Below are 68,896 nucleotides of genomic sequence, written 5' to 3' on the forward strand. Positions count from 1 at the left end.
TCTAAAAATTAAATAGGCTAAAAGAACAAGAATGCCTAGGATTTCTTCCAGGAATTTCTGTAGTTACCTACTAGGCATCAAAGGAGACTTCTTTTGAACCTTCAAATATACAAGGAGGTCACATGCACTAGTGACTGCAGATTTGATAAGCTATTATTCATTATTTTCTTTTATTGATTGTTTTACAGTCCCCAAGGCATGTGTATTGCTTTCTGTGCCACAAAAAAAAAAAAAAAAAAAAAAAAGGTTCTGTAAAATCTTGGGGTTTTTTACAGGAGTAACAGCAGCTGTCTGCCGTTGTTAATGACAAAGGTAGCCTATTTTTTTTCTTATTAATTCTGATTAGGGGGTCTCACATGAATATTAAGTCCAATTTTTATGATTAATGATGTCCTGCAACCAGAAAAAAATGACACGTTGAGCTCAGATATTTTCTTATTTAAAAATGACCTCTAAAAAACTAAAATCACAACAGATTAATTATTTGTCTTAACCACTATGTGATTTTTTTTGAAGGAGAACATTAGATTCAATGCTTGGGTTATACTGACATTCAGGACAAAGAGACATGCCAAAGCAATGAGAAAATTGTGGGAAAGTAAGGTATTGCCTACAAACATAAATAGCCACTAATTAAACAGCTGTAGTTAGAAAAATAATATACTTGTTTTATAACTCTAGGTGGCAGCAGTGGAACAAAATAGAGAAAAATGTATGATTATGATTATACATGCTCACTGTTAATACAAGATCCATTAATTAAATACTGCTGATGGTGTTTCTTGACACAATATTACTTTTATACTCTAGATGGCAGCAGCATCACAAAATACAGAAAAATAAGATTCATTGTATTCATGCTATGTCCAAATATGCAGCCCCTTCAAGTTTTTGGAGGTTAAAGTTGGAGAGGTCAAAAAGCAGATTTCCCATAGGCACTTTCCCACCACAAAAGAAGAAAAGAACCTAACAATGATTGTTAAATACCATGTACAATTAGAGGTAAATCACTTCTGAAATAAGTCTACATTTTACCAGTCTTCAAACGTGCTGGGTTTTACTAATAGAGAACTGATGTGCAGAAAACATAAAAGACTACACCTCTCCAGCTGGGTGTAGTATACTGCTCCTTAAAATTCTGTGCCTGTGCATACCTGTCATGGATCTTGCTTTTGGGTGCTAGGAGAATTACAGCTTTTGCAAGAGAGGGCAATAGCAGTAACCATATAATGGATCCAGTCTTTAAAATGTAAGTTTTTGCATATATCAGTTGACAAGGACTTCATATGTGTAAGTCTGGGTCAAAGAACTTTGAGATGAAAAGGCTGCATTTGCTTTAGCTTATACAAAGTTTTGCTAAAACCCATATTGAATATTGTTTGAATAAAAAGCATCATAGGTGCCACCTCAGCAGAAGGCTGATCTGGAGGTAGAAGCTGGAGGGACTAAAGGTGGAACCACATAACCTCATCTCCCCTTCTTTTCTGATGGAGGCAAGGTCCCAACTGCATGAAAGGCTCAAGCAGTCCAGTAATACCTTCATATTCAAATCATTACCTGCCAGGTGATGTTACATAAAATTCTACCGAGAATTATTTAAGAATAGCAAGTTTGTTGTTCAGATTGTTGCAGGTGCCCAGCCTGTGTAATTTTACTGCTGTTATGGCCAAAAGAGCAAGTATCCACCAGAGACTGCATGATAGGCAGTGTAATCCATGGCAGAGTGTAAACACCAAATATTAAGTGAAATCCAGTGTATGACAAGATCTCTTCAGTATGGGGGGGAAAAAAGCAATGAGTTTACTGCTGAGATAGAGAATGGACTTAAGGAAAATGGTGCACTTACTTTCTCTAGATGGCTGGTGTATTATCCACGGTCCCAGAGGCTTCTTGAGGGTTAAGAAGAGTATCGCCTGGTCGTTTTAATTGTGTTAGCAGCACATTTTGTCAGAAACAGATTGCTGACCAGTGCCATGGTAGGGTCACACTATGGAGGTGATTTCTTTGACATATTTTGGTAGTGTGCCTTGTTCAAAAGTATAAATCCATATGCTGAGTGAGCTGACTCACTGTGATCTGTTAGTATGATCTATGAGCAGGACTCTGTGAGAGACCCAAACACTAATTGGGGCCCCATATAGGTTTTTCTTTGATCACTTAATATTCACTCACTATGGAAAGATTCTTGGTCTATGCTGCTTATTGGGGAAAAAAAAAAAAAAAAGTATTTTTAATTAAATTATTATTTTGTTTTAAAAATTATTAAATGTCTCTAGAAAAAAAATGAAAGCAGGAAACTATAATTGAGCTGGTATCACCAGTAGTAAACTAAAGTGAAAGTTAAGGCAGTCAGGCAGTCCACTTACTGAGTGAATACTAACTGAAGTATTCTGTTATATAAATAGATGTTTGTTAGCTATTGATATATCAGATTGGAATTAAATCATCAGATCATCAGTTCCAAAGACTGACTGTAAAGAATTCATTATAAGCTCTTTGATTATAAACCCTAAAGAATTTCACCCGCTGAATCTGTAACTCAGAAGTGGTTAATATTTTGATAAGGAAATGAAAAAGAAAAAAACCCAAACCTTTAGCATCTGAACAAAACCTTCTGAGAAAGATATGAAGGTCTCCTTTCAGTTCCTCTATGGTGGTTAATACCTTCTTTTTCTCAAAAGTAAGCTTATCCAACTAGTGTTTCAGACTACTTGGTCTATTAGAAAGTTTTTCTTACTGCTAGAAAGTTTTCTGGGACTTTTCCCAGATAAACTCTAGTTGCTGATAATGAACAGGCCCAACTGAATTTTCAAATTCTAAAATGAAATTAAGAGTATTTTGAATGTCTCTTACCAAGGAAAGTATTGAAGATTGCAAAAAATCTGCAACTCTTCAGGTCTCTGTTCTTAAAGTCTCTTGGAAGAAGAGGTGAAGTAATGCCTGAATGAAGTGGTGGTGCCAGTACTGTGCTGGTCACTACAGGCTTTCTTCACAACCCAAAAAGAAGACCAAGCACTGGGCTGCACAGGCTGCTCAGAAGCTCTGCAATGAGATGTGCTGAGATTTCTATTTTCTGGTGAACACCAGGTGCCACTTGCCCTGTGAAGTGTGCTACAAGTTTTATGTCTTTGGCAGTCCTATACACCTTCATGGTCGCAAGCCAGTGATGTGTATGAGATCAGTTTTCTGAGGATTAGGCATAGCCTAGACACTTGTCCTGTAGGTACAAGTACCTGCTGGGAGGGTTGTTCCAGGGAGACAGTGATTCCATGGAAATAGTATTTTCTTCTGTTAAAATGAGATTCCTGTTGAACTTAATACTGTGGCATTAATTTTGCAAAATATGTATGTTCACATTCTCTCTTTTAGTCCCTCCATGCTGTAGCCAGATTCACAGACAAAGCTCTTCTACTGGTGGGATGAAAAAGCACAGTGAAAGTAAGGGCGTTGTATCCTTCACCTGCGTAACATCTCTCTGTTCCTTCTCTGCTTTGAATTGATTCTTTTAAGGCCTGGACACATCTTGATACTAGAGATGCCGTTAGCTGGTGCCAGCTAATGTTGTTGATGGGATGAGGGCAAGGACTGCTGCTGCTTTCTCCATAGTAATACTAATATATATAGTAATAGTAGTAGTGTTATTTTCTGCCCACCATTTGTCAGCTGGATAGAAATATATACTGCAAGAGACTAATTGGCAGGATTCATTGTTTTGTTTATTTCCTCTTTATTGCAATGACTTTGAACATTTCTTTAGAGGGGAGTTCCTGTGCCTGAGACTATAATATAGTTACCTACTGTCTGACCTACTGCTAGTTGTATGGAGAATGGATTGAAGACATGTTCTAGAAAGAATATCTTGGGAGTAATGCTGGAAGAGGAATGATACAAGAAGGCTATAGAACGTATGTTTTCTTTGGAGAGGAAAAAATGCATTAAGACACCAACATTTTCTGCATGTACATGAGTGGCTGGCTCACTGATAGAATGCCACTTCATTGAAGTGCTCCTCTCAGCCTGTCAGGTACCATCGTTAACCAGAGAGACGTAAATTGCTCCTTGCTTTGTGAACTACTATAATGATCAAGCATAGAGATGTCTTAATTTACTGAAATGAGACAATGACTGAAGATGCTGAAAAGCACTGGCTGAGACTCACAGAATCCTTGCAGCAGAACCTGGCTTCTTCAAGGTGTTTTCCAGCATTTCTTTATTTTTTTCTTTCTTACGCTTTGTAGATCATTCCTGTGATTTCTAACACACAGGGCTCCACCCCATTCATAGTTGCACACTGTAGGCTACACTGGGGAACCATAAATCCTGAAGAGAGTAATTCACCAGTACCTCAATCTGCCTCTGGTGGACATTCTCTAATGTTAGGGCCTTGGAAATAATATTAAGAGCAGGGAAATTCTCCAACAAGTATTTGGTTAAAAAAGTGATCTTTGCTCAGTAGCATGTGAAGGTTATGTAGGAAGGAGGACTTTTCTGCCGGTAATCTGAGCTGTTCCTTAGTATAGATGATTATGACAGGATCTTTCATTAGAAGTCACTGAAATAAAATTTACTGAAATAAAATTATAAATCATTGTATCATGAAGAGAAAGTACTGATACAGGGCCTAGATAGGAACAGGGGATGTAAGGGTTAATGTGGGAATAGCAAGAAGGGGATGAGGAGGGAAATAGTCGAGATAAGAGTTTGCCTAGCTTGTACGAGGTGTTTGTGTTGCTGACCACTATCTCCTGTTTAAGTAAAAAGCCTCCTCCACCCCTGAGTAAGTGAAGATGTTTGTGTTGATGGACCACTATCTCCTGTTTAAGTAAAAAGCCTCCTCCACCCCTGAGTAAGCGAAGATTACCCCACAACGGCACAAACCTGCTCTGCGGGTCCAGGGGGGTGACAGAGACTGCGCAGGAATTCGGGGTGAAAAGTTCAGCACTGAGGAAGAGGAGATACTTCCTCCCACGACCACCACCCAGTCCTTCACGACCCCTGCCCAGGACCAAAGGAACTCACTGCGCAGACTCAACTGGGAGGAGACCATGGAAATGCTAATTTTAATACGAAGCGGGGATAGGTGATGCATATGTATAGGCGTATTGCGAAATATTATGAATATGTAATCATTTGCTCTATAAATCTAAGGCAATGGTGCCACATGGTAGCACATATTTGGAGGAGTGATCCCCTGTGTGCCCAGCGCTGAATAAACATACCTACTTTACAATCTATCAGATTGTGGAGTCTGTTTTCCGCACGTCAGTACCATTTGAGTGAAAACACTGTGCTGAAACAAATGATCTGTCATACTGATCAGCAAAAAGTTTCTGATAGGGCTGTTTTGCTTATCTACAGTCTTCTTCACCTGCTTTTTGCTGCATGTGGTAATGCAAAGCAGAGATGTGTGGCCTTGGTAGCTGTGAGTTGGAACTGAGCTTTACAAAGCCCTGTCACCTATACGCCCTCCTGGTGTCTACAGCTGCGGTCGGTGTCCCCTCTCCCAGCCAGCAGCCGTCATCCTCCTGCACACAGCGGTGAATCCACCCTCACTGCCTCATCAGGCAGCAGCTCTCCTGCCCGGTCCAAGTTGCCCAAGCAGCCTTCAACCTCTACACGCTGGCACAGGCAACAGCACCTTGCTCATCTCCTAAACAGTGTAAAATCACCTCCAATGCGTAAGCAGCAATATTCTTCCCCTCTTCGCTGATCAGTCAGCTTTCATTTCCCCTGAAAATCCCTGCTACTAGGTCTAATCTGTATCTGTAGAAGGCTGCTGCAGAAAGGAGAGGTAGGCAAGAGGTCTGGGAAGGGAAGAGGAAAGGCTGGAGCTAGGATGGGAATGCCTTATGGACCAATGCCAGCATGAGAGCTGTCTGCTAGACCACAGTGGACTGTGGTGCTTTCACATACAGAGAATTAAATTAGCCTTCTCCAGCTACAGGTCAGATATATCCTGACTGAGATGATGATCTTCAGTCCATCTTCTGCTGAACTTCACAGCTTGGGTTCAGCATTAATGAACATTATGGTTTCCACTTAGTGGATCTGAAATGCTTTTTTAAAAAATCTCACCTCTATGCACATAGGCAGCACCGAGTCACTCCAAATCCTAGAAAACTCAGTAGATCTTACACTGATGTAAACATCCAAAATTTCATTGCTTCTTTAGAAACCAACTTTGAGTGTGTTTTGAACTGAAGAGCTCAAACCTAGAAAAAAAATCTCAGCATTTCATAGTGAAAGCAACTGTTATCTTTGGAGCATGAACAAGCTGCATCAATAATGTTCTCAACTGAGCACACAGATTCTTAGTTTGGTTTTGCTGATAACCAAAAATTAACAATTCGGCATAAGTCTTAATATAGATATCTGTCTGGCACCTGCAAGACTTTCCCTCAGTACTTTATCTCTCTTAATGCTGTAAACATCAGTATTACCAGTGACTAATTCAACAGCATATACCTTGAACTCTGGAATAGCGACTTGGCACCTGAGCTTAGGACAGCTTCAGAAGGACTGTACTCCCTTACAGCTTACCAAGTCTTCTCTTAAAAGGTTACATGTCAAAAATGTCACCAGACTGTATTACCAGACTATTCAGAAAGTGGAGAGTATCAAAGTAAAATTGGGTATTTGGTTTACAATATGATTTCTGTTCTGATAAGGGGATAGGCAGAGATTTTTTTTCATGAACAAGTTAATCCTTTCTTTATGTTTAGTCTTATCTACTGCCTTCTAACTCCATTTTACTCCAGCTAATTTTTCCATACCCAACCAGGTGAAAGAGTAAGACAGCAATTTTTCCACCTTTTTGTCCTGTTAACAGAATTATTTACTAAGTTTCATGCAATTATATGTGTACAGATGTATTGAAGCTAGATAGATGATACAAGCTAAAATTTGAAAGGCTGACTGGAAGTGAAGGCCTAAAATATCACATACGCACAACATGATGCAACCCTGGAAACACAAGCTCTAACCACAGTTTTGATTCCAAGGTTATGTTGTCAGGTTTTGGGCAGCAGGTTTTCCAAACCCAGTGATACAAAAAATATATCCTCTGCTTTTAAACTGATTGAATTTTGTGCAGAATCATTGACAGACAGTGGCAATACATCTGCTCTGCAGACAGGAATAAGCAGAAAATCAAGTATGATATGTAATCTCATTATCAAAGACTAGCCAAAGCTTTGATGTCAACAGGAGTCTTTCTGTGCACTTTGATATAAAATTAATTTCTGTAATCTTAATTATTTTACCTCTCTCTTAGTATTTTTACTGCACCATGAAATAGTGCTTTCCTAAGACAGAGTAAACAGTTTGTGGATTTTCTTTTCTTTTTTTTAATGTTTTGGTTTTAGTGGGAGTATTTGTTGTTAGTTGACTTGTTGAGAAAAAAGTTAAATGGCTCTGTCCAGATGGACAGTAGAGGATGTATGTGTCTTGTAAAAGAGATGTTGGTGGCATATTGGCCATATGATGGAGGCATAAGAATGCAGAGTGATAATTCATTCAAAATCCCTGGTTGTAATATTTTGATGTATTATGACAATATAATCTTGTGTGTTAATAGCAGATTATAATATGTATATTTATAGGGCAGTATTTAGCTAGATAAGATTTGCTTATGTAAAGTCTACTACCTGTGTTTGAAAATGATAACGGCTATTAGTTAATAATGCTCCAAAAAAGACATGTAGCTTCAGACTTTGGTGGGATTGTGGGCTTGAAGAACTCTCTCCATGTTTATTTGTTTCCTCACTCTCTCTTGAGGATTCCCAGAAAAATATATTTCATCCAATAACTCTAGTGTTCTTCTAGTTTGGTGATATTAATTCCATTTAGTTGTATGCCCTTTTCACAGACTCAGTTTAATGTGCCGTTTTCCTCTGCCACACAGAACAGGGATGAGTGAGGAAGAACCAAAACTCTTCTGTAAACAGACAGAAAGGCTTTATATGAAGCTCAAACAGAAAAGCAAGAGTGACAGGATTTCCATACAACTGAAATACTATCTTTTTTAAATGTGTAACTCATGTTTGCTCTTTATGGGTAGATTGTTAGACTGTATGTTCAGCTCTCTCAAGAGGCATTTACAACTTCAAATACAGTAATAAATTAATTTGCAAGATAGAGACAATAGTGAAAGATTCGATTTCAAACCAGCGACACGAAACTTTTGTGGAATTCTCAAACATTAAAAAGCATAAATGACAGCCTTATATACTTGCATAAATGAACCCAGCAGTGAAGTAAAACACAAGACTGACAGCATTAGGAAGAGTAGCTCATTTTTTTAATCTACAAAGCGATGCGATTTACAACAGCGTTATTGCTAGCTTTCTTCCACATCACTTGGCCACCCCACTCCCCTAAGAGGCCAATCTCAACAAAGTGAGGGCTGATTAGAAATCTGGTGTACTCAGTCCTCGCTTTTTCTTAGCTAACTAAGGTTACTCTTGGCAACAAGGACGTAACAAGTTGACACCCATCATCTAAGAAAGGAAACCATTAGTTTACTCAGAGGCCAATACAAAGCCACCAGATGGGAACAGTTTTTTGTCACTATCTATCAAGGCTAGAGCACAGCTATCCAGCCTTCTGTGACATCAATTTTATGCTGAGAGCACAGCAGTCTCAAAAAACACTGAAGAGCCATTTACTTGTAAAGTATAAGAAACATCTGTCAGGGGCTAAAAGTGTTAAAGAAATGCTTAACCATACATTGAGTTGGCAGATTCTTAGGCTCAGATTACAGGAAAAACATTAGCAGTGAAAGTCCACAAGATTTATCCTAATTTATCAGATTACTTCCTCAGAAACTCTCCTTTTGAACTGCTCTTCAACAGAAGAACAAATGTGTAGACTTCAATGCTTAATAAAGCTAAAAGCTTCTCCCTGGGGTAATTGAAATTTTTCTATCAAAGAGTAGATAGACCTGGTTGCAGCTGCAACAAAGAAGAAACATATAAAGCCAAGTGGAAAGCAGTTAGACAGCATTGGTGGTGTAGGACCATTGAACATGGTCTTGCTAATTGGAATCTATAGCACAGGACATTCAACTACATGCTGGGCAAATGACCCTGAAAGTTTCAAGTCTATCTAGTATAAAAAAAAAGTTCAGATGTAAAAATAATCATACGAATGATGGATTCTGTATCCCTGAATGGGCATAACCAACCAGAGATCTGGGTAACTGGCAAATTTCTTTTTTAAATAAGGGCCTTTGAGTCCCATATATGCATCTACTTTCACAAGCATTTCAAAACCTGTCTTCTAATAATTTCACACAGAGCTTTCAGAGAAGCAATGTTCAAAAGAATGAAAGTAATGAAACACAGCAAAGTTTTACATTTTTATTTCTATACTTTGGGAAAATTCCTATTGAAGACAGGAGGCAGTTCAAATTGGAATTGCTTTACTGCCAACAAAAATGTGTGACTCTTGATCTAATGAAAAATTAGAGAGATTGAAAAGCAGTAGACTTAGGAAGTATTTCAGTTACAGCAGGATGCAGCCCTTACTGCATTTGTAGTTCAAACTGTGATCTCTAAGGAGACCTAAATTGCTCCAGAGTGTGGAATTTAGGGTATTTAAGACTTTATTTTCTCAGAGGAACAAGTAGGGTAGCTAAGACATCAGGCTTTATTGTCATGCATTTAGAAAACATTTTGTTTTAATTTAAAATAAAATTATATTTAATGATGAAAATGTTCCATTCTTAAATATTTGTCATGCGAATTAAAAGTTGTTCAAAATGGTTCCATAAAGTGGAATTATTTCAAAGTTTTCAGTCCTGCAAACTGATTTGGATAAGCATACTTTTATTTTTTACAGTAAAAGTTATTGGTTTTGTGATTGTTATCAGTATGCAAGGATTCACTGGCTCAAAAACTAAACTGTCATTCTCACACACTGTAGCTTTGTGAGCAGTAAATTATTTCTGGGAAGTGGAACAGCTCCAACAGAAAAAGCTGGAATTACAGTTATACTTCACAATGTGCTAACATACAAGGATGTCAGAACAAGCTACCCTGGGCACTGGAAACACTGCCCATGCTTGTTTGGTATTCCACAGAGGCCAGGTACCCTACTGAAACGCAGGGTACCTTAGATCGGGTGCAGCACCCTGTTACATGGCTATGTTGCTTCCCATGCAAGTGCTACTTCATTCAGAGCTTAGTGCAGTATCTTGACATGATGCAACACTGACTGTGTGGTACACACATGCTCACACAGCTCAGATGGTAGAAGAACTGCAATCAAAGTCCTGTTCCAGGTAGGCAAGAAATAGATTTGAACATGGATTTTCCAAATACCAGTAAACAGTATGTTAGATATAAATTGGTCTTGTGGGTTTACATTGTTGACGCCTTCTACCATCTCTTCTTCCATTCTTTCTTAGTAAGAAAAAGTATGTGAGTGTCAGAGGTGACTATCATGTATTTTCATGTACTCCCTAGAACTGCTCTTGCTCTCTTGCATTTCCTCATTTATCACCCATTTTATCTCTTCCTCTCTTACCTCATTAATTCATCAAACCTTTATTTCTTCATCAAAGCCTAAATTTTGAACCTTTTTCTGTTGTTTGAACCTTTCTTTCTTCTGCTTTTTCATGCTGTTCTTGACTCTTTTTAACACTTGTTTCCTCCTTGTTCCTATTTCTTTTCTTGCATATTGCATCTGTTTGAATTAATCCTCCTCAGCCCCTCCTTTTGATGGCTCTAATGTATTTGGTTTCTGACAATTAGCCACTTCTTCCCCACTATCTAAAGTAGCAGCATTTTAAACATTGAGTATAGGAGCTCCTTTCCAAAGTACCAATTCAGCCCAGCAGAGAAAGTCCAGGGCTAGAAGTGTAACCCCACTGAGGCAGGAGAGAACAAGTGGACATGTACAGTTGTGGAAAGATCAGGTTAAAGCACCCTCAGTTTTTAGGGCTCAGATGATGAGTCTCATGATGACAGATCACTGGTGAAATCAGGTTTTGCATGTCTAATATGCCAGACAGCCTACAGCATCAAACAACTGAAAAAAAGGAAGTGAATGTATGCCAAAGACATGATGTCCTGAGCACCTGTGCAATAGGTTTTATTATTGATTAGGACAAAAGGATGGTCAGTTTTGCTGTATTTATCGATCAGAACTGTCTATTTTATTACCAAAGTAGCTTCATGAGTTCCCTTTTTCATCTCAACAGATAGGCAGTCTGGGAAAACACTATGCTATTAATGGAACAGTATTTTTAGAAAGATGGAAAAAAGAAAAAGGCAAGAGTCCAGATTTTTTCCCACTCTCTTCAATGGCATTTGTGTTGCAGCTGGAACACATGTACCAGAGGAAGGTCATCTCAGTTGAGAGAGCAATCGCAAAATCCACAGAAAACGTATTTTATCTTCTTGATAACTCATTTCACTGAAATACTATCTGTTCCATACTGTGTCATTGTATCTAACAGTAGAGCAGGGTTTGAAGTAATGTATATTTATGTGGTATCAATTGCTAGCTCTGTCTTGCAAACATCAAAATGTGCATGTTTAATCTCTTATTCTGAGTAGTAGTATCTAATTTCTTAAAGTCCATGCCTATGACTAAAGTAATAGAACAGGTTCCCCTGATTTTTGGAGTTGAATACAATCCATTTTGGGAGAACAATTGATGTTGCAATCCTGATATTGATCTATCAACAATCTTAGTACTTCGTCTGTGAAATACTTATATTTGCCCTTAGGGCACTGAGACTCTGCATTTATCTGCAGTTTCTTTATATATATATAATAACAATATATACAACAAATACATAAATAATTTATATATATATACAAATATGTATCTTTTGCTCTATAGGTGGGATTTTTCAGAGGAACCTGAAAATACGTGTATACAAAATGTTTTAAATTATTTTTCTGCCACCAAATTAGCAGAAAACTTTCTTCTCAACTCCTTCCTTTCTTGAAGAGCACAGATCAATCCAACTATTTAAAGTAATTATTATATCCCTTCCATTCAGATACTAAATAAAATACCTGCCTAAGTACTTTGCTGTATTGGGGCCTTCAAAAAGTAAAGCGTGGCATGACAGAAACCTGCTTTTGGAACTCTCAGCAGCATAGTACCTTGAGCTGACAACTGATCTCTTCTTGAAATTAATTCTTTTGTGCTTTAGATTATATCAGGAAATCCTATAGGAACAGAAACAAGATTTTCAGTTTGTTTGACTAGATCTTCACACAGATACATTGCTAAATTCTTCCTCCTTGCTCTTCCATACTACATTACTTCATTTGGATTGATGTGCATCCTTCAGCCACTCCAGGTACACTTTTAACTGTTACTGTTTTGGTTTTTGATGTCCTGTGGCACTAAATTCCTATACCTCAGATCATGTATTTATGATAGCAACATGCTCACTGTCCACTGTCTCTCACAAATCTTGCTCAGAACTCCACTGCCTTTTTTTTAGAGTAGGCCCCGACTTTAAGAAATTAAATACTAATACCCAGAACAAGGGATTAAACATGGACGTTTTGATGTTTGCAAGAAGTAACCAGTAATTCAAATCACATAAATTTACATTACCTGAAACCCTGCTCTGGTCCAGTCCAACCCTAGAAATGCAGATACGCATTTTTACAGTGTTTACACAACACTGACACTAAAATTTGGCCTAGGTGTCAAGTCAAAACAAAGGTGGTCTAGATTTGTCTGAAGATCAAACAAGGACCAAAATTGGATAAACAATAGAGAAAAAATAATACTTTCCTTTCCTGGTTTTCACTGAAAGTATTCAGAAGACAGAAAATATTCATTTGGGTTTGTGTGGATAACAACAGTGGTAGAAAGGATTTAACTCTTAACACCTGAAAATGGTAACTTCTAGACTTGGATATCTAAAGCTAATACTATGACAGACCTTTCCATACCATGACTTCACCTCACCATAGAGGTCCCTCACTGGTGCTCAGTGCATTTCACTTCCCATCCTGGAACGAAGTACAGGGATATTTTTGATCAGCTGCAGACATACTAGCATTTAAAAGAGGCAGATGTAAAGTGATAATGAAAATTACCAAACCAAGGCAATCCTATGAAAAGTTCTGTGGTGAATGGGTGAGTTTCAGACCATTGCATAAACTCCATTAAGCAACAATGTTCTCATTTAAGTTCATTAAAATTTCAGTAAAATGATTTTGCAGTTTCTTTGCATTGTGCCAGAATGAACATTGCACTTACAGCAGGCATTTTCTAGTGCTTCTCTTTGCTTTTAGAATGACATCAAACATAATTTTATTTTGCTTGCTTTCCTGTGCTGCTACTGACAAAAATAAGGAGACCAGCGAAGCGATAGGACAAAAGGAAAAGGCCTCAAGTTGCGCCAGGGGGGGCTTAGATTGTATATTAGGAAAAATTTCTTCCCCGGGGTTGTCAAGCACTGGAACAGGCTGCCCAGGGAAGTGGTTGAGTCACCATCCCTGGAGGTATTCAAGACATGTAGATGTGGCTCTTAGGGACATGGTGGACATGGCTGAGTGGTGCACTTGGCAGTGCTGTTAATAGTTGGACTCGATGATCTTAAAGGTGTTTTCCAACCTAACGGTTCTATCATTCTGCAAATGGGAAGCCAGAAGTTCATCCCGTGTGAAAAAACAAGGTTCTTATATTGTCTACCAGTGTGAAATTACTTTCACATAGTAGTCTGTTGCCTGAATGTATATTTTTCTCTTGCTGAGCATGCACGTTATCTTGTGGACTTTGAACAAATGAAACCTGAATCACATTACTCATTACTTCAGCATAAATACAGACTGTAGTCAAAACCAATTTTCTTTTAATATTGATTCTTGACATCTTCCTTATATAACTTAGCTCAATGACTTTTTTAGACTACAGTAACAGGAAGTAGGATACAATAATAAACACCTACTGCATTCTGTGGATTATTAACATTTTTTATCCTTCTAAACACAGGAGGTTTTTAACCCTATAACTGTGAAACATTTTAAGTTCATTGCGTTTAGACACAGATAACTGTGAGTGCTATCAGCTAGAATACATAAAAAATAAACTAGCTCCAAAGATTTTCTCTTCAAGGTAGGTGTAAATAACTAAATTGTTAATTAACAAAAGTTAATTAACAATAATAACATGGTTTCTCTGACTTCCATACCAGACAGAGGGTTTTAAACTGCACAGCACAAAAATGTTTTTACATACACTCACTTAGCAACACCTTTTGTGGATCCTATTTTCAGAAGCGGTGTCTGCTTACAGTACTTGCAGATGTATCTGGGTATGGCACACTCAGTTCAGCTAACCTCCAGACAAATATTCATTAATTTGTAAAGGTCAGGAATGCATTTGTAAAAGGCTGCCAAAAATTGGTAGAGATTCTTCTTGACTCAGTATTCAAATTTTTCAAAAATTATAGTGAAGGACAAAATAAAACAAACCCTGGACTTTTATTTAGGACTTTTCATTTTTAAAACAAACCGCTGGCCCTTTATATGGTGGCAGCCCAACAGGATGATCTGTATCAGAACTATACGCCTTAATGCCAGTGTTGTGCCACAAAATATTAGATCCCCTACTCTTCTTGCACAAGTCTACAGGAGCTGATTTTACATGTCTCGCAAACTTCCTTCTGCTACCCAGGTACAATATGTGGAACAAAGAAAACACATGTAAATGAGTAAACCCTCCCATGCTTGGAAGCATGTAATTTTTCAAAATAATTTCTCCAAGACTTTTTCTGGACTGTGATGTAGTTTTGTCATTTGGTAGGACATGAGGCCAATATGATCTTATCTCATAATATCCTTCAAATATTCATCTGTGTTGCTTGTCTCCACTGAGAATTAGGGACACACAGTAATTTACATAGGGTCCAAGTGCTGCCAGTTGTCTAAGCTGCTACGGTTGGAAGTCTCTGGATGGACGTCTCTCATAGGTATCAACTTTCTGCCAAAGATTCAGAATGAGCAACTGAACCAAAGAGGCTTTTACCCACTTAAAGATGAAGCTAGATTAATTTTTTATCATTATTTTATTTTTTTATGGCACAAGTTGCTAAGTGTCAGCATCTCCCTTCACTGAATGGAATGTAAGACGCAGGTTATTACACTCTGTGTTTGTAAGTTAAGGCACAAGTCTCAGTTTAGTTGACCTTGGTTTTTGCCTCATTATTTTTTACAAAATGGGCTAAGACTGTATACTTCAGGGATTTTATTTTACTGAAGGGTAGGTAATATGTTCAGTAAAACACAGCAATACCCCTTGTTTTAGCATCAGGAGAGGCACTAAAGTTAATTGGCAGCAAAGTAACTGATTAGTTTAAAACTACAAATTTTTTTCAAAAATAAACTATCAGCCTACTAGTAGTTTAAGAGGGCTATCAATTTGTGTATGTTTTAATATCTAGATATAATCTTACTTAAAAAGGTCACTGTTCTGATAAGTTGATTTCATAGCTGTCTCGCTCCTACCCAAGTCCCTGAAAATGGCTAAAATTTGTCTGCTTTTGGGTAAGATGAACATTTAACAGAGACTGATATCAGAAGGTCCCAGAATGACAATTCCATTCTGACCTTCAGTTACACAGATGATAAGATTTCCATTAACTCATTTTTGTATGAACCAGAGCATATCCAATCTTGATTTTAAAATTGCTAGTGATAGGAATCTAAAGAGGCTTTTATATTTTTTTTTTCCTACCTGGGTACTTGCAGATTGTGGCCAAAAATCTTTCTTTCAAAATATTAAAATTCTGCTATGATAATGTTTCACTGTGAGTTACATTCTTCAGTCCTTGGATTTGTGGCTTTTTCCTGAACCCTCTCTAGTTTGTCCACATACTTCCCGAATTTTAGACCATGGCATTTGGAAGGACTGGGGTAGGGGTTCGTTGTTTATTTGTTGGGACCAATACTTTCAAAGTCTTCTATCTGAAAATATTTATATTGCTCATGATATATCACCATCATAAATACTTTTCCCATCCTAAAATTAGGCAGGCTTTATTAGCTTTCATTGTTTCATTTTCAAAGGCTGTTCCAGAAACTTCCTCAACCTCCCATCTTAAACTCTGATTTCCAGACCAGATTAAATTTATTAGTGGTCAGCCTATACCTATTTGGAGTGGTTTTGCTAGTCATATTCTCTGTCTTTTGTAGCCTTAGTCTCTCATTGATCCTTATCCCCTCTGTGTGCCTTGATGTATTTGAAGACAACAATCCTAATTATTCAGTGTTTAATCCTTCACCCTTTATTTTGTTCACTTTAATAAGCAAACCCTCTTTCTCCTCTTTCCAATCAAGAGCCCCAAGGATACCGAATCCTGCTATTTCTTGCTTACTGTCCTTTTGGCATGATGAAGCTTGCTCTCCCTCCCGCATTAATGAACAGTTGCAACAGAGGACAAAGGGTGGTTCAACTAGGTTTACTCATAGCATCTCCATGACCAAAACTGCTCTATGAAATGTAGGTAGCAGTTTCACTGTGGGCGTTGCAAAATGAAAACAAAAAATCACCTTACATAGTCTTGTGAAAAAAGCTGTAAGTACCTACTATCAGAGGAAGTCTCTTGAGTTCCTGAGGCTGAGTAAAGATCCTCCCTTTTCTTATTTCAGTAAATACTTGAAGTAATTGAATTTAGCAGTTACTTCCAAGTTACATTAAGCAAAAACTAAACTTAGAACAGATTCATCCTCACCAGTCTGGCTGATGTGCTGCCAACTACTATGGCCCACAACCTAGTAATTACCCATTTCTACCCCTATTTTCACCTCCATATAGCAATCCATCTCAATATTGATCTGTAAATAACCCTGTCACTTTAACTACTATCATGTGTACACTTCTAGAAAAACAAATTTTATCAGGCAAATTCAGATGCAGATTGCATTGGCTCAAGCCAGTTCTCGTTATCATCATCGACCAGAACTGGTTCCCCATTTTGCAAATGTGGAGACCCAGGCACCTCACCCAGTTCTGATGTAATTTTTTTTTTTTTTATGTGTCCTGTTTTTACTCCTGAGGAGTCATGCATAGCTGGGTTTTGCTTTTTTTTTTAAAAAAAAAACCCTGAACACCTTTTCTTAGCAGTTGACATTGGGAGTCTGTGTCTTGGAAGCTGAATAACTGAACCGTGGGTTATTCAATCTTGAGGCAATGAAAATTTTTGGCATAGAATTTTTGTAGCACAACTGTTTGCTTCATATTATCACATTTCATACTTTATGCTGGAAAGTCCTGAGTGCCCTCTGCCAATAGGAAAGGGAGCACCTACCATTTTGCAAGAAGGGCTTTTTTACCTGTGCGTGGCCTAGGCACCACTGACAGAATAAACTGTGGGTCATTTCTAAAGATTTAAACAATATTTCTAATAAACCCTCCAACATTCCTGTGGAATAAGTATTTTGCAAGAATGAGAATATTCTTGCACAAAGCATGGGAAAGAAGTAGTTCACATAATTGCTTTTTTTCTAAACGCTACCTCATAGCCAAACAAAGATATGAGTTACTGAGTGGAAAAAAACCATGTTCTCTGGAACAAGCAGCGCCTATTGGTTTTTTTTTTGCCAATTAGTTTGTGTCTCATTTCCCTTTGTGCTTCACCACAATGAATCAAAGCTCTACTGTCCACAGAGCCTGTAACTTCGGCTCCACCTATGACCTTCACTTCTTCCCCAACAGAACCCTTTCAGCTCAACCCCATACCCTCACATTACTCACTGGACAACACAGGCACAGAGTATAAATGGTCAGAAAGTTGCATGCCAAGTCTGGCACGTGTGAGGGTTAGCCAGCAGCACCCCAGCAAAGCTGATGATGTAGAACTATATCTTTCCTTCAGAAGTGGAACGTTTGAGTCTCCACACCCAGTAGCCAGCTTTGTCAAAAATTTTGGGCCTGTATTACCTGAAATTCTCACCCCTCTGACAGACGTGGTTAAAACTAGCAAAAAAGCTACAGTGGGATTAACATGGAGAGACCAAAAATTAAAAACATTAGATGGGTGAGCTCCTGTTCATTTGGGGCTGACATCTACCGGGGAAGATCAGCAGAAAGGACACTTGAAAATAGTGTTATTGATATTTAAAGCTATTGCAAAAAAATGTATGCATTTGGCAAAGACACAGGCCTTTCATCAAGCTCTGCATGACTAAGCTTATGTGAGCATTGAGCTCATCGCAAAATTCGGGTCTGACTGTTGTGAGGGTCATCGAATAGCAAAGTCATCTTATAATTTTTATTTATTTTTTTTTTATCTCTGCACCAGAAGGATGGTCGGAGCTTGCAGCTGGGCGATTCCCCGCGGTACGTCAGCGCGGCGGGCAGCCCCGGGGCCGGGCCGGGGGGGCGGCCGCTCGCTGAGGGACCAAGTGCAGGAGGTGGGGCCGCTCCCGGCGCCGGCCGGGACAAAGGCGGCGCGGCAGCCAGAGCCGGGAAGCCGGGAGCGCGGGCGGCTGACGGGCACTGCCTGGCCTGCAGCGAGCGACGAGCCCGGCTGCCTGAGGCGGCAGGGCAGCGGGAGGTTGTCCCCTAAGGCCCGGCCTTTTGAATTCATCTTTAAAAAACAAAACAAAACAAAACCAAAAAAAAAACAACCAAACAAAAGAAAACAAACAAACAAAACAAAACAAAACACCACCGCATTTTCCCTGCAGCGCTGACTGCGGCCTGCAGCGCCACCGCCGTTACGTCCTCCATTACCGCCCCTGAGGGCGGGCGGGCGCCGCAGAGCCCCCTCTGCTACCGCGCCGGCCGCTCCCACTCCCGAGGGGGAGGGGGGGGGGAGGCAGCTGCCGGCAGCGCTTCCCGCAGGGAACGCCCCGCTCGGCCGGCTGTGCGCTCCCCCCTCCCACCCGCGGCGTGGGCATACCCCACGGGCGCGCGGCGGGGGGAGGAGGGGCGGGGCGGTGCCGGCGCTGCCCCCTCCCCGCGGGGGGGCGGGCGGAGGGCGGAGGGGGAGCCCGCCAGCGCTCCCCCCCGTGGTGACAGTTTCTAGAAGCACGTCCCGGCGTCCTTTGCGCTCAACATGGAGGAGCTGACGGTGGAAGTGCGCGGCTCTAACGGGGCCTTCTACAAGGTACCGGGGCGGGGAGGGGGAGGCGGCGGGGCCGGCGCGGCAGGGGCAGCGCGGGGAGCGGCCGCCCGGCCGTTTCCGAGCCCGGCCGGAGGTGGGTGGGCGCTGGCGGCCGCCCCTGCGCCGGGCCGCGGAGGAGGGGAAGGTGAGGGGGGGAAGGGCGTTGGGGGAAGGTGTCTGGGTGTGGTGGGGGCGGGCGGGGGAGGAAGGGGGGCGCGAGGGGCTGGCGTGAGGCGGGGGGGCGGCGGGGATGGGATGGAGGGGGGCGGCGGTGGCTTGGGAAGGTGGTGCCGAGGCGGGCGGATGAGGGCTCCTCTCGAGGGAGGTTGGTGTGTGGGAAAGGGGGGAGCGTTGGGAGGGCCGGGGGGAGCAGATGCACAGCACGGGGATCTGCTTAGGCGTCCTCTTGGAAAGGGTGAGTGGGCGGGGGGGGGGGGGGGGCTATTTTTGGAAGAAGTAGGGGCTTTGGGTGGGATGGGGTGAATTGAGCCGAAAATAATCATTTTAAAATATTTTAAACAATTCTTTAAAGATTTCGAGTTTATTTATGCCATCAGAAATCCTTTTTCACCATCACCCTTCCTGGAATGTCAGGATGTTACAGGATCAATGCAGAACGCTCTCAGCTGTTACCCGTCAGTCATTTTCTCCTAAGCCTGGCTTCAGATGTTTAAGAATCCCAGCTCTTTTTATGGCAAGAGCCTTCTGTCTTCCTTTCCAGGAGGGCTGATTCTAGCCAGTATTGTGAGCATGCAGTGTAGCTGTGTTCTGGGACTATTTAATCTCAGGACTCTCTTGAGCTATTGTGCATAGCGGCATACACAGTGTGGTATTGCACATGCAATATTACACTGGGGGGTTGGGGTTGTCTTTTTTTTTTTTTTTTTTTCTGAATTTCCTCTATGCAGCTGTGGATTTGGCTGGGAAGTCATGTGATGATTGTACAGTATGTAAAGGCAGTTGGTGTTTAAAGGCTTGTAACCAGCTGACTTCAGGAGTTAGTTTTTTCACTTGGCTGTCTTATTAAAAGAGACAAATAGGAGATACTCTTACGAGGAAGGAATGTAATGGGATAAGCTATATCCCCTTGTTAGGTAAGCTTCTTAAATTTTTACCAAAATAATTAGATAATAAATTTTGTATATCAGATACATTTTTATTTGGACTTGAAATACCACATAGAAACCCACATCAGAATCATCTGCATTTAGAACAGCATACTCCTAAATAGACTTGTTTCCCCCTTCCCCTGCCCATTAGGAAGCCCAGAATTTGGAGACACTCTTCTTAGCTTTCCATTTTTTACCTTGTGATCTTGGGCACCTTTATAAACCATAGATTAGTTGTTTCCTCTGCTTAAGAGGAATGTGAAACTAATGAGAGTACTAGGAGGTGTACTGAATTCTTGGACTGAAGGGATCTGTGTGCATAGAATTTATTACAATAAGCCTGATTTAAAATATGCAATGATGATGTCTCCTCCTAAATCAGTGAGAATTGTCAGGCTTGGATTAGCACCATCAAATGTTTTAGCCCTGTGAACAATGACTAACAGAAGCAGAAGTTTTACTTAAAAAATGGCATTAATGGCTTTCAGATCAATGAAGTGGGAATCATATCCAGTGATGGCATCCTCACAGTGGATGAAGTCAGGTTAGAGTGATTGGACCTATAGCAACCAAAGCCCTAACTCAGAATAATCCACCGCTAATGTGGAGGGGAAAAAACCCCACAGAACCCCCCCCCAAAACAAATCAAACTGAAACACAGTTTCAAAAGATTATTCTTGTGAGCTAAATGCAATGTGTGTGTCAGTGACTCCATTTTGTGGAGTCTTAACTGTTGAGGTAGGTAGACGTTATGCATGCATTTTGGAACTAAATAGCACTGCTAGTAACTTTCTGTTTAAAGTTTCTGAAGCAAGGGAGGGGGTGTGTCAGTCTCATTTAGAAAATATCCTATTTTGGACACTGATAGCATTGATAATAGCATTTGTAAGATAATGAGAATAGGCTCGTCTTGTCTAAGCCCCATGTCACTGTATAGAAGGTGGAAAAAATTTTCTGAAGAGAAAAGCAGAATTTGTATGGTGGGATGAAATTTAAGGTTTACCTTCAGAACAGCCTAAATTCAGATTCATTAGCACAGCATACCTCCCAGTAAATGAGATGAGAAGGATCCTGCTATGCCAGCAGAGATAAAAACCAAAATAATTATGTAAACAACTACATGACAGAATTTTTTTGATGAGTTGTTAATATGATCTGCAACTTAGCTGTAGTAGAACAAATGTAGTGATTAAATCTGTTGGAGCATTATAGGTGGGTTTTCAGTAGTTGTTAGAGATATGACCGTGGTTAATTTATATTCTTTATAGGTTCTTTTGTTCCTCTAATTATTATTCTTCATTTTAGTAAAATTCAATTTTAACACGGAATTCTTCATATGCGTATTTATACATACACACTGTGGTTGCTATAAATTAGTAAGGAGAATTATGTTCTTTATTAAAATACGTGAAAAGTCAGAATGTTGTTCATGATCCATATGTCAGTGATTAGGGTAACTGTGGTTATGGTAGACATTCCAAGATAACTTTTTAATGCTCTGTTCTGTAAAAAAAAAAAAAATAATCTTTTATGTATAAATCTCCAAACTAATTTATGCTTTTTTTTTTTTTCTTTAAATAAGTAACATAATCTGGAGAACAGGACATCATTTACCTTGTATGTACCCCAGGTTCTCAACCAGTGTACAGCAGAGCCAGTGTTTAGCTACTCCCTGCAGCTCAGAAGACTTTGCATATATCATAATATTGAGTACCCATTGTCTTTAGAGAACAGATGGCACTGGCAGGGCTCAGGGTGGTCGTGGTCTTCTGAGAAAAGGTGAGGTTTGTGTTGTGGAACAGGGAGGATAATGGACAGGATTGATGAACCCTACTAGTTAAGGGTTTGCATATATTAGGGGTGTGGTGAGGACTTGCTGAGAGCAGAACAGTTGATATTTTCTAGGTGAGTGTTAGATTGCAGGTTAATGTTTATCTTTGTGACTTTAGAGTAGACTTTGCTTTTTTTTTATGTGAAATGATCAGAAGTATCAGGGTTTCTTTGGCCTTTGGGTGGGTTGGAGAGAGTGCAAGTTGAATGCTCCCAGCCTCATCTTGGCCTGACTGCAGTGGTTTTGGGAGGATGATTCTCTGTGTCATTAAGTAATTCACAGAACCACAGGTGGTCAAGGCTGGCAGAGATTGTGGGAGGTCGTCTGGTCCATACCCCTGCTCAGGCAGGGCCACCTAGAGCCAGTTGCCCTGCACCATGTCCAGATGACTTTTGAATATATCTGAGGATGGAGACTCCATAATCTCTCTGGGCAACCTGTGCCTGTGCGCAGTTACACTCACAGTGTAAAAAAAAAAAAAAAAAAGTGTTTCTTGACATTCGTACAGAAATTCCCATGTTTCAGTTCGTGCCTGTTGCCTCTGGTCCTGCCAGCTGTGAAGGGTGCCTGTGCAGCTCTGGGCAAGAACAAGACAAAAGCTTCTGTTTTATCCAGTATCTCCATCAGCCTGGGTATGCTCACTTGGATGCAAATTAGAGCCCTGGCTCTGCAAGTTATTCATGACTTCAGATGTTAGCTTATGTGAAATAGGTTGGACCTTGCAAAAAAAATGAGACCAAGGTACATGGATGGAGCACCAGATGACTTCCTCTGAACCTTTCAGTGGTGTCTGAGTAACTGAAAGCTATGTTGCATTCTTCATTGTAGGGACTTACATGTGCTGAAAAACTGTCTCTGGTGTGTTGCATGCCCTTGTACTCTTTCTGTTCTAGAGTAGTAGCTGCATAGAATATGCAAGGACATAAAATAGTTTGTGAATTAGAATGAAACTCAACCTTTAATTTACAGGTTCTAAAGTGCTTCATTCTTGGTCTGTTCCTCTTTCAAGAGGTGCAGTTGTTCAGCTAACATGATTAACTGAAGTGCTGGTAGCAGGTGTTGGCATAGGCCTCAAGGTAGAGACTGGCCAAAATAATATGAAGGAAAAAAATTATAAAAGTACTCAGCATTTCTCCACATGTGTCAAAGCATGATGAGCAATTCTGTGTGAGAAAAAATTAATGCATCAGTAAAAAAATATAATGGCTTTTTAATGTTTCTTATAACTTTTTGTTAGTGGCTTTAGGAACAGCTCTGATTTCTTCTGAATGGTTTTTGCTTGGTGGCTGTTAAAAAAGGAAACTGTCATTAAGAGTGTAGCTTACACAGCTGTTCATACCTGACTACTACACCAGGAAACATGGTAACAGGAATGACTTTTTTTTTACTTGGAAGATCTCAACTGTTCTATAATGGCCAGCATTTATTTATTATATCTAGCCCTAATGGGTGGCAAACTTCAGACATTTTGAAGTTGTTACTACCTCTTGAAAGTTGTGTAGACTGTTGCAGGAAGTATCTGTAGTCATTATTGCTGTTTTCCAGCTGTTTGCTTGACCCTTTCACGCTAATAAAAGGGAGGTGCCACAGGCAATGATTATTGATTGCTGATGTACATAAATCAGAGGAGGGTATCTTTCAGAAGTTTTGCCCTCTGGGAATATGCATATAAAGAAAGCAGTTTAGGTAATGTGAGTCATTTAGACTTTCATGAACAAGCCTAAACCAGGGGAGTTCTTCGGTAACTCATAAGGACCCTTGAATTTACATATGATAATTATAATTGTGAATGGAAATAAGCAGTGATATCATAGACTAAACTGTGGTTGCTAGAATTGATACAATAGTTCAGGATCTCTTCCTTACCTGATGTCTGTGTGTAATGGGTTTTGCAGCAAGCTAGATTTGCTTTCTTGTATCCATCCTTGTATAAGCAGGTGCACCTAATCACTTCTAATTAAAATAATACTTTATGAAGTTCAGGCTCTTTTTTTTGTCCAGTGATTTGATTATTTACAAGTTTCCTCTGTTGGCTTTGATTGTTTCCTGATTTTATTATTTTTTTCCCCCTGTGTAGGGTCAGCATGGGATACATCCCTTAGTAGTAATTATTTCATGTATTTGTTACATGAAACAGCTGTTTATGAATGTTAGTTAAAAATACTGATGGTTCTTGCTTCTGAAAGGAGTGAAAGCATTGGTAATTCGATATAGGCTTCTTGACCTTTATGTCACTGATTCAGAAAGAGCCCATGGTACCAGATGCCAAAGCATTTACTGTTTGAAATTTGCTCAGCAGTGGGTAAGGTGATCTTGGTATACTTTTTAGTGTGCAGGTCTGTGTGACTCAAAAGCCAACACAGTGGCTATCACTGGAAAGAATGTTTGCAGCTAAACTAACAGCACCACATTTTTAGATTAGACCATCCCACTTGGGGGTCAGATAAACTTGAGAAAACCTGTTGCACAGATCTTGTTCAGACTGGAACCAAATTAAAAAAACAAACAAACAAAAAAAAAAACCTACAAAGTGTGTGTATATATACAGACAGACAGTTCACTGTAAGGGCACTTCAGTAAGTCTTGATCCGTTTATGTTATCAGCAGATCCTAATCTTAAGTCCATGAGCAAAACCAGGTAAAAGGGAAAGAGTGTGTATGTGTGTCTTATGAAATGAAGTCTCGATGGTAGTGATTTTGGTAGCAAATGATTTGTTCATAGTTTCCTGTCCTTTTGTTCATACTTAACACAGTGTGGTCCTGTGTAAGATTTACTGGATTTCTGATCCCAAACCTAGGCAAGAGTCCTAGCGATACTACCCCTTGGTTTACAGGTGCTGGTGTTGGGAGCCTGGCTTCTGCCAAGTGAGTGGCAGAGACAGGTCTGAACCCAAGTGCCTGGGCAGCCAGCACGACATTAATAGCCTGTAGTACAGTACAGTCTCCTGGTGGCCTCATGAGCTGGGCTGCAGCAAGCAGGGCATACATGGGCTTCCAGAGATCCAGCTCACAGCATAAACTGAATGACTGACACTAATATCTGGACAGTCCAGATCAGAGGTCTGGCAGGATGAAGTCACATCAATGTTTCTTGCCTTCCTGCCCTCCACAGTTTTGTATGTGGCGTAAAACACACACAAACGTTGCGTGTAAGCATACCTGCTGATAATACGATTCATCACTGTGTGGTTTTGATGCCAGCGTGTTTATTGATGATGTGTTTGGTCTCTTGTTAGCTCTGTCTCATCACCTGTTTGGAATGATGATACATGGAATGATGTATAAGGAACACAGAACATTTCAAACTTAGATATTGGCATTATCTCTCTTAGACAACACTGCTGAATTAAATTTCAGTAATGGAGTACCTTGTTCATTTGAGCAAAAGTTAAGATGATCAATCTTCACTTATTTTAGTAGAAAATGTTTTTGGTACCATATCAGACGTGACTAGTGCAAGCTTAGAGTACCAATCTATTTATATAGGTTACCTCACTGATAAAGAACTCCTAGTTGAAAACCAGGATAATTACTTTTCTGTTTTATGTTCGTCATGCCCTTTCTGAAGAAATCCTTGGGAATTTATAGGATTTAATATAACTTTTAATGTAAAAAAAATGCTTTGTATTACAAAATACCTTAATGTCACAGGTTTTTCGTGAAACCTTTTTTTTTAAAGAATCTCTAGGATCTTGGAATACTACTTTAAAAATTACATTAAATCTCATTCTGATGTGCATGAAATCTATTTCTCTGTTTTTATCTTAGAGTTGGAAGTGACAGCTGATAATGCTTATGGTAAAGGTCAGGGTTGTAGGTAGGAAAATAGTATGCAGGAATTTTTACTTTCAACAAATGTTTCTATGATACTTTTGGCATGATTCTTGGCAATAATAGAATAATTTTTATAAAACTACTTAAAATGTATATGGAACTGATGATTTCTAGTTGTATTACAAATGAACCATACAGTCTACAATACCTCAGACTGCTCTGCTTCAGTACTGTAAATGTGATTTCTTCCCCACAGCTGCAGAGAAATTGATAATAGTAGGAAGAATTATACTGGGGATTTTTCACTTTTATGTTACTTCTTCACTATTAGTCTTGTGTTTGTACAACTAGACTCTGATTCGACTTTTTTCAGGCCTCAAAATAATACAATTATTTAAATAATTATGTAATTTTATTTAATGCTTTACATATGTCCATTTATGACCTGAAGTACATACCTGATAAATGTCATATTTGATTGTGAGTGTTTCTTATATATAAATATTGTGGAGTGAAAAAGTTGGAGAATGCCAACTTCAAATGCTATTCAGGTAATTCCACACAGGTTACTACATACATGTCTGCTAGCCATGAGTCCGCATGTGTTCTTGTACAGGAAGAGCAGTGCACATGCTTTGAACTGAAAGACTTCCTTGTGTGAAGGAGTTCCTGAAACCACATGGTGATGTCAAATGTACAGACTCTGTCGGAATTCATATGTTGGATTTTATTAAAAAGTGTTCGATGTTTCTGTTTATGCAGCTGATGTTTGTGCAGTGTCAGCTGTTAGTCTGCTGCTGGTCATATCTCTGCATTATTGTTCCACTTCATCTTTGCCATTCTTCAGCAGGACATTCACTTGAAAATCAGTTGTGAAAATTAAACCTGCTTGTACCATTACACAGAAAACCAGACTTTACCTAGTAATGGACTAATTGTCTGAAATTCTGGAAAGTCAATACAGTTAGAATTCCTTTTTTCTACTTTGTCTTATTAATGAAACCTGCAGCTAGTCAGTAGATTCAGGATTTTCTAAAATGCAGAGCATTATGTTCTGAATGTTTTTCAGGTGTTTTATGGTACCTGATTTTTGCATCTCCCTTGATTCTGAAGTTCTGTTTTTTAACAAAGGGAAGATAATTGAATTCAGATCTACATAATAAATTTTTAGCTACTATAGGATGACCCTTGCCCCCCTCCCCTCATGTTGAATAGTAGTGTGAGAGCATGTAATAACATAAATAAGAGGTAAGGTTCAGGTATGAAATAAAGCAACATAATGAGGCAAAGGCTAATACTGAATCACAGACTCTTGGAATGCAGATAAATGGCTGCCCGTGGTAGGGAGTTGAATCTCTTTCTGTAAATACTGCTTTCTGTTGGTAAGTGGCCATTTGGCAGAATGTTGGACTACATGAACTTGGTGTGCAGTGCTGTGGCTGGGGTGCTTTGTCCCTGGATAGAGTTCGAATGAGTTGTAGAAGAACTCTTGATTTCCAGCACTTCATGCCTTGTTAATTCATCCCCATGCTGGAGCATGTTTAAAGGGGACATTGGTAGCAAATACTTAGTAAAAGTTCTGCTTTACCTCTCTTGTTAGCTGAAACATACTTGAGGCAGTCAAATTTTCTGTGCTCTTTGCATCTTTAAACGGTCATAACTTCAGTATTCTTGTCCAGTTTACCTGCCCAGAAATTTCCTTGAAACTGCAAGTCCCTGATTACAGGTGTATTTGATTGCCAACTGTTTCAGTTGCTTACTTTCCAAAGAGATTTGCCTGCCTTCGCTTGCAGTGGCAGGATGGCCTTTAAAAGGGTTTGGTAGGAACACGCTAGGTGGTTCAATGAGGTGATTTTTGTGATTTCTGATGACCTCCTTTGTTCAGGGTTACCAGTAGGCTTTCTGCTAGAACCAGTCTTCTGTGTTGCTGGCAGATAGTTTTGAGTGAACCTCAGGGAGCAGAAAAGCATGTTTTGAGCAAATGCCCTCACACGTGGCCCGAGTACAAACTCAGGTAAAAGGAGATTAGTTTATATAGGCCCTTTGCAACCAGCTGTCAGTATGGGCTCCTTTACTGTCCGTTGTTACACTGGGGGATCTCCTGTGTCAAAATTTACCTTTCCCCTCTGTGGGCTAGTTGCTCATTGCACAGGTGATTGTGTTCTTCATCCTCCTCAGCTGGCAATTTCTTAAGTGGGTATAATCCATTCAGCAGGTTTCCTGGAACTTCCCTTAACATAGCTATGCAGTTCTCATTCCTTTAAAGCTGCAGGTTCCTCCTTGACCTTTTCTGCTTGGGCAAATACAGATCTATAGCAAAAGCAGGAGTAGATTGAAAGGTCTTTGTTGTCCCTTTATCTGTCTTCTGGGATTTTTTGGTGGGTTTTTAGGTTTGGTTTGGGGTTGTTTTTTTTTTTTGTTTGTTTGTTTTGCCTTTTTTTTTTTTTTTTTTTTTTTGCAATATGCCTACCTTCCTTAACTGAGAGATGTAGAAACTTAGTTTCTGTATGGATACTCGAGTACAGCTGAAGACAGACGACCTGATAGATAGGTACAGGGTTTTGACATAATCAGTGCCTCCTAATGAAGCCTTTTATTTTTCAAAAGAAAGAAAGGGAAGTGGGGTTTCCCCTCAGTTGTTGCTGAGATCGTAATAATGTCACAAAAATGTGAAATACTGTATTCTCTTTGTTTTCCTGTGAGGTCTTACAGATGTTTGGCCTCATACAGTCCCCAATTTGCTACTTGAAAGATGATACCATAACTAGCTCTATGGCAGCCTGTATTGCCAAATTTTATCCAAACTTGCTGTCACACTGTTCTGAAGAATGGTTGACTGGGATTCAATTTTTTTGTTGAGAAGAACACCTATAAAGCAAATAGTGCTATACACAGCTATTTGATATTGTATTGTGAGTTGTACTAATTGCCCTGGGCCTGGCTCTCTCTCATTTTGTTCCCGTAAGCAGTTGTGCGCACCTATAGATAAAATAATAAACTTGGATAGTGAGTTTTCAGTTGTAAATGTGCTGATTTGAGCAGTCATTTGAAACAATCCCTGTGCACTGTCTGTCTTGGAATAGCCAACTAAGAGTATCAGCAACCTCATGCAAACAGTAGGATTATGTCTTGGAACTCTCTTAAATTGAAACCATAGTATTAGTGATGGTCTGCTCTTTGGCTTAGTTTCAGGCAGTATTGAAATTGCCTCCTTGTTTTGATTTCACATGCATTCTTACAATAACAATGTTTTTGTTTTAGGGATTTATCAAAGATGTTCATGAGGACTCGCTCACAGTTGTATTTGAAAACAAGTAAGTATTTTATTTAAAAAAATAAAATCTTTTGAGTATTAGATTGTTATTTTGATTTTGTGCTTTTGGTGTTTTTTGTTTGTTTTGACACTAAGGTGAAGTAGATTATGTTAAAAAGGTATAGTTCTGGAAGTTACGGGCTCACTGTTCTGTTCACAGTCTCCATAAAGCGCTGTACCAGAATTCAGCTCATCAGTTAGAGTCCTTTACATTTTTTGATATCTTCAATGATGCCCATAGATGCGACAGCCAAATTTAATTAAAATAATAATCAGTGGCAGAGGTCTTATGCTCTTAAACTAAAGCAGAAAAAGATGGAAAATACCAAAGTACTTCTATTAAATTAAACAATTCTCTGTATGTCTAATCTGAGGAATGCTGATCAGTGTTCTCAACCAGAGAGAAATAAATATATCAATCAATGTAGGGTGCTTCTTTCTTTTTAACTCTTAAGGAAATAAATACATGTACATATCCAGTCTAAAGACCCAGGTTTTTCTAGTGGGGAAAAAAAGTGCAAATCTGGAGAAAGGATTATCCATGAGGCCCTCTTCATTTAATATATAAACATGGCAGTGCTCCTAGGGACTTGTAGTGCAAGTCAAAGGTGATCCATGGGATGGTAGAGTACAAATGAGTACATGTTGTTCAGCATTCAGACTGATAACACTGTGAATTACCTGGGAGATTCCAAGACTAATTTAAGATACTGCTGGAGCTACATCCTCTTTCCTGCTTCCCTTCCAGTTGCTAGGTGGAGATCCTAAAAATGTGTCAACTTTTGATGTGAAAATTGTTACTAAACTCTGCCATCACCAACCTGTAGATTAGTCTTTGAGCCTTTCTTCAGGAAAGATTGCTGGGTAACAAAGGTAATACTAGGGACTATGCAGGTGTGTGTTTATAAACAGCATTTTATAATCTTGAATATATAATCCTAGGGTGTGTATATGTGTGTACATATATACACATGTGTATAAAAAGAAATCCTAGGGGGAAAATGAAGCAATCCTAGGGTTTACCCTGCAAAGTCCAGTCTTTGTTTCTTTTTAACCTGTGTTTTCTAGTCCTTCTTTTATGAAAAACAGTTAGAAGATGAGGTGGCAACCATAATTTGGACTAACACTTACTGAGGTGGTTATGGAAGTTCTTACTGTCTCCTAGGTTTTCACACCCCCATCCCAGAACCCACCAAACTGAAAACAAATTGGGTCCTTCATCCTATCCATGGTCTGAAGAGATGTGACAAATCTTCAGTTTCATATTCAACATCCATATTACTTTTCTTTAAGGTAGAAGGCTTTTTGCCTTCAAAGCATATACTTCCCCATCAGAAACCAAGTAAGCTAAAGGAAGTGCCCGTGGTTCACATCAGAGGTTTTAATTGTTGGCAGACACATTTCTAGTGTTTAGTATCCATGTCATCCATGTGTTTTACAGAAGGTCTGGCAGCAGCAGTTATGTTCCAAAAAGGATGGACTACAACATATGTTGAGTGTTTTGTTGACCAAAAATAGGTCATATCAGGAAGTGTGTATGCAGTTTTAGTCAAATTATTCTGTGATGTAAATCTGAGAAATTTTTACCCTTTTCACTGAATTAAATTCATAAGGGCTTTAGTAGAATCGAAGTTGGCAAGAGTGTCCTGTCCTGAATGCATCATTCTGTTGTGATAGTGATCAGCACTAACAAAGTAAACACATCTATTCCACTAAAGTCAGTCTAAATTGTCAGTTTGCATTTTCTGCTATTGTTAACCAGTCTGTCTACAGCTATTGTAAGGTTCCCAAAGTTGGTGTACCAGCAGAGGCAACTAATGATGATTTTGTGGCCATAACTAATTTCGTGACAATAACTAATCTAGGCAGATATTTTTTTGGAGGTAAGGAGGTGGAGAATGAACCTAAGCTTCAGGAACTGGAAACTTTTATTGTTGTATGAGACAGAAAATTGGATCTTGAGCTGCAGTTTCATATAGGCCCATTGGAGGTTGAAGCAGCCATACCGACAGAAAGACATCTCTGTTGTAACACGCAAACACCTCCCTTTTTTGTAATTTGTGCCAGATATTTAGGATAATCAGTCTGACTATTAGGCGTCTGTTCTGTCAGATCCTTTTAGTAGGTAATTTGTAGTCAGTCACAAGTCATTTCTTAAAATATCTTGTCTTGCATTTCACCAGTGAGATGCTCCAATTTTGGACTTTTTTTCATCAAAATTTTGACGACTCATATTCTGAGAACTGAGCCTTCTATGCACTTTTTCACTGTTTTGTTAAAAATACCAGAGCCTCTTGGCAGCTGATAGGGGTAAGTCATTATTGGCCTGTCTGCTTCTTGTGGATGGAGTTCCTTTAGATGATTAGAGTTGGAACCAGAATTAGCGTACTGCAACTTCAAGCAGATTTTAATGAAGGTACAAGGTCTCTTCAATCATAGCATCTCATTATGGACAATTTATAACTTTCTGTAAGCTACTACTTGCTGGATTCTTTAACTACAGGACGTAGTTGAAATTCTCAAGAGAAACTTAAGCAGCTCATTCGTTTGCAGCATTTTTGATCCTGTTGTTCAGTTATGATTATTATGCTCACACTGTTTCTAAGCTGAAGTTTTATGTACCCTGTAATTGAGGGAATGCATTTTATCCTCAAGTCTTACTACTTGCCTTTGTATCTGTGAGAGTAATAACTTCACAAAGGCAGGGAGAGGAAGGAAAAACCCAAACCCAGAGTTTAGTGACCATTATAGTTGCAACAAGGGCAATCGAATTGCAACTGATTTTTGCCAGCCCCTTTCACCATTTCTCAGAAATAGAATGATATTTAAATCACATTTTATGGCCAAAACCCCTTCCAACTCCCAACAAAAGCTATCCATAATCTTCATGGGTTTTTCTTGTTTTTCAGAGTTCCACTATCGTTAACAGAAGAATAAAGTGTATAATAATGGCTAGAGCAAAACTCTGGATACCTCACCTCACGTCTTTATTAAGTGAGGTACTCGAGTGTAAGCAGTCTTTTCAGAGAAAACATAAATGTATCCATCTTGCAGAAAGTTGCAGAAGTGCCCTTTGCTCTTAAGTCTGAGACTTGTTCAACTGATTTAGGCTGCTCTGTTTTGCATGTGCTAGAAGTGAGCAAAACAAATTACTTGCAGTAATCCTTACTGTTACAAGTTGTTTCTGGATCCTGTCTGCATCTGATGTGGACTGTAAGATGGGTGTAAACTCTGGAATGCTTTGACAGATATCAAAGTCTATCAGATAGTAGTCTAAATAAGTTTTTTGGGGGGTGTTTTCTCCTGGTTTTATTTCAACCAGTGTAGAGTCTTCAGTTGGATTTCTGACTAGAGTGAGGAATAGCTGATGGTATTCTGTGACATCCACAGAGTAGAAGGAAGAAGAATTTCAGGAGAACACAGAGGATGTGAATTGTTCCAGTAGGCTTTGTAAAATGCACCTAAAATGTACACTTCTACAAGTAAAATGCTTTGTAGAGCCATCTGCGGTAAAATGAATAGCCTTTCTGTACAAGAAGGTAAAATTTTAATTTTAAATGCCTAGTAATAATTGGTATTGATAAGCAGATATATAAAGGTACGTTTTGAACTGAATCTGTTTGCCATATGCTTATTCAGGAGTATTAGCAAGTTTGTAGCTAGAAATCTAAATTTTCGTTAAGGATCAGAGTCAGGTTTTCCTGGAATGCTTAAAACATCGATGGTAAGCAGTTGAAATGTTAAGTATGAGATGAAGAAATGGATGAACCCCATGGTGGGACTGCAAAGATAAACTTATATCTGTATAAAGGCTTTATGACTTGAGCAGTAGAAATGTAAGTACATAGTCCAGTAATCTTTTAATTGGGGTTTTATGAAAGCCATTTAGTGAACCCAGACAAGTTAAAGTTTTCAGTTAATTTGAAAATTGTTTTGTCATTAAATATCTTCCCAGATACTATTTTTGTCTTGATGGGAATATTTTGTTCCTTTGCTTATAAAGTTTGCTTTCTAGCAATGAAGAGACAGTCTTGATTACATGGAAAGAGTGAGTTTCAACTAAACTCAAGATTTCTAAAAACAAAACTAAGAAAGCAACAGGAAAATTCTAGACAGTGTAATGTTTTCTTCCACTTTCAGTTGGCAACCAGAGCGCCAGGTACCCTTTAATGAAGTCAGATTACCACCACCCCCTGATATCAAGAAAGAAATTGGTGAAGGAGATGAAGTGGAGGTGAGTTTATCCTAGTGAACTGTCCTGATACGTAGCTGGTTGTCCATTCAAGGCAAAGATGATGTGAAGATTTAAAATGGAGTATATCTCTAATAATGGATTTAGTGGGCTTTCAGTGAAACAGTGACATTTCAGTTATTTCACAGAACTGCCAATGGAACTTTTTCAAAATCAAAAACTTAAGATAGTTGAGAATGCTTCAGAATTAAAACCAGAACTAGGTAATTTTAATTTTTGAACTGGAATGTAACTGTTGGAAATGTTTTGACATGAAGATATAATAAAACTCTTGAATAAGACAAGTTTTAGCCCAGATAAATCACTGGTACAATCTGGTAGGAAATTGTGTGAATTACACTGTTTTACAGGGAAACAGTGTTAATGAGAAATGATGTATTAAACTGGAAAATGGGAAGATGTATGTTCTGTTCTCAGCTCGTTGTAGTATCTTTAGTAATTTAGTAATTTTGTTTAACTTCTGCTTTTCACTTGTTTGTAAAATCAAAATAATTAGTTTATTTAGTATACCTTTGTAGTTTTGGGCTAGAAATCTAAGAAACAACATAGTATAGGTGCTGTGTTTTTCTGTTATTTGGAATACATGTTATTTGTTGGCTTTGTTTAGATGTTAAACCTCCTTGCTATTGCAAAATTTTTTTAGTCTGTATGCAAATGACTTTGGCCTGTCAAAAGTGTAACAAGGAGTAACTGAAACTTTGAGAAGATGAAGAAAATGAAAGTTTCATAAGTCATTTGATCTATTTCTGATCTTTTATTCACTTGGTAGTGTTTGTTAAATATGGAATGTGTAGTCACATGATGACTTGATTCATTTCAGTAGTTCTACATATATCAAGTAAGCAAAGGACAAAACAAAAATCTTACTTGTGGAGTTATTTCAGTGTGAAGACAGTGCTTGATTTTAGTGAGGAATTGCCCCTGAGTGAGTGTTGAGCCAAGGTTTTATTTTCCTGTAGAAATTTATTTTGAATTGTCAGTAATGTATGCAAAGGAAATTGTTCACAATCCTTGTTGTGCAAAAAAATAATAAAAATTTGTGCAAAATTTGGTTAATTTATACAAAAGTTACTTTTGTGTAGCATACTATTACACTTTAATAAAAATTAGAAAAGTTGGGATGTTTGGATGTTTTTTCTTAATTATATGTCCAGGCAAGTGGATTATGTCTGTCTCTGCTTTCAGTGTTTCTTACTACTTTCACTTTCAGGTCTATTCTAGAGCAAATGACCAAGAACCTTGTGGCTGGTGGCTGGCAAAAGTTCGAATGATGAAAGGAGAGGTAAGTTATTTTAAAACCTACTGATTTCATGCTGTTATATTAAATACAGTAAATATGAAAGGTCTTTGTGATGGAAAAAGTATGAATAAAGTACTACCAATACAAAAACATGACAAAAAATTATAAGTTGAGATCACTTTGGAAAAAGTATGAGTAAAGTACTACCAATACAAAAACATGACAAAAAATTATAAGTTGAGATCACTTTGGAGTGACCCATGCTGTGTTACACAACTGAGGGTTTTGTGTGTTTATAGCTGAGCAAGCCACTTCCATTATTAGTAGTTTAATTGGTTGGAAGACTGTATGCATACATAAGAACAGGACTTCTAACAAACCTTTGTGATTCGAACTTGGTGCTAAAAATTAAGTAAAGCAGTACGCTTTGCCTGTGGTTAAAGTCCGTGTTTAAATTCCATAAATTAAGCATGCTATAGCTATTCATGTGTGTTGCTGTGGGTTCTTCTTGTGAATGTGTTCATTCTGCTGAGTGTATTGTAGAGGCACTGGATGGTTTGCTTTAACATGTGTCAAGTTTTTATTTTACCATTGACTTGTAGCTTCACCTGCAAAATAACTTGTAGATTCGGACATGTGAGTGTATAGAGCTATGGCAGTGTCTGATATGGTCTCATTAAACCTTTATTTTGTGAAATAACAGCAGGAGAATTTAACTTCATAGTAAGAAGGGCCCTGCATTTTGATGCTTCTACTTTATTAATTTCCTAAAACCGAAGGAAACAGGGTTGAGAGAAAAAAAAAAAGTCCCATTTTTGGTATTGTTTAAAAACTGTAAACAAATAGTAACTGTTATTGAGCTCTGAGAGGGCAAAGTAGTGATAAGCATTTATCCAAGGAAGATTATGTGTCTTGATCCTTGTGGATGAATAGCTTGTTAAGAAAAGGAGACAAAATGATACAATGATAGAGTTTGTAATTTGAGGCTACTCTGCTTCTCTTACACACCACAGAAATTTGAAATTTAGTATCAGTTGCCTTTCTGTGCTTCTTATTTTAAAAAAGGTAGTAAAAGAAAAATTTCAGATTCTGAATTTAAAGTAAGTTTTATCCAGTTCTTAATTTTCTAGTATTTTTGACAGGAAAAAAAAATGATACCATTTTAAAAATAAAAAAAATTCTTCCCTAGTTTTATGTCATTGAATATGCTGCCTGTGATGCCACTTACAATGAAATTGTCACTTATGAACGACTCCGACCTGTGAATCAAAATAAAACTGTCAAAAAGAATACGTTTTTCAAGTGCACAGTGGATGTTCCTGAAGATCTGAGAGATGCGTGAGTAGCTCTGCACACTTTAATAAGGCATTTACTATATTTAGAGGGGTGGGGGAGAAATCCCACTTGGCTTGTATTTTAGAGGCCAGTTTACAGGTCCGTGAAGAACCTTAAGGGTGACACTGGCTACAGTAGCTGGTTTAGAAACTACTGACTGGGATCCCTGCTGAGCTTTTGGGTTGGGATCAGAAAGCTTCAGGTCTTGCTTCAGGCTTGGACAAGTGGTGCACGCACAGTGGGCCTCTGGTACTAAGACTTGCCAGATAACCATGATGGCATACAGTCCACAGAGAAATAAGCTCTGGAACCATGTGAAAGAGAATGGGAATTTTCCAGTTTCTGAGCAGTCTTTGCCATAAACTACTCTGAAACATTTTTGTTTCTGATCATGATATTACACATTCTGTTTTGATGCAGCTTGTTGAAATAATCATTTTGTCTCCTTAGGTGTGCTAATGAAAATGCACATAAAGATTTCAAGAAAGCTGTAGGAGCATGTCGAATTTTTTATCATGCTGAAACTGCTCAACTAATAATACTGGTAAGTAATTATTTCTATGTAAATGTTTAATGAATTTTCAGTGTGTTATTTATGGGAGGTACATAGCCAGTTGTATATTTGTATGGAAAATGTTTTAACTTGTTAAGCATGTAAATTGTGAGAGATTTAATTTAACTAGATATGTATAATTTAATCTTTGGGGGGTAGGCCTTTTAGGGGGGCTACAAGTAGTGCACTGCATACAGCCTAAATTTAGGATCAGCTTTCAGTCTCGTTTTTATGATTTTTGTCATCTACAGCTGAGTGCCATTTCACCGATTTGTGCAGATGACTCAAAGCTAACTCTAGCTTACTCTGCTCTGCAGCAGTAGATTTTCCTTTCTACTGTCTTACGCTCTGTACTTTGACCTAAAGCTGGATTTCCACATGAAGAACTGTACCAGTTCAGACTAGCTGTGAAGGAATTGTTCAGTGAGATTCTTCAGTGATGGTTTTCTCTTATTACATAGACTTTTCCCAGCCCTAGTTTCTCTTCACAGTTCTGTTTACTTACTGTTAATCTGCTTGAACCTCACTCTCTGGAATTGTATTTTCCTTGCTGATTTCTGTAGCTCTGCCATTCAGACAGGGAGTGACAAGTATGTATGTGGTAGAATGATATTTAATTTGTCTGAGGAATATCAAGGGGAAGGAGTGACTGTGTATATCCAGCAGCAAAATCTTTAGTGTAAAATATGCTGTGAGAATAGAAAATGGTTGGTTTGCAGAGATGTTGCTGAATTTCTCATTTGTTTTGAGGGAGAATGTCTATGTGAGTTGTAGATATCTAGATCATGTTTATGATTTAGTTTAAATAGGTTTCTGGTTTATCCCTTAAATGTGGATTTGCTTAAAAAAATGAAACTTCATGTTCCTTCTCTTTTGTAGTCTGCCAGTGAAGCAACAGTGAAGAGAGTGAATATACTGAGTGACATGCATCTGCGCAGCATTCGTACCAAACTTATGCTTATGTCAAGGAATGAAGAAGCTACAAAACACTTAGAAGTAAGTCCCAGCTTGTAATTCTTGTTGCTTGAAACTGAGCACATAACTGTACATTACATTGAGTGCACATGGATGAGTCTTACTTTGTTTTCCCTTCAGTGCACAAAACAGCTTGCTGCAGCATTTCATGAGGAATTTGTAGTGAGAGAAGATTTAATGGGACTTGCTATAGGAACACATGGCAGCAACATACAACAGGCCAGAAAGGTTCCAGGAGTTACTGCCATTGAACTTGAGGAGGATACTGGTACTTTCAGAATCTATGGAGAGGTAAGGGGGAAACTTTGTGTGAATCCGATGAGCATTTCGCTCTATATCTGCTTTTAGTGTGGTGAGAGCTGTACCCAGAGCTAAGAACTGGAAATAGCTCAGTAGTCATCCAGGTGACTATATGCATGTTCCTAGTAGGGCAGCTTGTACTGCGCGTGTTTAAGATACGAGACTTCATTGCGGTGGTGACCTATCTAAGATGTCTTCTGTCCTAATCAGTCCATGTCCTGATGCACAAATGCTATAACTGCACTGTACGTCTCCGTGAACTTAGGTATTGTTTGCTATTTCACTTTATCACAGATGTTTTATTTTTTTTTTTTCCTTCAGACTGTATATACTGTTCTTGTTGGTTCTCCCCCTCCCCGCTTTGTAGTTCATGCGTGTTTTGCTGTGTAGTGTCTGCTCCTCTGACCTAGCCAAATGTGTTAAAGCCTATATCTGCTGTTTCTAACCCTTTTATTTTGGCAATTGAATGCTGGCTTTGGCAAAATAATACTGGTTTGCTCCAAGTTAATTCCATTTGCATGACTCTTACCTGATGCGATTTAAATCTCACGAGCGCCTTGAAATGTAGCTGCTCTTTGGACCAAAACGATCCATTCAGGAGGCAGAAGAGTAGTGACAAAGATGCCACTGTCACCAGGGCCCCTCAGAACATTTCTTGAGGGTTTTTATCCCATGTTACCAACTTTACAGGTACCACTAACACCTGAGTCTCTGGTGTTAACACATTCAGAAACCCTTGATTGTCTACTGTTTCAGGAATCTGTGGTCTTGAATTATGCTCTGTGTCAGGAGTAGAACCTGGTTATTATCCAAGGGTCAGATGAAGTTGGGATTGCTGAGAGAAGACCAAACTTTTGTACCATGTCTAAGTTCTGTGTCCTTCCTCTGGAAACTTTAAACGCTTCCAGGTTTATCAGGGTGGGATCCTTGTCTGACCTAGTACTACCAGTAAATTACATCTCACAGTTGATGAAGAATCGGACAAGTTTAAATGCAGTAGAATGTCTAGTGTATTCCAGTTCTGATCTCTTTAACTTGAATGATGTGATGCTGAAACTTGTGGAAAGGTTATGACTGTCACCAGCCTCTTAGAGTAGTGCACAGCAACAGTTATACAGGCCAGATGCCCCCTATATAAAAATGACTTTAGGCACATCCAGCCTTGTACTTCTTAGAAGTGATAGTTGCTTCTAAAAAAGCCACAGAACCTAAATATTCCATGTGACCAGGCTTTCAGCACCTGGGTATACTTGTCTACTCTTTTTACCTCATTTCAGCTGAAGCTGGCAAGCAGCTGGGCCCTAATGGCTGAATGCATGGGCAGACAGTTTTAGGCTGAGAGATGCTTGGAGTAGTGCTCCAGTGTCTTTGACATTGTAGTGAGGGTCTGAGGGTCTCCCATAGCTAATGTTTTGCATACAAATAAAAGTTCAGTGTTACTCTGAGCCAGAATGTTTTGAGGGAAGGAAGAGGGAGATAAATTTTAAAGAATATTGGAAAGCCCTAGGATTAGAAGGAAGCTAAACTGGGTGGAACATGGTTCATGCTTTTTTCTTGTCTGGTCAAGACAGCTTTGATACCAAGACCTTTCTCCTGCTTGAACTGCTGTTTGTAATACCTGTTACAGCAACCACAGTACTGTGAACTTGAGAGCTTGGACAGTGCGTAGCTATCCCTACTTCTGAAATCTTGTGCTTCCCTAGGGGGGAAGCCTTATCAGAAACAGAAGAGCTTTTCTTAGACCTTCATTGCTGGCAAAATTGAATTGCATTTGATTCTTGTGCAGTTTTTAACACTTGAGCTTCTTCCCTCTTACATTTTTTAAAAGATACTTCACTATACATACGATGATCATTCCTTTGCATAGAAGGATAGCAAGATCCTGTCTATCCCAGCTTTTTTAGGAGACTGTTAATTCTAGTTTTCCATTTGGAACTTTCTTTAGCTCAGTTCTATTTGAACTAGGAGACTAATACGCATTTTATCTTCTTGAAGAAAGAGTTGTATCACAATGGGAAAAACATTGCCTGCCATGACTTGGGAGGGCTTTGTCTTTATCTGCAGGGTGGTAAGGCTTGTCAGCTGATTCCCAGAAGTAGTTTTGGGTTTTTCCATTTGGGAAGGTCTAAAGGAACTGCCAGGACTTCAGAGAGATTTTTAAAACCTTGTCTCAGGAACTGGTGTGAGACTGCTGAGACTGATCCGGTATTTGTAGTAGGAGTGCACTCCACCAGTGTGTAGCCATTAGATCTATGTTAGTGACAGTGCTACGTAACATTTTTTCCCTCAAATCTGCGGCCATACAGTTCTTGTTTCACACTCATGTAGATATTCTTCTGCTGCAAAATTAGTAGATAGAATGCCGAGTTTAGAAAAATACCCTACATATAATCTTTCTAGGAAAGACTCATCTAGTAAAGCGGATGTGTCTTGATTGTATGTGAAGTAACCAGAACATGGATGGACATGTAGACTGTAATTCACAGTTAGAAAGGTAGTTGCTAGTAACTGGAATTCTTTAAGGTCTTTAATCCATGTGCCCACTAATTTTTAGAGAGACAATTTTTTGTTTTCTTTTTCTGAATTACTGACTGTGAAGAACTGAGAATACATTGTCCAGAGCAGCTTTTTATGCTATCTCATGTTGGGGTGTGAATGAGTCAGAGGTTGTACTTGCAGAAAAATTCCAAGTGCTTGTGGCAAAGTGTAGATATGCATATGGGTGTGCTGGAGAACTAGATGTTAATGGCAGTTGTTTATTCTCTCATCCTGACTCTGCTTCTGTGAAAGCTGTCACTATTCCTTCATCTTTATTTGGGAAAGAATTGATAGACAGGCTTAGGAGGCAGGACATGGTGAACTCTTGAGTTAGTTGTGTCCTATTGGTAGAGTTCATTGATAGTGAAAAATTTGCTAATGTGTGTTGAACTTTGTCGTTTTCACAGTTGCTTTCAATATGCAGCATAGCCTCTGCTCCTTACGACTTCCTGTTACCTGTTTTCCATGCTTCATTGCTTGTTCCATTATGGTGAAATCCAGATCACCCATGTTTTTACTGCTATCATTTTGACCTTTGCCAGAAGTAGAGATGTATAAATTTTTTGTTCTTGTAGGAGTTCCCTAATTAGATTGAAATATGCAGGAGCTGGTGCTACTCCTATTTCAATTACAGATGAAAGGGCTGAAACGTTGGTATAAAATGGAAACTGTGCTCAGAAGCTGTCATTACTCACTAGATGCTGATATTTGTTCCTTAATTCTACACTTCTGCTGTTGCTAATTTGAAGCTTTGTTTCTTGTTTCAGCATCTGTATAGCCTCCATTAACTCTCAGTTAATTTCTGTCATTTAATAATAAAGCTATAAGAGCAAATTTATAGGAGTTCTCCCCAGTAACCAGTGATGCTGTGCTATCTTGGAAAACATTATGGTTGAACTGTGTCCAGAAACCAGCATTCTGGAAGGAATGTGCCATGACTGTAATATTAGTTGCAATGTAGAGGTGATACGGTTAGGACAGATACCTTAGTGCAGTACACCATTTTAGCAACCACTGTAGAGTTCAGGTTGCACTAGTGTAATTTGCCTGCAGTTACAGGAGAGATTTTTTTTTTTGAAGGTGCTAGTTGTTCAGGCTTAGTTGAGAGAAAAAGAAGAATTTCTGTAGAGAAAACAGAAAACTTTGTACCTGTAGCCAGTTCAAACCAGGCTCGGCGTGCTATGTCTGTACACTCCTCTGCCTTCCCCCAGCCTTGTTGCTGCTTTGAATCCTCACTGTGACTGAGCACTGCTGAATTCTCGGGTGGAGCACTGTGTGCTGCCCGCAGCCTCCCAGCCCTTCTGCAGGGAGTCCCTTTCCTGAAGATACAAGCGGGCGTCATGAGTGTGCACACCTAGAGGAGTAGCTGCTTTTGTCACTTTGGCAGCATCTGTTCCCTGAGGATTAATGTGTATTTGCAAACAGTACTTGCTATTAAGACTTGCATGCAAAATGGATCTCTCCTTTACAAGAAAGTTTTGTGTGACTGATTTTGCTCTTTTCTTTCTGTTCTCTTGAATACTAAGAGAACAGAAACTTCATGGAGAAGCAAACTTCTAACAGCTCTTTTATTTAGGCTCTTCTGAAAAATCAGTATACTTTTCTTATGGAAAATTCTGTAAAGCCAGTCTCTGCACCTTTAAAGTTCTGTGGAGAGATTGTCCTTCAACCTTGGAAATGTCTTATCTTTATCAAGTGACATAATCTTTAGATACTGTCAAGAGACAAGTCTTAAATTCATTTTCTCCTTCCCCGTTTTTCCATGTGTGGACTTCTGGGAAATGTAGTAGTCTACTGCATGTTAAAAATGATGTTAAAAATTATGTTAAAAATTGAAAAATCAAATTTACCTTGATGATGATATTGATGGTAGCACAGTTTCTGTTGAGAAAAACTGAATGCTTCCATAGCAATTTAGAGGAAAATGCAGAGGTTAACTTACTGTTTTATGGTTTGTCTGTCTAATCACAGCCTATGATTATCATTCACTGAGAAGGAAGGTGAAGCGAGATACATGATTCAAAGTTTCTGTTAATATAGAATTCTTGTAAGCTGACGTTTCTATGAATGCTGGTAGGGCCTCTTTAAAAAAATATTTCTTTTCAGTACAGTACAGAATCTTTGTGATAATTGTTGTATTGATTTTTTTTTGTTATAAATGGACTAGATTTAAAAATTTTGTCTTGATATTGGAGAAAATTGATATAATTAGCATTTTTTCCTAATTAATGTCTACCACAAACTGCTTCACATTTTATCTGTGTAAGATACTTTTGTCTGGGGTTAACTCATGATAAATTGCAGATAATATTTTAAAGTGTGTTGAAATAACATAGAAAAAGTTGGTATACTGACTACTGATGCTTTGCTTTGCTAATTAATTTTGTCTATGGGCATTGTACTCAATTATTTCTTTAACATTTAGTTCAAAACTAGATTATCTTGTCTGTGTTCCTCTCTTTTTGAAAATAAGTTTGATGTTTGGAAGACTTGCAGCTGTTGCTACACAGTTTTATTTTTAACATACTATATTCACAAATAAACTCAATTTTTTTAAAATTCATTTCCAGACTGCTGATGCAGTAAAAAAGGCTAGAAGTTACTTGGAATTTGTGGAGGATTTTATTCAAGTTCCCAGAAATCTTGTTGGTATGTAATACTGCTAAAACTTGAAAACTTGGGGAAAGGGAACCTAATCAGCATGACTCTGCAAAGAAGATTTAGATGCCAGTATATTTAATTTCTCCACTTAAGTAGAAAGTGATTAATCTTTTTAAACTGTATGTATCAGGGAATTACTAAGAAATTACATATATTATTGTTGAATAATAAGTTGTCAGGATTTTAACACTTACAATGGCTTGATTATGGACTTGTACAATCTAATGGTAGTATTTGAAGTTCAGATTCTGGTAGAAAAATGATTTGCTAAATTGACTACTTAGTGCTGAAACTAAATTCCGGAATTTAATATGGAAGTACTACAGTTGAGTTGCAAGAATGATGCAAGACAATTCTCATGTTACTGCTCCCTCCAGGGTTCGGGTTTGTTCGAGGTGGGGGCTGCATGGTGTTGAGCTGCTGTATAAATCAGCAGCGCTTGTTGGTCTCATCCTCAGTCTAGAAGTGGACATTTTTCCATGTTTCAGCTTTATGAAGGTGTAGCTTCCCAAAACTTGTAATACATATTATGGTAGCTGCTGTATCATAAGCCACCTAGAGGAGAGGTTAATCTTACTCCCCTTCAAGAGGAAAAACCCATCTTTCCCTAGTCCAGTCTCCACAGGGTGCTTTTTCCTTTTCCCTCGCTCTTCTCCCCTTAGCCTGCCGCTCCTGCCCGCGGGTGCGGCAGCTTCCCGCGCTGCGTTACCAGCCCGCAGGCAGCGCAGGCCATGATGCCACCCTATGCCCAAGGTGTTTCTTTCTGTACCAGGAGCGAAGAGTGCCATCTGCTGAATTGCCAGTTTCGGCTACTGAAGCTCCTTGGGATTGACTTTCTCCCAAATACTGGCTAACCATTAGCCATAGGAAGATGTTTAAAGCTGTAATGAATGTGGCTTATTTTAGTAGTAATAACAGGATCACTGTGCAAAATGAAATTGTAAGCATAGGGAATGATTATCTGTAACTTTTTTTAAGACGACAAGATAAAAACCTACTGAGCTATTTGAACTGTTGAGGAAACATTTTTTTTTTAATGCTTTTTACACTTTACTTTGTCTCATGTTGACATCTGTTGTAAAGAATGCTCCTTATGGAGGATTCTGTGACATGCTTTTGGCTGTTACACTTGTTTTTTCAGAGGTTCTACATTCCTTTACTCATAACTTAAACATTAACATTTTTAAGTGCCAGATATGTGTAGCTGGGGTGAAGAAATGTTTCTGCATAACCTTAGTTTAAAGAAGAACTAAAGTCTTTTAGTAAAGGAGCAAAGGAGTCGCTTTTTTTGCGATTTAAGCATGCAAGTTCCCAGGAACCTTTTGGTTTAGATCCCATGCGTGATCTCAAAATAAATATTTTAAAGGTAGTATGGGTAGTATGCATCCTTGTTGTGAAGGCAGAATTAATTATCAGGAAACAGTTACGTAGTTGTTGGGGGTTTTGTTTTGGTTGGTTTTTTTTAAGAAGCTCCCAACAAATCTATATGCCTGTCAGAATGTCAGAAAAGATTGATTGAGGATACATGTGGAGTCAGGAAGTCCAAATAATTTTGATACGTACACTTAAAACAGACACTTACAAAACTTTTAATCCATTTCACCTAGTCTGGTTCTATTTGAAACTTGTGTGTAGTAGTGATGTTCATCAATGCTTGTCATTCAGTGCAGATATATACATATATAATATTTAATTCTGGAAGTTCTCACCTCTTTCTTCTGGCACAGCATGGAGTTTTCTTTGGGGTTTTTTGTACCCCTCTGAAGTAGGAGAAAACTTTGAAACAAACTGAATGGTAAAGGAGAGTCAGGTGGTTGTTACAATTATGTTATACGTAACTTAAAATATCAAGAAACCCGTTAAAATATTTTGCACACGGGTGCAAAATTAACCATTCTTGCCCTCTGAAGGAAAAGTTATTGGAAAAAATGGAAAAGTGATTCAGGAGATTGTAGACAAGTCTGGAGTCGTCAGGGTGAGAATTGAAGGAGATAATGAAAATAAACTGCCCCGTGAAGATGTAAGTACTTTATTCCTTCTTCCTATGATTAGGTTTTTATTTTCAAAACCAGTCATGTTGAATCTTTTCACAAAGAATATGTAGGAAACTATATGCAGAAAGTGAGAATTTCTGGGGCATGACTCAGATGAGTTAAAAGTGATACCTTACGGCATCAGAATGGGATCACTGTTTTATCTCTGAGTCATTCTGCAGTTTATAAATAACAGCCTTTGTGGCCCATGCACCATTTTTTTCATGGCCAACCCACAACGGTGTTTGTGATTTGGGTAGTTTTCTAGGATGGATGCTTGTGGATTATTTCATGAAGCCAGTTTTAAAACTTCTGTGGATATAGAGCAGTTTTTAATTTTTTTTAGACTGGCATCTTGCAGTAAATTCTATATGAAACAAATCAAGAAAGCTTTTTTTTTTTTTTTCTTTTTGCTGCTGAAGCAAGATTTTTTTTTTTTTTCTCCTACATATATTAACTGCATAACTACTTGGGGATTGATAGTGTTAATAGTGCTCACGTAGTTTAAATACATGAGAACACAAGAAAAATCTAAAGGTGCTTCATCTTGGAAAGTTGGTTTAATTATCCACCGGACACTTCTTAGTAAATTGTGGCTGCTTCTAAACACCTGCTGTGATAAACACACAGAGCAGTGGTGTTGCATGGGGAGGGAATACAGATGCTGTATGTCAGGGTACCTCAACTGCCAGAATAGGTTGTTGGGAAAGCTGGACAGTCTTGGAGTCCTTTATATATAAGCCCCGAGCATCACCCCAATCTGTGATATTTCTAATGTATATTTGCAGCCCAAGACTCAGTTACTGTCTTTAGTCGTTTAGATCACTTCTGTGATTTAAACAAATTTTTTTTACTAATTAAACAAAGCATTGTTTTGATAATAATTTGTTTCTTGAAAATAAGACTTGACATTTTGTTTCTATAGGGAATGGTACCGTTTGTATTTGTTGGTACTAAAGAAAGCATTGGAAATGTCCAAGTTCTTTTAGAATACCACATTGCATATCTAAAGGTAAGTGTATTTCAGAAGAAGGAATCTGTGCAGGAAACTTCGGTTGAAGTAACAGAGTTTGATTAACAGCTTTGGTGGGATTTGCAGTTGATAAACTGTTCCTCTGTATGTCAGGATTTAAGGCTGGTGCCTGGAGCCCACCCCTTGCCCACAGGCGTTCTGGAGGCCTTTAAATGCGTTGTCATGGTCACTTACTACTGTTGGTGTTAAAAGGGTCAGACTGTGAAGAACACTTTTAAGTGGCATTTGGGAAGATAAAACACAGGTTTTTTGTCGTTGTTAGTGTTCTGTTGTTCTGGGGTTAATGCCCTGTTGGGGTAGGATGGAATTTCTAATAGTAACATACTATGTATTCCTGGAACAATTATCCATTTAGATTAGTTGGCTTTGTATGGAGTTGTGTTAACAGAAGTAACAAATGAGTTTGAATCATGTTACTGTGTCAGTTTGCTTTTTTAAAATCTGATGAGAAAACGTGTGGTGAAGTGTAGTTAAGAAAGCTAATAATAGCCTTAAAGTCTCTCAGTGTGGTGATTTAAGAGAAAGAATTTAGATTTCTTCCGGAACTCGGAGACTGCAGAACTTGTGTTTGAATTCTGTGATTTGTAGTCACCTTCAAGGTGGTGTTAACTCTCCTACAGGAATGCTAGTTTTTGAGATTATTTCAGGGACAATGGGAAAAAACATTTCTTTATCAACAATTACTTTTGTTTCTTTTTATGTAGGAGGTAGAACAACTAAGACTGGAAAGGCTTCAGATTGATGAACAGTTGCGTCAGATTGGTATGGGTTTCAGACCTTCTTCTGCTAGAGTTCCTGAAAAAGAAAAGGGTTATACAACTGATGAGAGCACCGTCTCCTCAGTGCAAGGTTCCAGATCCTACAGTGGAAGAGGGAGAGGCCGCAGAGGCCCCAATTACACGTCTGGTTACGGTGAGTTTACTTGAGCATCTATTGAGTGAGTCCTCAGGATTATTTTTGAATCTGTAACTGTCTCTGGATTACTTTGTGTCTGGCATAGTTGAGTGAAGGTAGGCTTGAAAACTTAGAATTGCCATTTTATTTTTTACATAGCTCAAAACGCCTAATTGGATTTACATTGGTGTTGAAGTTCAGTATTCAAAAAATGAGCAAACCAAACTCTGCTAAAACCTTGTCCTTCAGCAATAGTAGTTACATCATCCAAAGCTGAGAAGAAGGAACTACAGATATTCTTCAGGAGCCACAAATTAAAAAAAAAAAAAATCATCTGGAATTAGCATTATCTGTTTCGATGGAGGAGGAGAAAAAACACTTTTCTGTGATCATGGCCATCTAATGAATGTATTTTTGAGAAGTAAACCAAAATAATTTAACACGGAGACAGCACGAAATCCTGGGGTGGTGGTGGTTTGTTTTTTTTTTTTAATTTGGTCAGGGACTAACTGCATTTGTTAAGATGTAGTGAGGTGTTCTGATGCATTTTAAGCTAACAAGGAACTGCTATTCAATTCCCTAGAGGTGTACACGTCTCCTTTTTATTCAGCAGCAGCTCCCCAAATGGAGACAGTCTGCATTTGAATATGGACGTATTTCACAAAGAAACATAAGTGCTTCAGTAAACAGAAGAGAGAAATAATCTGTTTATTCAATACAGTAAATTACTCTTGATCGTCTACGTGTAGCTCACTTCTGTTGCAAAATCAGACACATTCTTCTTTTGGATTTCACAGTCTGTCAGTGACTGTAGGTAGCTTCCAGGATCGTGCCTTGTTGGTCAGGTTGATTCTGATGATAATGCTAATGTCTGTTTTTTTACTATTTCCCAATGAATTTGAGTAAACTGTAGTGAAAGTTGTTCAGTTTGTTTTTATATACACAGACTTTCATTTGGAAAACTTACTATTGTTTTTCCCCAAAATGGCAGGAATTGCATGTTAGAACCATACGGGTCTGAACATCTTTATTCCAGGATGGTTGGTAGGGAGAGTTCCTGGATGCTTGAAAATGCAACATCTGCTATTTATTTTAAGTAGTATAGAGCTGTGTGGGTTTGGTTAGTGCAGAGATGCTGGGATGTTATGGACGCTATTTAATACAAACAGTTAAATTGTTCAAGCAGCATTACAACCGCCAGAAGGGGTTGCTTAGCAACAGCCGCCAGCTATAAGGTGGCAAAGTTGTCCTTGGGAATTTCAGAGAAGTTGCCTAGAAACTGCACCAAATGCCTGCAGTGTATATACAAAGGGAGGAAATATTGTTTAATCCTTGGTTTATCTGTGTACATAAATTACAGTTTTGGTAATCTTTGAGCCCTTATTTTGCACGTTATTACAAGCAAACTTAGGTTGAGAATCTTAGAAACTGAAGTAATTTGTGCTCTATTTTTATATGTGTATATTGTTATATATACAATATAAAATTATAGACATCTATACTTTTATATAAAATATTTACAAGTTTATTTTTTTATTTATACATTTTATATATAAAATTTACACATATATATAAATATATCTATATAAAAAAAAAAACAGCCATGCTGGTTGGAAGACGCTTGTGAAGATCTGAAACCAGACTATAATCCCAAATTTTATATTGATTTCCAATTTTCTTTTCCTTCTTGTACAAGGTACAAACTCTGAGCTCTCTAATCCCTCTGAAACAGAATCTGAGAGAAAAGATGAACTTAGTGACTGGTCCTTGGCAGGAGAAGATGACAGAGAAAGCAGACATCAACGTGACAATAGACGACGTCCTGGAGGACGAGGACGTAGTGTATCTGGAGGTCGTGGGCGTGGGGGACCTCGTGGTGGCAAGTCATCCATTAGCTCTGGTACTGGGTTTCAAACATATTTAGTTTGTGTCCCTGGCAGTTTTCTGCATAAGCTCTTGAATATTTTTAAATACTCCATTTTTACATTATAATCTTAATACGTTGGGATTTCAGAAGAGTGTGTGATAGTTTCTTGTCATACACTATACTGTTAGATTTTTCTTTGTTTATCTTCTGCTCACAGTGATCTTCATTTCCTTCCTCTACCCGACACACCTAATCATGATATTAGCAGAGTTTGTAAGTTTTGACATGTTATCTATGGCTGCCTGCTGAGTTAAGCTTCTGTTTAGATACAGAATGAGAGGAGCTATCATGGAATTGAAGTTATCTTATGTTTTATCACAGTTTGACTGTGCTTATTCATAACACTTTAACAGTGTCAAAAGTACCATGCTGCTAAGAAGTGAAAGGTGTATTTTACACATTTAGCAGTTTTGAGTAAAAGTTCTCTAAATGTCACCTTGGAAACCTTTGTGATGAAATAATAAAAGTGCCTGTTGTGGTGCCTCAGAATACACGTTGGATTAGAGTCGGGGAGGAACCAGTTGCTTTCTACTTTGAAACTTTCAAACACAGATGTCAGTCAGCCTGGAAATTAAATTGTACGTAACTGCAGTATCTTAGATGTAAACTTTTTGTTTGTTTAGTGCTTAAAGATCCGGACAGCAACCCTTACAGCTTGCTTGATAACACAGAGTCGGACCAGACTGTGGATACTGATGCCAGTGAGTCTCACCACAGTAGTAACCGTCGCAGGAGGTCACGCCGGCGACGGACTGATGAAGATGCCGTCCTTATGGATGGAATGACAGAGTCTGATACAGCTTCTGTTAATGAGAATGGTTTAGGTATGTAAACAGTTGGATAGTCCCAGACCAAGCTAAGAAAAAATGTGTTGTCCATGTGAGTGTAGTGAAGCACTTGTTCATTTTCGTTAGTGATGAATTGTTGTTCTGTCGCTGTCTGATTAAAGAGAGACTTCCGCCATGGCTCTGCCATGAAATCTCCTCTTTACTGAGCTCCACTAGTATTTTCATACTCCTCTTTTCTAAAAACTGTCCGATGGAGACCAAAGACTAACTTGTTTCCCATTAGTACTGATTTTTTCACAGAAACAGTGCTGTTGGATCAGCATTCTATTTTGTCCTTGGTAACCTCAGTCTCAGCGTAGGAAAGCTACTTAAGGAGCTCTTAATTTGTCTCTTCCCAGCTTCTGCTTAAGTGAATTCCCTCGGTGAATTCTCTTGATACTCCCTGGGACAAGAATATAATCTGATGCTTAATAATGCAGGAAAAAGCCCCTCTTCTTTCATGTGTTACATGGCTAAAATTTGACATATGGTTACTTAATAATTGGAAACTGAGGTCATTAAGCATACGCCTAAATGTTTTAATGAGCCGAGAGCAAAAAGTAAAATCTAGCTTTTGTATTGTTGTGTGTGCTTTCAGTTTAAAGTTATGTTTTTCTTTCAGCCTGTCTTATTTAGCCTGTCTCTTTAACAGAAGCAATTCTAAATGCCCCATCCTGAAACTGCTGAAGAATTTACTCTATTTATTTTATCATCAGAAATAGTTCATGGTAAACTTTGCAATTGCAGATGATAGTGACAAAAAACCCCAGCGACGCAATCGTAGCCGCAGGCGTCGCTTCAGGGGTCAGGCAGAAGATAGACAGCCAGGTAATTCGAGTGGAGCTGTGGGTAATCTCAGGTCAAAAGCATGAGAGAATGTTGTGTCTGCTGTTTTACATATAGCTGCATAATATAAAAAGGTTACTCAATAACTAATAAGACTACTAGATAAAGATGGAAGACATTTCTTGTACTAGGAGAATTTATGAAAGTTCTTAATCCGCCTAATGAAACTAATTTATAATGTCTAACTTTTCGCTTGGACATACAAGTTACGCTTCTGATCCAGTTCTCACTGAAGTCAATAGCCAAACCGCTGTTGAGTTCAGTGGCCCAGGATCGAGACAAACGTGGAGGCTCATGATCTGCACTCACTTGCATCTGTGCGCTTGCACGGAAGGTGACACGGGCTGTGGGGCGCGGGCTGCGCAGCCGCGTTGGAGCGGCGGGGTGGGGGTGCGCTGGCAGGGCTCCGTGAGGGAGCTCACGCGGCGTCTGCCGGTCCCTGGCCTGCATCAAACTGCTGCTGCCGGCCCTTGGCTTCTGTGAGTACTTTTGTCATCCACAAACTGAGGGTGGGAAGGAGGAATTTAAACGAAATTGCATGTTGCCAATTTTTTTTTGTTGTTGTGGCTTGTTGCATTTCTTTTGTGTGTACTAACACTTGAAATGTTAAAGGTGAACGAGCTAATTTTCAATATAATGCCTTATTTAGAAAATGCTTGTACATAAAGGTAGTAACAGAAGGTCTTCTAGATTAACAGGTTCAAAATTTCACCCATATTTGTCTTCCTTATATCTGTCGTGCTCATAAAACGTTTGATTAAGAAGAAAGAGGTTGTTGAATTACACTAAAACTTGGGGGAGGAAAAAAAAACCCTAACACCCCAGCCCCCTAAAAAAAAAAAAAAAAAGTAACCCATTACTTCTGAACATTCTAGTTTTCTAGTTATGTACCAGTGATACAAGTTTATAAAGGGGTGGAAAAAGTAAAGATGGATTTCAGCATTTACTTCTAAAAAACTAATTTCAGCCAGCAACATAGAGATACTAGTTATCTCTACCAAAGCTGTGATATTTCTCGTTTAAATCTAAGTATTCTAAGAACAAAAAAAGATTACTCTTTTTTTTTTTCCTGTTGATGTCCTTGTTCAAGGTACCATTTTCAGTTTCCATAATAAATATTTTTAAATACAGCAGTAAGAGCATTGGTAGTTATACTGTCTTTGTGAAAAATGCTCTAATAATTTAATCTCTTCATAAACACTTCGTATAGTGTGTGCAATTAAGACATAAGGGACTGACTCCCCCCCCTTGCCCCCAAGTGGTAACAGTGTACTCCAGTCATTTAGTTGTGTTACTTGAGTTACATTGCTACATGCTTTGGGTTCCTACCACGTGTATGAATATTAAGAATTGGTGTCTTGCCACTCTGTACACCAAGCATGCTTCACCTTTACGTTAGAGGAGTTGGGTGCAGAACTTCATTTTAAAGAAATCATTGTCCTTGTGCAGAAACTCCCTTGGTCTTGACTATCATGCAAGGGCCCAGCTGTAAGAAGTCCAGTTACTGTAATAGAAAAATTCATGTGTTGTATTTCCTATTCTGATGTAGGTTTCATGTACAGTCATTCCTAAATGCAGAAAAAGAGTTCACCTGAATGTGATGTACTACATACAACTGACTGTACTGTTCAGTAGATAGTGCCTGCCAGCTCTCTGCTTTAGCTCATCAAAGATACAAACGTGTATTTAAATTTGTAGTACTGTATATTCTAGATAGAGTTGAGGCTGGTTGCAAGAGGGTGGGGTAAGACAAAACCAGGCTGCAAGAACATGTGCTGAGATGATGAGAGGTCAGAAACGCCCCTGCTGGCCCCGCCAGGGGCACCTCTGGGCATTGCCTTTGGGATGCCAGGAGGAGGGGCACTTCTCTGGCCAGCTGCTTCATCCAGTAACAGAGATGAGAATGCTGCTTTATCGTAACTGATACCATACTCCAAACCTCCCCCAATTCTTTCCATATTTTAACTTACCTCCATTTTATTCGTGTTGAAATTCTTCACTACTCAAGATAGTAAAACCCCAATGACAAACATACTTTAAAGAGCCTGCAGTCAGATCTCTCCAAACGCAGTACAGAAGGCCCTTATCTTCCACTAATATTTACAATTGGAACAAAATTACTATTTTATTAAGATTATACCTTCGTATCATGATGTTACCCCTGATTTTAGTGAAAATTGTATTTAACGGAAACAAACTTATCCTTGCTATAGAGTGGATACCTGTAAGTGTGAAGGCCTTTTGTGAGATGTCTCTCAGCTACAGCATAACTTGTACAGAAAAGACATACGAAGCTTAATGCTAAATTAGACTTCTGATGTGAGCATCACTGTAATTTTTTTCCTTGAACAGTAACAGTAGCTGATTATATATCACGAGCTGAATCTCAAAGTAGACAGAGAAACCCTCCAAAGGAGACACTAGCCAAAACCAAGAAAGAAACGGTAAGAACAATTTTAATGTATGTTTCCTTTTTTCTCTTTGCTTGCAGCAGAATACTAAAGGATGCTTCATTTAGATTGCCCTCACTTGACTACAAATGCATTTGACTTCAAGAATAAATTAAAAGCAAGAACAGCCCTGAGTAAACAGAACTGACACTGATTTGCCGACTCAGTGACTAGTGTAATGCTCAAAATAAGGCTTTACACGTTTTAAAATGCTACGCTTACTAATGTAGCATTACATAGTAAAATGTGAAAGTTTTCCATGGATGAGTCTTGAGAACTAATCCTTACAACACTTTCTGGAGGATACTAGGTAGCATGTTTAGTGACTTGTACAAACTATTTTAGAAAGAATTGATGTTACAAAGCTTGTAGATTTGAGATCTGTTCTTAAAGGATCAGAATGGCATTATGTATCAAAAAATAATACTTAGAACAGAATAAAGCAGAGTTTCTTTACTTCTAAGGTAACACTGAGCTTCCTGCCACAAGTTACATCCCGAGTTTAGCAAAATAAGAAAGACCCGTTGCTGAATGCTTAACATACATCTAATCAGACTGTAGACTTTGAAAGGGGTGTAAAACTCAACTTTTCAGTCACCTTCTTCATTGGCCTAGACAAACTGAAATTGTGAAATAAAACCTTCTGGGGGTGCTGGGGGCATGCTGTCTTGGGGGTTACCTTGGCAGGATTTCCCCAGAAATGTCTGATACAGAAGTACCCTATAAATGACAGAGTCGGAGGATGCTGTCACTGGCAGGGTACTGGCACAGACAGCCCGGGTGTTTCCTATTGCCAAGTTGCTGTGGGAGCCAGAGGGCAATTTAGATTACACTCCTATTTTTACATAATTCTTAATATTACCCTGGTTTTGCTTCTGTAGACAAAAGATCCGATTGATGAAAACAGCCCTTCTGAAAAAGCAGTGAACGGCCCTGCTACAACTTCTGGGGATGAGCCTTCTAAACTACAGCACAGTCCTGATGAAAAGAAAGTTACTGTTCAAGAGGATGGAAATAATCAGGAAGAAGCAGTGCTGAATGGTGTTTCATAAACTGAAGTTCCTAGTTTACAGTTCTTCTACATTACATTTAAAATAGTGCTTGTATAAGCTTGCCAAAGATAGAATATGGATCGCCAGTCTTGACACCGCACTTTCAGTTCCTCCATTTTGGAATACAGAAAGGGGAGGGATCCTGAAGAAATCATATGTTAAACATACTTTGACACCTACTGTGTTATAAATATATCATCAGATGTGCCTTGAGATAGTATATGTAACATTTAAATAAACAAAATTGCTGGCTATAGGAAATGTTATTTTGTTTTCAAAATATGGCAAAGATGTGAGGGGGATCCCTAACATAATACTCTTTATGAAAGCATTAGCTGCTTTTGTTACATTTTTAATAATATGCAACCACTTCTTCACCTGAGGAATACTAGAAAGAAATGCAGTCTAAAATATTTTGCACTGAAATGTAATTTCTCCATTAGTTTAGTCTGGAAACTGGTCTGTTTTAATACATGTTTTTTAAATGCTGTATGTAGAGGAAAATCTGCAGACCACTGGAATACATTTGTTAAATTCTCATAATCTGCAGGGATACTGGGTGACATTGGCAGTGACTGTTCTACATTGAGGCTTTGTTTGGTTTATTTATTAAACTGTACAGTATTTAAAAATCAAACATAGCTTTAGTTAACACTAAGCTGAATTAGTCATGTCCATTAAGACATAACCTGAACTACTGAAAAGATCAATTTCCAGAAAGTTTATTCTGTATAAACTACATATGTTAGTCCTTAGTAGAGTATTTTTATTTTTGTTTTGGTTGTTTGATGTGCAATATGTTTTTTTTGTATGCTGGTAGTAAAAGAAAATAAACTTTGATCTTCCATCTGTTGACTGTTTCTATCAGAAATTTAAATTACTATTGACTTCAAGGTTTTCAAGCTCTTAACTAACAATTGAAACTTGTTTGTGAGGCAGCTTGAACCTTTAATTAACTCTCTTATGAATAAGAGTTTTCTAATATCTAATAATCTTCCAGTCTTCAAGGAGATGATGTAAAATATCAGTTTACAAAACTAAAATCAGACTTCTTACCTTGGAGAATACCATACCCTGACTAACATATATAGGAATTAATGCAGATGTCATTTTTGATTGAGAAGTTAGATGCATGACACACTAACCCATCTTTTCAGGTACACGAGCAAGAGCGGTGAACCAGGACAGACAGATGTGGAGAACGTTTGGGTAGCAAGGAACTGGTGTAGGAAGTCAGAGCAAGCTGGTAGTGCTGAAGTTGTGCTGACTTTGAAAAAAAAAAAAAAAAAAACCACAACCAACTTGTCTTGCCTGATTTTGTCAGGAGTAAGGACGGAAGTGTTGGGAACCACCTGTGACTCCAGCTGCTGTACCTGACAGAGCTACGGCAGAGCTGTACCACCTGGAGCTGGGTATGTATTGCACTGAAGGAGAACACCCAGTACAACTGCAACTGCAGTGTGCACAAACATCTCAGCAGGTGAGGCAGCTGCAAGAGCCGAGAAAATTTTAAAAGCGGGGAAGGAAAAAAAGAGCTGTGTTTAAAAAGTATCATTTGGCAGGGAAAAATTTAAGTACAGCAACATTCCACACAGAGCTTGAACTATGCACACTCTGGAACTGCTGCATGGCAATGGTCCAGCTGCTTTTTTCACTCCACTTTCACAGCTGTAGTAAAGCAGCATTAGCCCTCTCTCTAGGTTCTAAATGTTTCCCCTTTCACACTCCCCTTACTGATTTGCTCCTCTCTTCTAAAGGCGTGGAACTCTTCCCCACTGGTGCTCTGGGGATCCTTACTCAGTGGCCTCGAAGCAGCCTACAGCAACAGGCCCAGGTTCACACAGGGGCTGTAAGACTGCTTCCAGGAGTACTGACACACAGACGGGTTATTTCTGGAAAAAATGAAAGCTCTGAAATCCATTGTATTTATGAAGAGAGGGGTGGTAACTCTCACCCTCTACAGCAGTTTTACTGTAGGACAAGGACAGAAATCTTTGGCACCGATTCTGACACTTACCTGACAGCTCCTGGGCTGTGTTAGGCTTCAGGCAGCACCGTAAACCCAGCTCTGGTCTGTGTGGTCTATGTAAAGAATTCCTGTTTCCTAATTACTATAAATGCAAACCTTATTACAGGAGTTCTAACTTTGTAGTGTAAGATAATGTATAAAGCTACAGTACTTATATTACATATTTGAAATTTATTACATGCTACAAAATCCATTAAAAACTAAAAGTTGCTACAAAATCTGGGACATTACAGACCCATCAGTAACATTTAAGCAGCTCAACCAACCTTGGTTTTCACAAGGCAAAGACAACCGTGTACATTGTTTCCTGTATTTTATTTCTTCAGTCAGAGACAACTACACATCTGTCCCAATTCTTCTCATCAATTAAATCCTCTTAATTTTTTCCACCCCCTCCCCATACCGGTTCAGCACGCCAACTTTGGCATATGAAAGAACAGCAGCATGAACTTTAAACATAGCTATGTTTAAACAAAAGATAGGTAACAGCATGTAAGTCTATCTGTATCTGGTAACACCTTGGCCAAACCAAGTTACTCTCTTGCATGGAAAATACTTCTGAGTGGCAGATTTTGCTGCTTAATGAAGAACAGCTGTGGAAAAAAATTTTAAGCTTTGCTCCCTCACACATTTCCACAAAAAGTGACTAAGAAATGAGTGGGGAGGGAAGTACCTCCCTGGATTTGTATTTCCAGCTTCATTTATATTAAGCCAAAGACTGATACCAGAACTTTCCTTAAGCCATTTATCAAAAATAATCGTTTGCATGGACAAACCCTCTGATTTTCTCTCCCATTCATTTCTTAGCTTGATCTTCCAGTAAATCCTTAGCTTCATTGATTTTGGCTGCTACATATGGAGAGCCACCTAGAAGAAAGATAACCTCGTGTCACATCAGAAGAAAGTATTTTCCTTCTGTGTTAAGAATGCCACAGCACACAGGAAAAAAAGGGAGAGTATGGTCTGAAAGTTACTCGAGTCAAAGAACAAACTGCATTATGACTGAAGCCGTGCAAGTTTACACATCCAGTCACTGCAGTAGATAAACGTGCAGACATCTCATTGCTGTTAGGTTGCTTTTAGTTTACTGGAGTGGGCTTTTCCTCCAGTTTTTCTCCCATCATAAATGAATTGGTCACTAATGACTTAGCATAAAGTTTGTTGTGAATACAGAAGCATTAAACTAACAACAAGTCTGCAGGTAAACCTTTCCCCCCTAGCTCAAGGCCAACACAGGAACTGCTGCTGCTGCACCAAAAAACTAATCCAGTTTTTAAACGTGACATACAAATGATTTGCCAAGATACTGAAATAGACTCTGCAACACAAATGCACTGAATTTGTCACTGTGAGGTGCAAAGATGTGTAGCATGTATAGCATTTACTAGCACTAGAATCACTCTACTAAAGCTTAATTTAACTTATTAGGTCAGGTAAAATGTGAAATGCTCCTAGCAGCTTTTGGATAGCTATTTTTAGGTTCTGCATATATTCAATAAAGTTAAATTTGAAGTTACCTTCTGCTGGATATTATCTAGGAAAGGCACATCCCAAGGATGATTTTGGTATATTAAAGTCATTAAGTTCAACAGTCACTTTAAAGGAAGCCATTTTACCTTTTAAGTGAGGATTAACAAGTTAAATGCCAAGCACTAACACATGATTTTGCCTCACAGAAGTAAACAGAATTTAGAACAGGTATAGATGCCTCAAGTTATTAACTTAAAGCACAGCTAGATTCTGAGCCTTCAGAGTTGCACAAACAGGAATATTTCATAGTTTAGTGTCAACAGATGCAGAAGGCTTAATACTTAATATTTATGGTGAATTCCCAATGCATTCAAATCAACTCAAACTCATGTGGTACATAAAGGGCACAAATATACTCTGGGCTTTCATTTAAGGCAATTTTGAGTCTCATTTTAACAGATCTTATTTTAATCTGATATGCACAGAAGATAGAGCAAGTAACAAGCTGACCCGATGAGTCTGCCTGCTTGCTTTAGAGCACTCAAACACAAAAATAAGCCCTAAAACTATAAGGATGAAGGCACCCTAAAATTTGTTTGCAGTTTTCTGGGGTTTTTCTAGTAGCTGAGGTAGTCACATGTCAGTCAATTCTTCCCTGCACAGTTCTATTAATCTGTGTTAAAAACATGTATTAATTCATCAATGTGACTTAATTTACTTACCTTTATCTGGATGATTCAGAAGCATGATCCGTCTATGAGCTTCTCTAATTTTACTTCTGTTGGCTGTAGGGCTTTAAAAGAGAGAGAAAAACTGACTTAAGGGAACCTCATAAAATCCTCCAGATCTTTAAAAGATGTCTTGGAGCAAGCAAGCACACCATCTTATCCGTTCAACTCTTTAGCTTACATGTATGTTTTTCTTTTCCTATTATTGATATGTAGCATTTAAGTCCTGGAGAGGGTTTCCAAGGTTTCTCCAGAACACTGTATGCTGAAGAAGACATACTAGAGCAGCCTAATATGGTGGGGATCATTCACACAGTTGAAAAAAACAGAACTATGTTCTAACATTTTTATTGGGACAACTTCCTCAAGGCTAGAAGAAAAAAATAAAATTTGCTCTTGATTTATTTAAAAACCAAACAACTGTATATAAACTTCACAGTTGGAAATTGCATTCAAGCAACAATGGTTCTTATTCTGTATCTTATTAGATAATTTGTGTACTTGGTCTGAAGTCTAAGTTTTGGCAGGGATAGCTACCATACTCATATCTCAGATATTTTTCAAGTGGTGAAATTACTCCCCTTGCAAGAAGTGGGTCTGCAGCAGCTTCACCCTGCATCTATCTGAAATTCACCGGCAGCAACAGGAATCACAAACAAACACTACAACTGTGTCCCCTCACAGAGTGAAGCCCAAGGCTTCCTGAAAATGGCCCATTTACCTGGAGCTGTACGTGGCTTTTGAACGCGCTAGGGGTTTGCAGAGGTATGGAAGTCCAGCTAGTGTCAGCTTTAAGCAAGCGAACATGCAGCAAAGAATCCCAAATAAGCACAGAAAATCCTGAAAGGTCACCTCCTATTTCCTGACCTGGCAGTGACATTCCCAGGGGAAGCTGAGCCCAGGACAGGACAGTCTTAAGCACTGAGTATTACTTTTCTAATAAAAAGAAACATGAATATGAAAAACCTTTTCAAACCAGGCCAGCAACTAGGTAACACCATAGCTTCCTTTTTACCTTTCATTTCTAATAAATTTCCTTTTACCTCACTCCTAGTATTAAGGCTGCTTCTCGTTTAGTCATTTTGGGTTCAAATCCACCTCTGTAATAACCACTGAAGGCCTGAAAGAGAAAATGTGTTAGTGTAAAAATTACTTTAACTTTACCTGTTAAAACAACTAATTATTGCGTTAGTAGCTGCTGAGCTTCTAGTGTGTAAGAATACTGCGAAGCTTCTTTTGCACTTGTAATAAGAAATTCAGTTGAAGTAGAGCATCATTATTTAAATGAGCGTTTAACTTGTCAAAACAAGTTATTAGTCAACAAACGCCAAAATTTCTGAGCTTAATTCTATTACTGACAAAATTGTATTTAGTATCAGAAAAAAAAAAAACATTAGTGCTATATGGAGACAAGTGTGTAGTTATTTCACCAAGTAAACTTTTAAAGAAGAAGATGCCACTTATAAAACTTACAGGTTTTGGTAGATTCTGAAGCGCCTGTTTTACTTGTGGCTCCATTTGCTTCATAGCTCTAAGTGCATAGCGACCTTAGAGAAATCAGTGATTGAACAAGGCTAAGTATAAAGTTTTATAAAGATTTAGCAATTCAGTGCAACTAGTAACTTGAGGAATAAACTTCCTGGGGACATAAAAAAAGCAAGAACTTTGATCTTTTGTTTAATTACAGCCACGTTTCTCAACTCAGGCTCTCCAAAAGCGTGTCCCGCATCAGTTCTTAAACCACCTGAAGCGCCTCAGTACTGATGCGGGCAACGAGGTACAGCTGGGTGCTCGGTGCCCTCCCGCCCTCTACAAACCTGCGAATCCAGCTGCCGCTATGGTCAGGCCAACCGCCACCATGGTACTGGCCTACACGGGGAAGACACAAAGGATCTGTTTACCAGAGGAAAAGAAAAAGGGCCCGCCCGGCCATCTCCACAGCGGGTCGGACCTGCGTGTGACTGGGGGGATCGCGGCCGCGCCGGGGCCCAGCGGGGCTGGGCAGCGCGGGACCCCGGGCTGCGGGGGAGCCCCGGCCGCGGCGGCACCGGGCCCGAGGCGGCGGCCAACGGCCCCGCCGCGGCCTGCGCGGGGCAGCGCGGGCCGCTCGGCCCCGGGGAAGGGCTGGAGGAGCGGCTGGCCCGGCTGCCAGCGGCCCTGCGGCCGGGCCCCCCGAGCGCACTCACCATGGCCGCGCCCCCGCGCCGGCGGTCACCGGGCCGAGCTGGCGCAGGGAGCCGGCTCGCCCTACGGCACCCGGGGACCGGCCGCAACGGCGCCACCGGCTGTCGTAAAGCGGGGCGGGGCGGGAGGGGAGGGAGCGGCGGACACCGCCCCGGGGAGCGGGGAACAGAAAATGCCGCCTGGGCCGGGGGCTGGGGGGAGGCGGGGCGGGAGAGCCCGGGGCCGGGCGGGCGGCTGGCAGAGGCGAGCCCCGCGGAGCCCCGCCTGCGCGCTCGGGCGGCTGCGGCGGTGGGAAAACGGTGGTGCGGAGCCTCTTCGTGATGAGCGGGTTTGTTCCGCGAGTAGGGCTATCTCGCACACCAGATGCGTTTGTTAGAAAAGGTCGTTTTTCTTCCCGGTTTTCTGGTCTTTTTTTTTTTTTCTCCTTCGAGTAATTCGCTCGCCGCCGAGCCCGGCCGTGGCCTTCCTGCCGCGCTGGCTGCGCCGTGCCCGGCTTTGGCCCTCGTCCGGGTGGTCAAGCTCAGCAATCTGATCCGCTGAGCACTAAGATGAGGGAGAGTTACAGGCCTGGCACTATTGTTAGGACCGTAGTGGCATTAATAATATAGCGTGGTACGCAGTGCAGCAGTCCATCAGTCACAGTTCTGGAAGCTGAACAGCACGGCAGTGAGACCGTGTCAGCTGTTAGCCCGCAGGTATTGCTTCAAAATGGTCACAACGCAAAGCTCAGAGTGCCGCTGTCTTAGTTTGCAGGAGTGAAAAGCTTCAGTGTCACCCTCTGTGCTTGTAGAACGTGTCAGTGTCCTCGTGGGCTCCTGGAGAGGCTGCTGATCAAAGGCAACTAGTTTTTGGTTGCTTCAGGCCTCGGACTCAAGCCCTCACATAAACAGTTCATTACAAGCGCTGATTGTTGGATAAGCAGCTTGTAATTTTGCTGGGTCTTGCAGTGGAAGATAGAATTTTTCTGCTGTATAGTTTCTCTGAGTACTGAGTTCACTTTGAAGATCCCATAACCAGTTTGAGCCTGATTTTTTTTTTTTTTTTTTTTTTTTTTTTTTTTTTTTTCCCCACTAAAGTTTCAAGTGCCTGATTTAATGTCTGGTGAGGTAATGTTTGGATGTCGTCTCCTGCCTCTTTATCAGGGGCTGTAGTGTTATTTGGATAATGGGAAAGGAAAAAGTCCCTCCCCGCCTTTCCTGTCTCCCCTTTAAGCCCTGGGAGGCCGCTCTAAGGTCTCCCCGGAGCCTTCTCCAGGCTGAACACCCCAACTCTCTCAGCCCGGCCTCCCAGGGGAGCTGCTCCAGCCCCTTGAGCATCTTCGTGGCCTCCTCTGGCCCCGCTCGAGCAGGTCTGTGTCCTTCTGCTGTTGGGGGCCCCCGAGCTGGACCCAGCACTGCAGGGGGGTCTCATGAGAGTGGAGCAGAGGGGGAGAATCCCCTTCCTTGACCTGCTGCCCACCCTGCTCTGAATGCAGCCCAGGACACAGTTCTCTTTCTGGGCTGCAAGTGCATGTTGCTGGCTCACAGGCAGTTTTCTATCCACTACTACTCCCAAGTCCTTCTCCGCAGGGCTGCTCTCAATCAACTCCTCGCCCAGCCTGGATTTGTGTTTGGGATTGCTCCAATCCATGGGCAGGACCTCACACTTGGCCTTGTTGTATTTCCTGAGGTTGCCCAGGCCCACCTCTCCAGCCTGTCCACGTCCCTCTGGATGGCATCCCTGCCCTCCAGCGTGTCACCCCTCCACACAGCTCGGTGCTGTTGGTGAACTTGCTGAGGGTGCACTTGATCCCATGTCCATGTCTCCAACAATGATGTTAAACAGCGCTGGTCCCAATGCCAACCCCTGAGGAATGCCACTCGTCACGTTAGGAACACCGCATTATGAAATGTGCAAACTTCTACGTGGGTTGGGAACAGGTTAATAATGTACCTAATCCTTCCCCTGTGACAGCCCTTTAAAGAAAAGCCAGAAGGGAAAATCTTGGGAAGCCTCTGCTTGGTTAAAAGAGAGGTTTCGTCTTCACTGGGGAGAAAGGAAACATTTATCTGTAAGTGGGAAGGCCTGGCAAGAGTTGAGATGGGATGGAGGGATTTGCTTTATCGATAAGTGTTTGATACCAGCAACTGGACAAGACTGTTGGCTGAGCCTAGAGGTGGAATAAATATTTTTTTTTATTATATTATATAATTTATAATACAGCATTTGAAGATGAAATGCTGTAATTCCTTTAAAATATGGTGCATATATTTTTACTCTACAATACAATCCAAATTTTGTTTCTTCTCACAGTTTGTTATGCTTCCCTATCAGAGCTAAAGGAGAACTAGATGTGTCCCAGCTTAGATGTCACTGTGGGCACATGATGTTGGATGAAGAAGTCAAAGGCAGAGTTACAAAATGCCACACTTGCTAAGAGGATATTTTTGAGACTTCTAACATGTTTTGAGTACGGTCTGTTTTCAGGGGTTCTTTGAGTGCCATGTGTTTCTAGAAGGTATATATGAAATATTCTACCTTCTGCTAGCTGAAGGGAGAAACAGTTGCTTTCCCTTCCTTAGCACTGCCTTGCCTATCTCTAGAATACTTTGGTGTAGGCGATGGGTGTCAACTGTTGTATCTCTTTACTGACCACAGTACCAAAAGGCTGTCACTAAACTTCCCACATCTGCATCAAAATTAAAATAAGTTTTCTGTGCATAAATTTGCAAATAGGTGCTCTAAACTTGTCTAAATCTATTCCCTTTTCCTCTTCTGTTGCTCAGGAATGTATGCAGTGTAGAAAGGAACTGGGTGTTTAAAAGTTATGTCTTAAGTTCATGTCAGTTCACATTTCAGCATACAGAGTCGGTAAACACGTATCTGAGTAGCCTTAGTAACAAGTGCTGGAGGATCAGAGCTGTGATGTATTATTTCTGAAACTGTAAATTTTATGGATTATTACCTATATATAGGTTGTGTTCTCCAGAAACTAATCATCCAGATGCCCCTCCTGGCAAATAGTGTTTAAAGCCTTACCAATTGCTAAAAGTTGATTTTGTTCGGGTTCTGTACATAGATATTAATCTTGTGCTAGTTACAGAACAAGTACCTTCATGTTTTTTAAGCCTTGCTTCTTCAAGCTACTAGATATAGAGCTTTATGGCCAGATTGGTGGCCATATAGACACAGGGGCATAATGCTGAAATAATAGTTATAACTGCTGATTTATGAGAAGCAGGAATCGGGCATCATGAGGAATATCAAAATCAAAGAAAACCAAAAAATGCAGAAAACCTCATGGAACCAGATTTTTTTTTTTTTTTTTTTTACCACAAATAAAGATGGAAGTGATTTATTTTACCATCAGAGTTTCCATTTATTTAGAAACTGAAGTTCTTTTCAATCTGCTTGATTAGTTCATTTTATAGCACCTTAGTCCTCTGATCTTCTATCAGTCAGCTTTGTGGTGGTGTATGGAAGGTCAGCCACAAGGGAAAATTAATAAGCTCTCATGGGCTCAAGTGAAATAGATGCACTATAGATTTTATCCTTCCTGCAGAATGTCTGTTTTTGAAATCAGGAGGAAGGAAACATTATTGAGTGTTTAGGAAATATACACGCAGTTGGAGTAGAAAACCTTTTATTTTGCCTACTGTGTTTCTAAACTGCTCTCTTTCTATTTTCCAGAGAAACCTGAAGCTTTTGTAGTTTATTCTGTCAAGAGTTTTATCCTACTGCTATCTTCAGGTTTTCCACTCTGGGGTTGAAATACCTCACGATAGAAGATTACTTTTCTTTTTGAAAGCTTTATCTCACTGGACTATCCAGAGCAGCTGATGTGCAGTACATAAGCAAACTTTTCCATTAAAGCAGACCATTTTTGCAGAAATCTGGCAGTACTTTCTCTTAACTGTATCTTCCACAAACTGGACAGAAGGTGAAATAGATAGTTGTGCATTCAGAAGGTTTGGGGTGTACCTGTTAAATGCCTATATAAGGCTGTTAAGCCTTTGTTTAAGTGAAAATCACAGTTCTGGGTTGTCATATGCACAGCTGGCCAAATCCTACATTGCTTCTTCCTATAGGAGTTGCTGAACTACCAAGCTTTTAAAGGCTTGGAGACTTTCACCTTGGGGCACCAGGATACAGAATTTCTTAGGCACTTTTAAGCACATTATTTACTTATGTTTTAAGATATATATCCTAAAAATAAAGTTTAGGCAGAATATCAGGGCAAGGGGGAGGTGCTAGAGGGAGATGTCCTTAAAACTTTTTTCCTGCTTTTTGCCCATATTCCACCTTCCTTGGCTCTGCCAGTCTGCCATTTATATGTTTCATGTCTCTATTTTCATTTGTCCTTCTTGAGATTCTGCTATCTTTTCTGCATGCTCAACATCTGTACCAGAATACAATGCTGCTCTCTCTTGCCTGTGGCTACATTAGCTTGGTATATGTAGCATCACTTTGTCATTAAATTGATAATCCTAATTGTTAGAGCATAGTGTGGATGACACTATTTATAAACTGAGATTTTCTCACTTGGTATGAATGGTTTTGGATTTTTTTTAATCAAACAAAGCAAGATTTCACTGTAATTTGACACCAGGTATGAAGTGTGTATGTGTGGCAAGTAGCATATCCCTGTTCATGACAATCACAAGGAATGTCTGACTTGCACTGTAGTATTTGACTTCCTAGCTCAGTTAGAAAACAGGTAAGGCTTGGGGAAGAGGTGGAGGAGCAAGGTTTGTAGTTGTTAGTAAATTAGTCACAAAATTCCCTGAAACTGAACTAAGGAATACAGAATCTATATGTAAATATGTTTTCTCTTAGTAATTTCTAAAGTCAAGTTTGATACTTATCAACTTTTACCTGCGTTGTCCTGAGTTATGCTGCTTATTTGAAGAAAAAAGCAGTGAGATAATGCTGACATGTATTACCAGGGCTATTACGTTATTTCTGGGTTTATGTTGATTGTTATTACTCTTGAGTCTTAATTTTTTTAAAGTTGTATTCTGCCTGGATTGGCTCTGAAACTTGCATGTCCTGTGAAACTACTAAGTATTAGGAAAACAAGCTTGTGGTGGTTGTAGCAAAGAAATTGGAAAGAGTAGAGCCTTTATTTGCATTGACAATCAATTGTAGTGAGCAATAGTTCTTAAAAACTACGGTCCTGATTCTTAGGTTTCCCACACACAGTGATTATCACAAGATAAAGGCCTGAATCAGGCAGGCTCTGGTCCCTGTGTATAATGTAGGCTCAGATTTGCAACAGAATCTGCTCCTCTCCTACCTAAAGATTACAATTGAAATATCAACATTGTCAGCCAGCAAGGAAACTGTGGAGGAAGAGTGAGAAGCAGCAAGCTACAAGCCTGGGAGAAAGTTTTAATGGCATTCTTCAGCCATGAGTTTGTAAGGAGCTTTCTCTAGACATTGTTTTCCTGAGGAGAGAGCAGAGTGTTTTTCAGTTTTGTTGGTGATGTTAAGGTTGAAAGTTGAAACATTAATGCACAGGTTGATGATGGAAGCAGTTACAGGCAGTGCTGGATTTGCATTTTGTTCTTGTTTTGCATGTTACACTGCATTAAAAAGCATCACTGGATTAGGTAGAACCATCAAGAGGAAGGGGGTGATTGCTCCTTTAAGAGTAGCTGACTGACTTTGGGAGAGAAGACTCGAGACTATAGGCAGAGCAAGAAATAAAAACACTGTGAAAAACTGTGAGGCTTTTGCTCAAGTGGGGATACAGTTGAAAGGATTAAAGGGCATATGATCAGACCTATAAATGATAAGAAGGAAAACTTCCTAGGGACTATGCAGAGATCGTTTCAACCCAAACAGCCATTGAATTAACTGAAACCAAGCATGGAAAACACTACCCTCTAAATATGTAGTGGGCAAGAAATAATTTGTGTATAACCCTTTTTACTGTTTTCTTTTGATAGGATCATTTAATAAAAGTCCTGCTGAGAGACTGGTGTATGTGGAACAGAGGATATGATGTGTCTGCAATGTTGTAAGTTTTCACTTAGGAAGAAAAGCTACTCTCTGATGCACTGCTAGCTATTGAAGGGCACTGCACAAAGCACATCCTGCTCTCCCCACTTCAGTAGTGACATTCTGCCAGCAAGTGGAAAATCAGCACATCCACTGTTGTTTTGTTGTTGTTTGTTTGTTTGTTTGTTTTTCTGGGAGAAGCTGGAAGGGTAGTCTAGGTCTTTTAGAACACCTCAATTGGGAAGGAGGGGAAGGGATTAGGGACACTTCTGAATGTCTCCTTACAGTGGGGACACTGGGGAGGTGGGGCCTTACCAGACCATTCTTTGCAAGCAGAATCGAGTATTTAAGACAACCCAGTGGTTGTATGGCCACCAACAGCAGGAGAAATTGCACAAAATCATAAAACTTGCTTTGCTGGTCTCTCACATCTTCAGCAAGCACATAATTTCTCAGGGTATGGACATTGGGGCAGTTACCTTCTGTTCTTTTATTTAGGAGCATTTCTAATTTGTATAAATCCTCAATTATTTACCAGGTGTGCAGCTTGTGTCACAATCCCCGGTGTTCCAGATGAAAGCTCTAGCCACTGGCTTGTGGGAGAGACAGAAACTTGTTTCTTGGTTCCAGTACATATTTCTGAAGCCTCATTTGAAATGTCAGAGAATGCATTTCCTTCATCACTGACTAATTGCATAAGCCTCACACTAAGACATCTCACTGTGTCCTTGGCACAGGCTGATTCATTCATATGACATACGTAAAACAGGATCTGAGTTTGTCCCTCCATGATGAAAAAGGTATGATTGTGTAGCACAGCATAATGTAATACATCATGAAACAATACAGAGTGCAGGTTTTGGGTGGGTTTTGGTTTTATTTTTCCATCTTTGAATTTGTGCTTAAAACACTGCTGATGCGGGACAGTTTTTGATCTTTGAACTCAAAGGAGGTAAGGAAATCCCTATCCTTTTGAGAGGAGAGCTTCTCAGCTTTGTTGATGACAAAGTCTTGGGTCAGGCATCCCTTTTGTATATAACTTCATTGTCCCCAAGAAATTGGGCCCAGTGAGGAGCATGCAAGAGCCTACGTAACCTGATAATAATAGCAAGTCTGTCAAATGACTATGATACTGAAATAATACAGTAGTCTGGCAAACTGCAGATTCATGCTGGAACGATACTCAGCTGGTTAGAGGCACTACTCTGACATGCAAAACCCCTTTAGTTTCAGTGTCTTTTACCAGTGACCTGTTTGTGAAATAAGACAGTCACTGAGTTTTTGGGAGTGTATCTAGGATTGCCTGCTAATACCACCTGAAATGTTCTTTCAGGTCCTGACTGTAACATCCCTTCAGGAAATCACAGTTTCCTCCTGAGGCAGGTATGTGCACTTCACTTCAAGTGGAGGCACACACCAATGCCTAGAGAACATTTGCAGCTGCAGCAGGGCACAGGTAACCTTCGTCCTCACTTTTGCACCTCTAAACCAGTATTTGCTTCCCTCACATTATAAGAGGCAAAAAGATTGACATGCCTAGCAGTGATATTAGCATAGGTTATAGGAATATTATAGAGTGAGTTTGCATGTTTTTTCTTCTCTTTAGGAGAATGGGGTGAAGGAAGAGGGTATGGATAGCATTGATGTTAATGCATTTCCAGTAGTTAGGGTCCTCTAATTTTCAAAATCTGTCCATTCTGTACACAGCTTTTGTTTTCTCTTATTTTGGTTCTCTGATACTGTATCTTTCTTTGATATTAAATACAAATTGTGAAATGTAGAGAATGTGCACTGTTGTCGCCTTCACAGAAGAAACCCAAAGAACTTCTACAACTTGCTTAGTTGAATTTATAGAACAATTTGGTGGATTTTCCTGTTAATTATGCAATTCATCTGCTAGATGTGTTCTTGCTCAGTCTGTTAGATTCATGCAACTCATGCCTTAATCTCCATATGTGCTAACATACTTATATAGAAAGTGCATTGACAAGTGTGAACAAGCTAAATGTGTTGTGAATTAAATTTACAGTGTCATTTGCTTTAAGTCTAAGCTTGAACATAATACTGATTTTTCTGTCAGTATTCATGCTGCTTCTTAATTCAGAGATTTTTTTCATCGTATATATGAATTGCATATTTATAGTAAATTTACTTTCATATGGATAAATCCTTTCCATTACACATAACCATAGAGAAAAGTAAAGTCTGAGATTCCTCTGCTTGAAAAGGAGTCTGGGTAACGTGTGTGTTTCCAGTACTACATGTAATGCTTTGGAATATCGTGACAAGACTTCTCCAAGGACAAAAACAACTGAGAGGAAATACTATCAAGCTAGGACATTTTTCCCCCGAGTCACATATTCCCAAACGTCCATTCTTGTGTTTACAGCCTCATCCCATCCACTGTTGCTAACTGAAACATTTAATGAGCATTTTAAAAGGTGTCCTGTAATAGTATTCTTTCAGACACCCA

The 68,896-nt window shown here is 39.4% G+C and overlaps 2 protein-coding genes across 4 annotated transcripts; one reads left to right on the forward strand and one right to left on the reverse strand.

The window, feature by feature from the left end:
• The first annotated feature begins 18,961 nt into the window (after positions 1–18,961).
• FXR1 (FMR1 autosomal homolog 1) lies at positions 18,962–54,877 on the forward strand. Of its 3 annotated transcripts, none has more exons than XM_033006358.2 (17): positions 18,962–19,090; positions 29,063–29,115; positions 33,255–33,348; positions 34,577–34,648; positions 35,796–35,944; positions 36,392–36,485; positions 37,374–37,490; positions 37,590–37,760; positions 42,878–42,956; positions 44,879–44,988; positions 45,927–46,013; positions 46,739–46,946; positions 48,625–48,828; positions 49,479–49,679; positions 50,430–50,510; positions 52,881–52,972; positions 53,860–54,877. In XM_033006358.2, exons 1-17 carry the CDS (start codon positions 19,040–19,042, stop codon positions 54,028–54,030), a joined length of 2,034 nt encoding a protein of 677 aa, XP_032862249.2. In that variant the 5' UTR covers positions 18,962–19,039; the 3' UTR covers positions 54,031–54,877. The 3 variants fall into 3 exon arrangements, with proteins under 3 accessions (XP_032862249.2, XP_032862250.2, XP_032862251.2); XM_033006359.2 differs by having other exon boundaries at positions 48,661–48,828; XM_033006360.2 differs by lacking the exon at positions 50,430–50,510.
• A 1,478-nt stretch (positions 54,878–56,355) lies between these two features.
• Positions 56,356–60,571, reverse strand: DNAJC19 (DnaJ heat shock protein family (Hsp40) member C19). Its single transcript, XM_033006362.2, has 6 exons — positions 60,444–60,571; positions 60,075–60,126; positions 59,731–59,804; positions 59,301–59,377; positions 58,252–58,322; positions 56,356–56,926 (listed from the first exon to the last, which is right to left on the reverse strand). Exons 1-6 carry the CDS (start codon positions 60,444–60,446, stop codon positions 56,856–56,858), a joined length of 348 nt encoding a protein of 115 aa, XP_032862253.1. The 5' UTR covers positions 60,447–60,571; the 3' UTR covers positions 56,356–56,855.
• Between the last annotated feature and the right edge of the window lie 8,325 nt (positions 60,572–68,896).

Source organism: Tyto alba, unplaced genomic scaffold (assembly GCF_018691265.1).
Source record: "Tyto alba isolate M040663 unplaced genomic scaffold, T.alba_DEE_v4.0 Super-Scaffold_10, whole genome shotgun sequence".
Classification (NCBI taxonomy): domain Eukaryota; kingdom Metazoa; phylum Chordata; class Aves; order Strigiformes; family Tytonidae; genus Tyto; species Tyto alba.

Bases quoted from the DNA above. Each gene is read 5' to 3' on its own strand.
- FXR1 (XM_033006358.2), top strand. From the start codon at position 19,040: ATGGAGGAGCTGACGGTGGAAGTGCGCGGCTCTAACGGGGCCTTCTAC. The intron at 33,349-34,576 runs GTGAGTTTATCC...TTTCACTTTCAG, and splicing joins GTGAAGGAGATGAAGTGGAG to GTCTATTCTAGAGCAAATGA. The intron at 35,945-36,391 runs GTGAGTAGCTCT...TTGTCTCCTTAG, and splicing joins CCTGAAGATCTGAGAGATGC to GTGTGCTAATGAAAATGCAC.
- DNAJC19 (XM_033006362.2), bottom strand. The intron at 59,805-60,074 runs GTTTGTAGAGGG...GATTTCTCTAAG, and splicing joins AGCGGCAGCTGGATTCGCAG to GTCGCTATGCACTTAGAGCT. The intron at 56,927-58,251 runs GTAAGTAAATTA...TCTTTCTTCTAG, and splicing joins TCTGAATCATCCAGATAAAG to GTGGCTCTCCATATGTAGCA.